A 72,089-nucleotide genomic window follows, 5' to 3' on the forward strand; every position below is an offset into this window, starting at 1 on the left:
ACAAATTCCTTGTATTTGTAAAAAACATACTTGGCAATAAAGCTTTTCTGATTCTGATTCTGATCTTTTGCTTTTCACATAAACCACTGCCTCATTATTCTCATTATGCACAAAAGTCAAAAGTTTTCCACACTTCAGACTTTGCTTTCTTTGCCGGTGCAACCAAAACATAAACGCCAGAGGCCAGCCTCCATTTCACCTCCTCAGCATCGATTTTCGCGCTAATCGAAACGCATCACGTGCCCGCTCATTTACCGCGCAACCCGGAGCGCAAGCCCGAGCCTGGCCGGAGCCTGGCCCGAGCTCGTGTAAAATGATAGAAATTAAGACCGAACCCGACCGAGGGCAAAAGGCAAAGATCTTCAGCTCTATTTTGGAGTTCTAAGTTTAGTCAGAGGCTGAGCTGAACACAAACACACAGTCCCACTCCCCCAAAAATGGTGGGAGCATCCCAGACGCGTAACTATCGGTAAGCAGGGTAAGCGGTGCTTACGGGCCAGGACCAATCAGGGGCCCGCGTGACTGGAAGATATTGATTGACAGCCGGGGCCCCCTATCGTATTTGGCCACTGACCAAGCGGGAGTGAGAACAGGTCAAATTCATTTCCTTGTTTCAGAGACCGTTCTCTTCACGTGTGTGACTCGAACATCTCACATTTACCAACAAAACGTACAGCGAAAGACCGTGCAAAGCATTTCAGACCGTCCTGCCAAACTGTAAACATTTTAACATCAATGTACGCTGTAATGTTTTTTCACTCTAAAGTCACTGAATGCTGCTGCTGTTTACATCCTGTCTGATCTCTTCAGCGGGCGGGGCTGCTGAGTTTCCCCACGACTGGCACATTTGAATTCTTTTATTTGGCTTTAAAAGGCATCGCAAGAAAACATACAAGATCCAAATACTATGAGAAGTGTTATTGACAAGGTGACAGATTTACATAGGCACATACTTTACAAGTCTTTCATTTATAATACTCCACACATTAAGGGTAAACAAAACATCTCTGTCTCCATATCTGCATGCTCCCTATGATGGCTGAAACAGTCAAGTCTTTTAGCCTCCTTTTTTTGCAGCCCCCCTAGCTGGATCCCCCTGACCACATTCTTATGGACATGTCCCAGACTTCCAAATACCAGAATTATTAATTTACATTTGTATCCAAACAGACACACACACACACACACACACACACACACACACACACACACACACACACACACACACACACACACAAAATCACACACGGTGGATGCAGGAAAAACCGGAGATGAGACGTACAGGATGACCTAAATTGAGGACAGCTACACTCGTTATTGTAAGTGCAATGCTAAGTTAAAGTCCAATAAGTACTTTACTAAACCGTATGAATGTAGGATAGGAAATTAACTAACAATGTAAAGATCAACAAGTCACTGACAGTGACACATATGTTCAAATTTGATTCATTCAATGAATTATTACTTTTTGTCTTAAATCCACCAGCCATTTTCATATTACACCAACATTTGCAGCATCCTGAGCCTTTTTGGTAAGGTTCCTAGGAAATCTCAGCCCAGAGTAATTAATTAATAGTAATAATTACTAGTTTCCTTTTTTTTTTTTAAAGAACTATACAAAAAACTTTTTTTGCAACTTTCACTGTCTTCTGCAACTTCATTGCAACAAACATACAAAAGACATCGCAACTTTTATCTCAAAATCAGGCATTCACCATAAGATCGCAGAGACTCCAAGAAGTCCCTTCTCCCAGCCAAGAAATAGAGCAGCACATAACCCCTGTAAAATCACAATTTGTCATTTTTACACTTTGATTTTTGTACGGATAAACAGGATATAGAGTGTTAATTAGTGAGTTTTAGAGGTGCTGGTAGGTGGATATTGTTACCTTTGGACAGAACCAGGCGAGCTGTTCCCCCCCCTGTTTCCAGGCTTTATGCTAAACTAATTTAGCTAGCTAGCAATCTGGCTTTGGCATTATATTCACAGACATTGGAAATTGTATCAAACTTCTCATCTACCCCTCCATAAGACAGCAAATAAATCTCCAGAAGTGTCAAATAATTCCTTTAAATCCCCCATCTGGCCAAATTCAATCCTGCTGTCCTGCTGACATTTCACTATCAAGGACTTTAAAGGATTGTTCTGCTTTATTACAACTTGGGTCTTATTTAGTTGTAGTTCTGGTCATTGTTTCTATCATTTAATAATATTTTACTTACTACTAGACAGGTTGTAAACAAGCTGACAGTTTAGCCAGATTATCTAAACCACTTTATTTAATCTTAAACTGATTACAATTTGAAAGTGAGTTCACCTGAAATGTCAGCAATGGTGCCTCATAATGAAAACGATGTGCGCACAACCAAATTCCGAAACGGCCCTGCTTTCTGGTTTGTCTAAAAGTTGGAGTAGCTGCTGGACAAGATGTACCTGTCATTAGGAGAGGCGTTAGTAACTGGTAACGTTAACAACAACGTTAAAGCCCATGTTGCAGGTTAACCACCACTGTTGATTAATGGGTACATAAAGCACTCAACATACTATATCATTGTTAAAAATGTCTCCAAATAGTGTTAAAGGCCAGTTTTTGTCGTTTTTGGTATTAGTGGGTTTTTTAACGCAATTCGGTGATGACGTCAGGTTGGGGAGACGTGCCTCAGCCTAGTACTAGAACTATGGTGAGTGACTGGGATGAGGAAGAGGTGTTTTTACTGTCAGTGAATAGCACCAAGTGAAAGTCAAGGTTTTCTTTATATCTAGTGACAGTGATCATGTCGTTAGTTCAGATAAGTACTGGTAATCTAGCTAGATCTAGAAATAGAATGCATCATGCTAGCTATGGGCTAACTTGCCAGTCAGTCCCACCTGTGAAATCCCCCGACGTTGTAAACACATTTTCGGTTAGATATCTCATGTTTTGATGGTAGCCTACTAGCTCCAGTAACAATATTTGCCTAGTGTTTATTTATTACTTGGATGGGGGGTGCTGTTTGGCTTTTCACAAGTTTAAACAGCTAGCTAACGCTACGCCGACATTTTGCTAACATTAGCGCAACAGCGTTAGCCTAGACAGCTAGGTAAATATTACGACTGCCTTTGGAGTTTCCTATATCTGCGTCTACGTTGTCAACTCAAGACATGTGGAGTTAGTGCTCCTTTTGTACCATAATTGTATTGAATGAAATGTTAAGCTTCGCTCCTACGAGATGGGTGGATTTTTGTTACGTTACACACAAAGCTAACTGGCTATAGTTAGCCTGTGCGTATGCTAGCGGAATTAGCTAACGTTGCGTAGCAGCAGCTTCGGCAGTAGTTTCGGCGAGCTAACCACGACAGCTAACACATCCACAAGTGTCTCTATTTCAAACATCACTGCAGGTTGACTGCTTTTAGCAGCAGAGGTTGATTGTGGCCGAAAATACTGTTGTGGTTAGCTCACCAAAACTACTGCCGATTGCCGAAGTTGCTGGCTGGTTACGCAAAGTTAGCGAATTCCGCTAGCATACATACAGGCTAACTATAGCCAGTTAGCTTTGTATGTAACAAAAACCTACCCATCTCGTAGGAGCGAAGCTTAACATTTCATTCAATAAAATGATGGTACAAAAGGAGCACTAACGCAACATGTCTTATGTTGACAACGTGGATGCAGATGCAGAAACTCCGAAGGCAGTCGTAATATTTACCTAGCTAGCAGTCTAGGCTAACGCTGTTGCGCTAACGTTAGCAAACGTCGGCGTAGCTAGCTGTCTAAACTTGTGAAAAGCCGAACAGCATCCCCGTCCAAGCTGTGTTTCACTTTCCCTCCAATATTATTATACACATAATAAAGACACATGGACTTGGTCGAGACCAAAAGCCATATTTTGCAACACCAGTGGCACAGACCGAGACCATAAACAGTGAACAGAAACGGGGCTTTTGTCTGTCGTCTCCCCAACGTGACGTAATGCAATGCATTGTGGGGGAAAAGAGAATCATTGCAAACCGCTGTAAAATAGTACTACTTTTTCGTATTTTATTCCGTTTTGTGATATCCATTGTATTTGATGTTGTTGGGTAACAGTTTAAATGTTTATTACCAACAAGCAAATTGCGCAAATTCATTAGAAAATAAACCCTGCAACATGGGCTTTAAGTACCCAGTTTACCGACTTGGATTGAATTCCTCGTTGCAACTGTCGTGAGGTCAGAGGCTGCCGGTTCTGGATGTGACTGTGCTGTGGGTTTTCCTGGTGTTTGCTTCCTTGATGTAACGTCCCCCCATACAGGACACCATTGTCATTGTACATCACTCTGACAGTCAATACTGGCGGTGACAGGCGTCTGATTTCCCGGGTCTACTTATGTGCTATGTGTGTGTGTGTGTGTTTGTGTGCGTGTGTGCGTACATGTGTGTGTTTATGTTGTCAAGGAGGTTTAGGGACTGTGTGTAAGTTTAATTTTCATTGCCATTCATTGTAAGTTAGCAGCAGTTTTTTCTTTCAACTTTCAAATTAATTTTCATGCTACCCGATCCTGTTTTTATTTTATCCTGTCCTTTAGTTTGAGTACTGAGTACAGTAGGTCAGAGTTTAACCAGAAAGTTCTGTGTCTGTAACTGTGATGAATGTTTAGAACTGACAGTTTAATAATTTTACCAGTTGCCTTTGTTTTCTCTTCCAAATATATTCTATTAGGCTGGTGGGTTTGTTCAAAGCCCATATGATTAACTTTGGATATTCCCTCAAAGGTCAGCACTGTTACTATGATTTGTTATTGATTAACTTAAATCAAGTTAATGATGGGCCCTCGCACCTCCTTGCACGTCGGGGTTACTGGTGGGCACTCAGACACTGCAAATTGTCACCAATCAAAAATGAACTCTCTGCTGAGTTCAATGATACCTCACACAAGACTCTACCTTAAACAGTTCAAAAGCCATACAAGGGGGCGTGGCCTGAGTACATGGGCGTGGTTAAAGTATAGCGGCTGGCTCAGTATCACATGTAGACCACACATTATAAGTTTCATGTAAATTGATGTTTGTCATATAAGGTGGATTTCCTGTTGCCAGCGGGGGGCGCTATGACCAAAAGTCAATTTTGGCTTATAGATGACCGCAGGCCTGGACCCTTGTCAATCGTGAGAAATTTCGGGCAGATATGACAATGTACACTAAAGTTACAACAACTTTGTTCATCGATAAATGCTCAAAATGGCCGCCACACCACGCCCACACCGTTGGACGAAAACTCAAGCTTTTAATACATTTTCATCGTTAAGGTCTTGAGATGGCACAAAATGAATTTGAAGTCGATCGGATGAAATCTCTAGGAGGAGTTTGTTAAAGTATAGCACCTTGACTTTTAGGCCTACTTCCCATGCCACTAGGGGGCGCTATAACTTTGAGTCAATATCGGCCTGTAGATGTCCTCAGGGTTGAACTCTTATGAATCCTGAAAAGTTTCGTGCCAATTGGTCAATTTACACTCAAGTTACACCCACTCCCTGTTTCGATGGCGAAATGCACACAATGGCCGCCCCGCCACAGCTAGGCCCTATGATGAAAACTCAAGATTTTAATAACTCTTCATCTCTAAGGTCATCTCCAAATTTGAAGTCGACTGGATGAAATCTCTAGGAGGAGTTTGAGAAGTTTTTTCTTTCAATTTAAAATGGTGGACTTCCTGTTGAATTAAGGGTATGGCTCCAATGAACTTTTTTATATGTGTTGACATGCTACATATGTGTACCACGTTTCGTTAGTCTAGGGCTCCATTTTTTTTAAATTTTGTAGGGGGCACTAGCAAGCCATTTTTGTGCGCCTATTCCCGAAACCCTTAAAATACGTAAATTTCCACCAGAGAGTTTTTTAGTATGTTAAGCCCCTCAAAAAGGCAATTCATTTGCCGGAAGAAGGAAGAATTCCTTCAGTTTCAACAGGGCCTTCGCCGCTGTCGGCACTCGGGCCCTAATGAAACCATTTCATCGATTCTGCTACATGTGGACAACTGTGGACATGGCTAACACCTGAAGAGAAAGGTTGGCTCAGAATGTATAAATCTGCAAATTGAAGAAGGAATGCACATATTTAGAGTGGGTTGGCCTGATCTGCTTTCTGAGTTTTGTGGTTTTGCTGAATTGCAGATAAGCAATTCTTGCTCATCGCATCAGTATATATATATATATATATATATATATATATATATGGTGGGACATTCAAAGACGTGTTTGTTTGGCTGTTTTATCATTCTTGACACAAATCAATTTGTCATTTCTGGCTTGCAGACAGAAAACGTGGGTGAATATGTGGTGAGAGCTAAAGAAGTAGCACATATGACCATGCAGCACACTGAGGTTTCCTCTGTGCTTTATCAAATATAACAGTCTGATAATAGTACATCCCAAATCAAGTATGAAAGAGTTTTGCTGCTAACTTTCAACAAACAAACATATATCAGTGTGGGATGAAGCATCATGACATATTGAAACCTACAATGAGCTGTCTGAGTAGAACCCTCGACTCTCTGTGGGCCAGATAAGAATTCACTCTCCCCCCTGCTGAGCAGTAATAATGCTGCCTCCCCAGCATGAGGTATGAGTTATGTGAGAGGTATTTTGGCCTCAACCTTCAAGCACACAGAAGCATCATTAGGCTAAAGTAACTGCAGCATGTTTGCTTCTCACTTTTCTTCTTCTCCTCGTCTGCAACCAAATGTCACAAATTGCCTGCATTAGTCACGGTGCAGTGCATCCAGGCATGTCATCACAGGCAGCCAAGCACTGTGGCTCACTGTTTCACGAGAGTTTCACCAATCTCACAGTATAGAGATAATTTAACTCTGTTTTAAGTGCAATCTGTTTGATTTACTCCTAGTCTATATCCTTCGCGTTCCACTTCCGCGATTGCTCCAGTGCTGCAGGAAATTCCGCTGGACGCATGTATTTTCCGTTTCCTTCTGCTTTCTTTGTGTTGGAATTTTAAATTTGGTGGATTTCTGAGGACTATGGTTAACTGCTCCTCAGATCTCTGCATGGTAAATTGAGACAGCTAGCTAGACTATCTGTCCAATCTGAGTTTTCTCTCACACGATTATTTTGCAGCAGCTCTGTGCGGAGTTTTGCACTGCCCATGATGATTCTGATTGGTTTAAAATAAATGCCACTAAACCAGAGCACGTTTTAGTAGTAGCCAGACTCTCCTTCAGCGCACTTTGGAGGTGGGTCTGGCAAAGCGAGACTAATCAACTCCTAACCTGGTGGTGACACCAGGGGTGTTAATTGGTAAACCCAGCCCCTCACCTGGCACAAAACTTCATTAAATTAAAACACAGGTGGACACAGTTCTCGGACCTTTGTATCTTTTGCTTTGTTTCGGTAGGTAATAAAAGGTGCTTTCTGAGTATTATTGTTACTTTTTGATGCAGATATTCATCTTTGGCTTGCTAACTGTGATTTACACCATTATCTGCTGCATCTGATAGATTTGCTTAAGTGTTTTTTTTGCTAGCCAACTGCTTAGAGCCTGATCTAGAATTATACTGTCAAGAAAAACTAAACCAAAAAAAAGTGTAATCTAATAGTGTTGGCGTCTAGTGTGTGTGTGCACGTAGTCCCGCGATGCTGGCTGTCTCTTTTCACACTAGTCTCGTTTTGCCAGACCCTCCTGCAAAGCGCGCTGGAGGAGAGTCTGGCTACTCCACTTAGCATTCGGGGATGGGAGGAAAACATGCTCTGGTTTAATGGCATTTCTTTAAACCAATCACAATCGTCGTGTACCAGAGAAAAGCTGCGGTGCCGCTGCAAAATAGGCTCGGAAGGAACTTGTTTTGGTGGAACGTGTACGTTTAAAAGTCATTTTAGTCGTGCACATTAACTAAATTAGTGAAAAAACAAGAAACGTTTAACTGTGTGTCAATCACTGCTCGTGCACACGCATTCATTCTCCCTTGTGGGGAGAGGGGCTTAGGAGACCGTTTTGGGCTTTAGCAGAAAGGGGGGAGGGACTGAGAAGCTGTTGATGTTCAATTTTTTTGGCTAAGTCCTGATCTTCCCAATCCTACCTACAGCACCATTAAAAGGTGATTGATGATTGAGGTTGATTTCCTTGGATTGTGGTGGCACCTGGATTGTGGTTGCAGCTGCTGTCATGGTCCTGCTCAACACCCACTGCTATGACTATTATTATTAGTCATAGTTCTAGTATGTTTACTGTTACTATAATTACCACTGTTCATCACATCATTCCATTATACCCACTAATTACTATTAGTCATATTTCTGTATTTATTGTATTGTATTTAGGTAGTATTCTCTCTCTTTCTCTCTCTCTCCCCCCCTCACCCTAAACCGGTCGCAACCACCCATCTCTGTCTGTAGTGTCCTAAGACAATGTCTGTTATGATTTAACACTATAAATAAAATGTAATTGAAATTGAATTGATGTCAGTGTTCCACTATTGGAAAAGAGGTTTCGACACTATTAGGCAATCCAACAAGTACTTTGTTTTAGGCATACCGATGCCTTTAGGAGAACTCAATCAGGTCAAAGGTCATTTAGCTTGAAGGAAGAATGACAGGAGATCTACATGACTTTATCAGGAACACTCTGAAAATGAGGTAAGTCATAATCTCAAAAGAATTTTCACCAGATCCACATTTCAACACTAAATGTTAAGAATCATACAGTTTCAGCCAAGTCTGTTGCCAATCACCCACAATGTAGCAATTGTGTTTTTTTTCCATGACAACCCCTCTTACAAGCTGCTCATGAAAAGTCAAGTCAAGTACACATCCTTTCATCATAAAGCATGTCTCAAGAGACTTCAGAGAAAACAAAATGGAACCAGTCTACAATACGTCACTAAATAAAACAATGCCATAGAGTACATGAATAAAACTCAACTGAAAAAATTATATCCGTTGCTCTCTGCACTCTCCTGGTGTTACCTGACTAAAAACAGGTGTGCTTGTCATTTCTTAATTTTAACATAGGTTATAAAAGAGTTTTTTCGCCCGCAGCATCCGTCATGTACACACACCTCGTCAGTCTACGACTGACGTCATGCTCTGAAGCATATCCAGTGTTTAGCCAACGCTCGCTGATGACAGATGCTTAATGACATACATGTTCGTTCTGCCAGGACCAAAATGCCCTTTCATGGCAATACATGCACATGTATGCGAGATTGCGACTTTAAACAGTGAATATAGATGGATAGCCTTTCTTTGGCAAACTCTGTTCTCCCAGAGGCCCGCAAGTCCAAATATTTAGTCTCTCGATTGTTAGTCACACACTGTTAAAGCACAACGTTTGGAAAGTGAATGTGGTAGTGATAACAGTGGCATCTAAGCCTAAATAATCATATCTGCTTTTGTTAGCAGAAGGTTTTTTCTCCATTTCTCTGTACACTCATACGGAAAGGGAATGAAACCTCTCAGCTCGCTGCATTTCTTTGTCTCGCTGGGGTTTTGGCTTGTTGCTGTCCCACTGGTGGCTTTTAGCAGGCTTATTCCTACTGACATGAAGCTTCCACATGCATTTGAGCAAAGCCAGACCTAGTCTGGAGGAAAAAAAAACTCCGGTCTCTTAAATTTTAAGTTTGCCTTAGCAACCATCTATGTACCAACTGTTGTTGGATGCCATCAGCCCATAAAGCAGCCTGTGTAGCATCGCCATAACACAGCCACCCTTATTAAACCATCACGTTAATTTAAAATGTTAACAGAGGTGTCATCTTTAAAGCACTTTGGAGAATTAAAGGGCCTTCTTTTTAACACACATCACCACTTTGGCATATAGATTGCTATGCAGAGGTCTTAGTTAATGATAACTTAACTGATGAGCAATCTAAGGCTATTTTTTCATTTCAACATTTCATGATTCTGATTTGATTATAGCTGAAAAATGATTAACAGCAATGTTTTGACAGTTTTATTTTTTTCATTTCAACCTTTGCACCCAGCACATTTTGATAATGGTGCCATCTATCACCATCCATACTGCATAATGCATTTAACATTCTGCATGCTGTTGCAGAATGTTTTCTCCTGGCCTCCGATCAAGAAGTGAAAGAAGAAGAAAATGTCTAGGTGAGTGGTGTCCTCTGCGGTGGAGACAGCTGCAAAACACATTGATTTGATAAATACGTTCAACAAAGCTATTACTCTAAAACAGTGGTCACCAACCTTTTTAAGCCCTAGATAACTGACCTCTGCCCTGGGGAAATGCAAGATCTACTCATCAAATTATTGAGAGAAAAAGAATGCCAAAAAACACTTCTAACTTCAGGCCTTTTATTTATGCAAAATGTATTTGAATAACATGAAATACTTTGCTCCAACTTTCAATTTGATGCAATAAAAATGTATTATAATAAAACAAAACCTGTAACTGGAATATAAAACAAGCCATACTGTAGCTATCTTGCTCTAAGAATTGTGTCATCATACCATCCATTTACAAAGAATAAATGGGCTATTTTCTATTCAAATTCAGATTATTGTGTTCATTGTGGACAACAAAGAGACAAATTTACACATTTTGCAATGAGCAGATCATATGTAGTGCCATGTAACTGTATTGCTCATCAACTTCAGTCATTCAAGTTACTACAATTATTACTTACATTTAGCAACACTTAAGTTGAAGCGTAACTTTCGCCATGCAACCTAGGGTCTTTTTGTGAATGTACCCAAGTCAAACTTTCATTTAAAAGTATATTTAGGACGGAATCGCCACTTTTAAGATTTACTGTATTTTCGTTTTTCGGTCAAATGGCCTTTTGAATGGGAGTGCTAGGGGCACTTTTATGCTAGCCTCAAAATAGCTATTTTTAAAACACTAAGAAGGCACTCGACACAACATGAAACTTTGCTCGAAGTATCACCAGAGGCTCTACACCTTAATGAAAGCATTGACAACATTGTTTGTGTACCCAGAGTTTACTAAAAAGAAAGGTTTTGAACAACTCACCGTAGGTCTTGTTGTTTCCGGCCGCTACCACCTCGGCAGACAAAACGAGTCGATATCCGAACGCGAATGAACGGACACCATATGAGGCTCCTTTTTCAACTACGAGGTCAATATTGTTTTTCAATAACGACAAAACAAGAAATAATCCATGCATTTATATGGAACTAAGCTTTAGGAGCTTTAACTGTGTATTTTTGTTAATTTTGTTGGCACACATTAACGTTCTGCTTTGAACGTTAATGTGTGCCAACCAGTGTTGGGACTAACGTGTTACAAAAGTAATGCAATTACAGTAATGTATTCCTTTTTGCTGTAACACAGTAATATAACACATTACTAATTAAATTTCGGTAATATTATACCCATTACCCACATTTTAACGCAACATTTAGTGTTATTTTGTTTTTTGAGTGTTATTTCCTTTTGCTGTATTCGATGGTTGAGATGACTGCAGAGACAGATACATTTGCGAGATGGACATTATTTTCAGGAGTTATTACGCTGCGTTGAAGTGAGCTGTCCCGTCTCTGTTCCCATGGTCAGAGCCAGAACCAGAGACGGTACGGACAACATCTGTGTCCCAACAGGTGACGGTACGTCAGCACGGACAGCAGTGTGTCCGAGCTGCTGACAGATAGAAACATGTCGGGAATTAATGTTTAGGCTTGCTACACGTAATATCATTGAATTTTATCAGCCGTGGAGAGTAACTATGTAACTCTGTAGTGGAATGACTTCGAATAACGACCAAAACGCTTGTCTTTTATTGTGACCATTTACTGTTCAATATGTTGCAGTTTTACAAACAAGAAAGTGAGCAACTTAAGCTTGATGGACATGTTTTGCACAAGGGGGTAAGCTTCTCCTCAGAACGCTTAGCTCCTATTGCGCCATTTTGATGCTAACAAGCCATCACCTCCTGTTAGCATTCCATTGACTGCCATTCATTTTGGCGCCACTTTGACAGCGAATAACTTTACATCTGAATCGTTTAAAGACTCTATTTGTCCATTGTTTATTTCTAAAGAAACACAACAATGTATAAAAGGCTCCATTACCTTGTACCTCATGTTATGGCTCCGTAGTAGACGTTTTTGTAAAAATAGGCTAACGATTGTGTCATAACCATGCAACTTACTGTCGCACAGTAGAGGAATTACCGTATAGTACAGGAGAAGCTCACAGGCAGTTTTGACTCACATTAGCTGTTTAAATTCAATTACTAATGTTAACTAGCATTTTAATTAGCAATAATTAGCCTGTGCCTATGTTATCTCCTTACATATACCTACACTCTCCATCTCTGCAAGACTGGGAATGATTGAGATTTCTCTTGGCACAGCTACCAGAAGACTTTCAACTTTCAGACAGGTTGCTCACGTCACATCTATGTCTTCGAGCTCAGTTGGAGGCTGCGCAGTAACGCTAAGCCATCACCGGAAAAGTGCTTCTAATATGGTCTCTGTCCAGAGCAACGGGAACTATTGGTCCATTTTATATATGTCAATGGTTTTGCATCTAGCATCTCACATTCATCTCAGTAAGCTAGCAAGAGAACACAACAGACAACTTCCGTGTAGCCTATTTCAAAATAAAAGCACTTCCTGTGACAGTTCGCAGTAAAACTAAATTACTGTTAAACAGTAAGGTTGTGTACCTTTTCACATATCAGCTGTAAATCAAGTACTGTAAATAATGCAAATAGTGAGTTTTAATTACACTATAAATGACCATTTTGTTTAGACTGTTTTAAACTAAACAACATGAATTTCTAATTCAAGTGCTTTAAACAAACATTTTACAACAATGCCGTACTTCAATACAACTGTAAGGTACTTTTAATTGAGTATTTTCATTTTCTCCTACTTGCCTATTGTACGTTTTACTTATCTATTTTTTATAGCTTTAGTTACTTTGCATATTCATATTAATTATACAAAATATTATGAATAATCTATGATGTATTAAAATGGATAAAGAGGAGACTTTATTGATCCGGTGGTGAAATTCACAAGCTAACTGCCAAGTCAAACTTCCGCTGTTATTTTGGTGAAAGTAACTTAAAAATAATGTAAAAGTAGTGTAACGCATTACAATTCAGAGACAGTAATGTTGTAATATAACTAATTATTACTCTCAAATGACAGTAACTAGTAATCTATAATGTATTACATTTTGGAAGTAACTTGCCCAACACTGGTGCCAACAAAATTAACAAAAATACACAGTTAACTATAAGTGCAGTTCTCAGTCATGTTACTCACTCATTAGTGTGATGGCTGTGACTGAATACTGTCACTAAGTAGTTTGTAGTTTGGCTCATAGCTACAGACAGCCAGTCTGAGGCAGTCTGTGAGGTGTCTGTCAGTAAGGCGGCTCCTGTACTTTGATTTGATGATTTTTCATCTGCCAAAACGCCATTTCACACAGGTAAGTGGATCCAAAGTAGGCACTCACTCTTTGTGCACATGCAGTGAGAAGAGGAAACTTATCTCTGCTTACAAGTCTTCAAAAGTCACTGTCCCTTGATCTGGCCTTTAGATCGATGTCATTTTACTATTCAATTATCTCCATGTCAACACCACTTGGCAGAGCAAATACTTGATGGACTTTGGCTGATACCTGTTCTGTATCAATGGGCTGAAATGGGTTTGAGACTAATGAAGCAATATCTTTCATGGCGTCTAACTGAGTAAAACGCCGACTGAACTCCATTGCAACTTTGTCCAAGTGAGCACAGTACTGCTCTGGGTGAAAAGCAACTTTGTCTTTGATGGCCTGTGATGTTTTTTCCAGGTTGGGAAAGTATGTTAGCTGCCTGTTCATTAGCTGTGTGGTCCAAACACTGAGCTTGGCCTTAAACGCATTCACAGCGCTTATCATGTGGGACAGGTGTCGGTCTTTAACGTGGCGCTCAGTGTTAAGCGCGTTCAGTTTTGCTGTTAGTTAGCACGAAGTCTGGAAAACCAGGGTCATTATGGCAGAGAGCAATAAAACCATTGCCGGGGCTCCATCAGTAGTGATTGCCACGAGTTTATGAATGGGGATGTCGTTTTCACAGACATAATTTTTGAACTCACTGTAAATATCCTCACCTCTTGTTCTGTCCTTCAAGTGTAAATGTGTGAGAAAATCCTCCTTTGTTGTAGAATCCGGGAAAGCCATTCTGACAAATACAACGAGCTGAGCTGTGTCCATTATATCCAGGGATTCGTCCAGTTGCAGTGAAAAATATTCACAAAGTGACATGTCCTTTAGCACTTGTTGATCCACGTCCTCGGACAGTGATTCGACCCGTCTTGTCACTGTTGCGGGACCAAGGGGGACATCGTGGAGCACCATTTTGATTTCATCCTTGTTTTTAAAGTCGTTGAAAACTGTGTCTGCGGTAATAGCCATTGCCTCCTTAAATATTTCGCCATCTATAAAAGGCTTTTTGTGTTTGGCCAAAAGGTGACTTACAAGAAATGATGCTTCAGTAGCAGCGTTATGTTGTGCAGCAGGTTTTGTGAAGAGGGACTGCTGAGCCTTCAACTTCAATTTCAACTCCTCGACTTTCCTCGCACGGATCACAGTCTTCGGTGGGTAACTGTCTTTGAATTTCTGGTCGTTGGTGTTGTGGTGCCACTCAAGGTTTCCTCTTTTACACAGCGCTTGTGTTTGGTGGCATAGCATACATACACACTTGTCCTTTACTAAGGTAAAAAACAAATTCCTCTTCGCATTCTAGATGACAATTGTACTTTTTCGCCTTCTTTTGTGGACCGTCCGCCATGCTAGCTAGCTAACTGTGGTATCACCCGATTTTTACGCTTCTCCTAGCGCCATTCTTATTGGCCAATACATAAGTACTTTTCTCGTATCTCATTGGACACTCAGCGCTGCTGAAAGAGACGCCTCTAAACAGCGCTGGCAGAGGGGTTCAAGAGAGATGCAGTTGAAAAATCAAAAGTCAATCAGGCAAAATTTTATTGTTTATTTTTCTTAGGCTGTTATTTTTGGAGCTAGAGTTAAAGTCTCAAAGATTTACTAGTCGATCGTGATCGACGGGTGGGTACCACTGCTCTAAAAGGTCTGTGTTTGCTGCGTTAACACTTAAAATCAAATTAAGTGCTTTGTGTTATCTGTTGCTCTGCAAGAACTGTTACCAACACAATGGAATGCAAATTGGCCCACATTTAAATAGAGGGATTTCACACCTTCAGTCTTGTCGCAGAGCAAGGCAAAGCTGGGAGGAGATGGACACTCGGGGCTCAGCAAATTGACTTTAGCCTGTAGTGTGTAATTAGGTTGGATAAGGAAGCACTTCCCCAACTTTGCATGTGCAGCAAGCACAAACAGAGCTGTAGTAGAGCACCAACCCCCATTCAATAAAATAATGTCCACAAGAACTCCTCAAGACAACTGTTTATTGTCAGATAAGACTTGGCTCTAAACTTTATTACAAAGTTAAAACTTTGATCAAAGCAACATGATCTAAAACATTATTTTGCAGAGACATATTTAATATTAGGGAAAACATTTGGAGGTCCTCTTTCAATATCCCCAGGGACTCACTGTGTTTCCTGCAACACATTTTGGGAACCACTGGAATAAAAGCAAGTCCTTGACCCAGTTTGTGCCTCTCATTATCCTTACATTTGAGTGCAGAGCCAACCATCAGATTCTTTAAAAACTAAATACCAAAAAAATAGAGGGTCTACAAACTGCAAAGATTCTTCTAACCATCTGACTTAAAAGCAAGACGAAGAAGATTTTTTTCCTTTTCTCCTAAATTGTTCCTCTTTTTTCTAATCCAAACAAAGACGGAAGCTGGAAATGATATTTCTATCTGTCTATGTTGATGTTACTTAAAAAAACATGCTTGTGTTGTACAAAAGAGCAAGTAGATCCATCAATCACAAGTTGAGAAAAGGGTTTGAATGTTTTTTTGTTGTTGTTTTTTTACGGTGCAGAAGATAAACATTATGTTGTTAAGTTTAGTTAAACAACCTATTTATTTTTCAGTGAAATGGATGCTTAATTCTGTAACTGGAATGTAATAGTAATACAACCATGGTTGTATTATAAGGCCATATAGTAATACAACAGAGGCACAAACTGAGGCCATTCTCTGTGTATACTCTCTTGTAGAGATATCTCTAGTTAATGCATGTTAATTAAATTAGCCTCACTTTACTGGGGGGAACTTCCATCATCCTCAGTGACTCATGTTGTTCCCTGTACCACACTATGGGAACTGGAATGAAAGAAGTGCTCCATACACTTTTATTCTGTGCAACTTGCATAAGAAGTCACAATCTCAGGTTTATAGTAGTGTGCCTCCATTTGCCATCCTCTAATTTTTTTGTAATTATTCAGTATTTGGTTTTGACAAAGGAAGTACAAGCAGGGGAGTAAAGGAAGGGTAGGGAGGCTCCTGGAGAGTTTTTACACACTGTGTAATTAAGCTTTTTGACTGACAGCAGAGTGCCAAAAGGCGCAGACGCATTCCTATTGGCCGGAGCGCACTTTACAATCTCCTCTTGTTTGCAAGCTCCGAACAGGCAGAGCGCTTTACCTCCCAAAACTCTCGCAGCAGCCAGACGCACCAGAGGAGCGCGAGGGGGCTGCAGCCAGAGGAAAGTGCCTGTGGACTTAACCCAAACCAGAAACTCAACACGTTTTACGCGCATCGATCAGCAGAGCTCAGCTTTTTTTTCTTTCTTTTCTACATTTCTTTCTTGTTATTATTCTTGTTATTACTCTGAATTTCTTAATGAAGTGAGTGTTGAATCGTCTGTCTAAGCCGCGCTGAGTTCCATTCATTTTATTGCTGAAAAAAGAGAACATGATGTCTGCTTCTGAATCCTTCTGGAGGATGCTCCGGCTGGCTGTGACAATGGCGCTCATGTCTGCGTGCCGAGCGTCAGAGGACGAGTACCTCAGCTGGAACTCGGACATGTACAACCGCGGGCCCAGCTACGGCAAGCCGCCCCAGTGCGTGGACATCCCGGAGGACCTGCGGCTCTGTCACAACGTGGGCTACAACCAGATGCTGCTTCCCAACCTGCTGGAGCACGAGACCATGGCGGAGGTGAAGCAGCAGGCCAGCAGCTGGGTGCCGCTGGTGCACAAGAACTGCCACCCGGGCACGCAGGTCTTCCTCTGCTCGCTCTTTGCGCCCGTGTGCCTGGAGCGACCCATCTACCCGTGCCGCTGGCTGTGCGAGGCAGTGCGGGACGGTTGCACCCCCATCATGGAGGCGTTCGGGTTCCCCTGGCCGGAGATGCTCACCTGTGACAAGTTTCCCCAAGACGACGTGTGCATTGCTATGACGCAGCCCAATGCGACCGAGGCCACCAAGCCCACAGGTAATTCAATTCACTGTTGACATGTTTCACTGTTTCACTCTATCTCACTGATGGATTCCTACATTTAAAAGTGTTAATTATTCATTTACTATCAAGAGAAGCCAACTGAGTGTGAATGCCATTTTACAGCAAAATATCCCATTATTTAAATATAGTTGCCCAGTAAAAAGCACGTGTTGTGGTGGTCACTAAGCAGCTCCACTGCAGACATCTGTGGGTTTAATGCCTGGTTCAAGAGCACATCAATGGTAGTTGATAAAAGAAGGCTTCTGACCAGAAAGGATCTTCCCTCTATATGTCCCTAATGCATGTAAAAGAAAATAAAATAAAAATAAGTGGTAGTAGTCTAACTAATGCGGGCTTTATGTTGTTTTCACTATGACTGCAACTAATAATATTTTCTTTATTATTGATAAATCTGCTGTTTATCAGACTTAGTTTTCATGTAATTGATTTATATTTTGGACAAAAATCCCAGAAAATAGTTAGAAAAACCCATCACACGTTGCCAATGCCCAGGTCTGTAACCAGAGTTTTAGAAATACTGAGGTCATGTGCCAAAGTTTCCCCCAGAATATTTTTGACCAGACACTCAATGAGATGTCTTTAATTATATTTTCAGTAAATTTGATTTCCCCACATCGAGGTGTAAATGCCATTTCAAAGCCTTCTCCACACTGCCACGAGTTAAAAGTGGCCTAAAAGTAGTCACATTTTAATATAGTATTGGGTCTAAAACAGAGAAAAGCAGCAACTTCTCACAATTCATATAGAAGCAGGAAACCATTTGGGATTCCTTAATATAACCAAGCATTATCTACCTAACTTTGAGTAACTACCTAACTGAGAAAACAAATAGCCACCATTTTGGCACTGTGTAAAAAATGACACCCATGCAGTTAAATGGGCTTGAGAATGTTGTTTCAGGGCTGAAGGTGTGTTTGCAGATGTAAATCCAAACACAAACGAACCAAATAACCTTTTGGGGGGAAATCAGCTATGAAACCTTGGATTTGATCTCATTTTAACAATGTCAACCCACCTCCACCTTTGTGCTTCTTAAAGAAAGTCTTATGTGGTTACATTTTCTTTTCAATCTATAAGCTGCAAGCATAAACTCTGGTTTACATGTGAATGTGAAGCTGCTTGTTATTGACTTGGAGTTATATATTGAAAAAGCTCTAACAGATGGTAGTGATTTATTCCAAAGTATTTGTTGAGCTGGAGTACAATGCTGGGAGGAAGTCCAGCAGCAAAAAGTGAATACCTGCATCTATTAACCCCCATTTTCTACCGCGCCATCACTGACAAATGCATTAAAACAGACGAAAGATGGAAAGACGAAGACATAATTTGGAAAACACACTGTCCAAATAATGCGTGTTGGCATGAAACAGAGTCAGACACCTCATGCAGCATTGGTGAAGGGTGGGGGAGGGCGGGGGGGGTGAGAGATGTAGTAACATAAGAAAAATGGTCTTCCAGCACTGACGCGATGGGCCAAGCTGACAAATACCAGCGAAACCCTGAAGCAACAAGTCTGGGGAAGATAGCTTGGCCTGATTCCGAATAGTTTTGGTCTGAAACTTCGGTTCAGTGTTCGCTGGTGGCCTAGGTGAGGTGTACATCTGGGAAGGGAAAGTACAACCACCTCATTCACTTTAACCATAAAATAGAGGGGGGTTTCCATCATCACATCATCAACTTAGGCTACTTATATTTCAATCCTAAGCTGTACATGACTTGAAGACATTTTTGCTGAAGACGTTGGACATAAATGGGGGGACTGTGAATCTTCCAGCAATTACACAGTGCTCACTGTATCTGTAGAGGTAACATGTCCCGTGTGTGTATGTAGAGGGGGTGAGTGTCACTGAATGACATGGTGGTATGGACGGAGGCCCGTTTTTCTGAAAAAAGACTCCTTTTTTTAGGTTTAGGGGGACCACACAGAACTCCACGCACTCCCACCTTCACCTGTTATCAGCGCTGATGATAAATAAAGCCGGCAGGACACAGAGTCAGGCCTGTTACACGGAGGGTCATGGAATTTCCTATTCGTCCATTAATATTCTGGGAAAGTAGCAATATCTGATCTAGAGGTTGATAAGGACAACCAAAAGCTGCCTAATCTTCTCCTTAATGGTTGTTAATAGAGGTCAACTAACAGTGCTTACCACGCCACTGCTGAACACAGGCTGGTGATAATTGATTTAAAGAAGAACCAAGCTCAAATTGGCAAAGGGACCCCGTGACTCTGTAAACAGTGTCTGTTTTCATAAGCTCTTTACACCTGGGTGTTACTTTCACAAGCTTTCGTTAAACACATGTAAAGGACAACTGGCAATGGTGAGTTTGTTTCCCCTCTCCCCCCTCCCCCCCCCCTCTGCTCAATCGATCCAGATCCACGCTGTGACATTGAAATGCAGTCGGTTTCAATTAAATGCTGCAGGATGCTGCGATCACATTGCAGGTCCAAGTTTGTTTGGAAAGTAATCTCAGCTGTTTGGCATGAAGCAATCATTTGCGGTAGTAGAAAAAAATTGAAAAATCGTGTTGGTAAAATATTCTAAGATATGCCTCTAGACTGAATTACTTTTTGGCAAAAACACATTTTGGCTCTTTGTCTGCAGTCGGGCTTTTGTCTCTGAGCCGGCTATTATTGTCTTTCATTTTTTTCTCTCTTTTTTTTTGGAATGTCAGAGCATTCCTTTAAACTTGGATCGAATATCATTACCATTTATTCCTTCCACATTTCAAATCTTTTTTTTTGTACATTTAAGGTGTATACGTCGCTGTTGAGCCTTTATAGAACGATCCATTTTGAAAACGGTCTAAATGTAACAGAGAGTGAGGAAGAGTGTTTACTGCGGCTTTTAGTTACAGCTGGCTATAAAAGCTGAAGACATTCCTCACTGAGGTCAGGTCATCAGAGCGTACGAAGCCCAAGAGACCAGGCGACTGACACCAGACACTAAATAGGATCTCTGCATGCAGAGACAGGTTAGGTGTGTATAGAGATTTGCAGGATAAATAATTTGAAATTGGAATATTTATGTTTTTTTATGAATTGAGTTTAACTCCCCTTTCATTTCAAATGAGAAATGCTCTTGATTCTTTCTTTGTCCTTTTCATTGCATCCCAAGTGGGTTGTGATGTGAATGATTCATAGCTGATATCATTGTAACTTGCATTTAATATTTGCCTCTTTTCCACTAATTTCCAAACCATATCCCTTCATTTTTTCCCCCACAGGTTACTCTCCCATCTGCCCTCCATGTGACAATGAAATGAAAACAGATGCCATGCTTGAGCACATGTGTGCCAGCGAGTTCGGTAAGCATCTTGACATCCATTGCGCCAACACAGCATGCAAACTACACACTGTAATATGCCTTGACATGTATCACAGCGCTCCATGAAATCAGAAGAACCGCATGAGATTGCATCAATTGTATCTTCACGCTTCCAGCTTTAAAACAGTCCATAATGTCTTAACAAAGTATGTAAAGCTGCATTTTTCTTCCAAAAGTGCACCCTGTAGCCGACCGTACTAGGCCATTTCCACCCCAGTGAACTCTATAGAACTTCTTACATGCCAGCAATGTTGCCAGGTTTTATGTAAAGGTTACATGTGAGGTTTTATCTCTTGGTCAGATGTACCAGGCCTGTCTGGTTTGGTAGAGGATGATGTTCTGTGACTAATGAATTGGGGTCATTAAAGTCTTTATGTGGCAGGTCATGTTTGTTCTGCTGTCTGGGTTACAGAATACCTTCTGCACATGGGGTCATTAAATGCCTTTCTTAATGAAGAAGTTCATGATAAACTATGTATTTGTTGTTTATTCAATAACATGTATTTCAAATGTGTGTTGTTGTTTTTTTATCCTGATGGAAAAGAATATATTATATATAAAAAAGTACTTTACCTGACCCTGAGCCTGTGTTGGTTAATGAGCTAGGTGAATGGCTCTACTTAGGCTACTGTGTGTACATACATAGAAATTAGAAAATGAGAAATTCTTTCTTTGATCACGGGTCAAATCTGATCTGTTCAAATTCACAACGTAAAAGCGCAACAGGCCATGTCTTGTACTCAAGGGATGGGTGTTCCTAAAATTCGCTGTCTAACCCACTGCATGCCATGTTGCCCTCTCAGTAAGCTAGGCTATTGTTGAGAGGGAACATCTTTAGCTGATGGGGGCACTTGATATAGTTGTGGAAGTTTTGCAGGAGGAACCCAGTACGATTCAAAGTCTTGAATTCAATTAAAAACCAACATCAACTGAATTGCAGTCATGAGGACGTCCAGGAATCATATGTGCATGATGCACACAAGATGCAAGATGTTAGGCTTTCATGTTTTATTCCCTGGCTGGGACAAAGTTTGTGGCAGCTTGAATTCCAGGTGCTAGGTCGGGCAAACATAGACTGGATACACATTGGAAACAGACTTTCTTCCAGTTTTCAGGAAAAGTTTAAAGTTACATTTGTTTAACGAATTGCCTTGCTGTTTATTCTGCGGTGATGGGACTCGCTTTTTTTAGTCTGCATCCTGGTTTGCCAAGAGGAGAGTGGCACATTATTGGCTTGTTTCATCTTGGATGAAGACAGATGTTGTTTTGCTTGCTTGTCATAAGCCCCCTAACCAGCTGACATGTGAGGATACACAGACAGATTTAGTACCAGGCTGAGGATGAGACATTGCGCTGCTTATGTTGCAGGTTTGAACCCACAAGGGGCCGGCCTCCTCTGGAATGCAACAAACATTGCTGTGATTTCAGCGTGGCGTACGAGTTGATTGCAGCGGGTAAACATCTAATGCACTGCCTGACAAGAGATAGCATCACAGGTTATATCACCAGCTAGGCTAAAGATGTGTTTGTGTGTTTTTCCAGTAGGCCGATGGAATTCAGTTGTAGTCTGGGGTGAAAACTGCAACTATAAAAATAGCTTGAAGAAAATATGCAGATGGAGAAAAAAAACAAGCTTTAATCATGATGTCTTTTATCCCACCAACGACGAAAGATAAGACCAGCATTCTGATTGCATCCTGCTGCTTTTGACTGAAAGTGGACGGACACGGTAGGTAGCAGCAGTTTTAGGAGCAGACATGCCTGTCTTTTTTGTTTGGACAAGCCCACAAAAAAGATATGATAGATTGATTTCCTGCTCTTCCCCGTGGAAAACCACAGAGAGGCTTGAGGAATGAATCAGTGACTTGCACTGAAGTCTTTATTAATCTGCGCGGACTAATAATGTGTAAAATATCCCCACCCTGGCAGAGAATAAGCATTTTTGTTCACAGAAAACCTTACTTACTGGAAGTTGTGAAAGGTCTGTTCTCAGTTAAGGTAAAAGTGTGAAGTAGTTTTTTTTTTGTGATAATAGTGTTTCTATTGCTTGACGCCATGTATAATTGCTTCCCATCAAATGCACAAGCGCTTTTGACTTCTCCATGCGGTTTGACCCTGATAAAAGCAGAGAATGCAATCAAGACAGCTTTTGACTTAAGGTGGTTGGATGTGAAGATGATATGGCAGAGGAGGAAAGATTTTTCTAAGTTAGATGTGGCTCTAAAAGCGTCTACATAACAGTTGTGTAATAAGTAACAGGCTCTCAGTCCAGCACGTTTAGTTTCCCGAGAACGGACACTCCCTGATTTCTCCGAAACCCTGATGAATCTCCTTCTAACAAACGCACACATGCCTATACACACACATCGTATTTGCAGTACTCAGCTGGTAACAGATTTACAGCTCATCCCACTCAACACTTTGTTCCCACTGCAATTTATCTCTGTGCTTAAGGTTTTTTATTACCTCATTGTCCCAAAAAGCTACAGCACCCTTCAATTAAATCTCTCCTCTGCCTCGGACAACTCACTTTGTTGTCATTGCCAAATTGCTCCTTTCCTTTGCTAATGCAGTAAACCACAGGGTTGCCCTGCGCCCTGCACTGATCACTTCAGCTCATCGGATCAGTTGTGTTTCCATTATTGTGAATGGGGAGCAGTACACACCCTCCTGCTGGGTTTATGACACCCTGGGAGCTGGAGGTCCTGTCTGTGCCTCTGAACTGGTGGAGTAAATCAGGTCAGGGAAACCCCCCACACCATATAACAGTTTTAGCATTGCATTATTTGAGATTTGAGAGTTTTTAACATCTAGTGTTTGAGATCTAGTTTTTAAGATCTAGTGTTTGAGATCTACTTTTTAAAGATCTAGTTATTGAGATCGAGTTTTTGAGTTCTAGTTTTTAAGATCTAGTTTTTGAAATCTAGTTTTTGAGATCTAGTTTTTAAGATCTAGTTTTTAAGATCTAGTTTTTTTAGATCTAGTTTTTGAGTTCTAGTTTTTAAGATCTAGTTTTTGAAATATAGTTTTTGAGATCTAGTTTTTAAGATCTAGTTTTTAAGATCTAGTTTTTTTAGATCTAGTTTTTGAGATCTAGTTTTTGAGATCTAGTTTTTAAGATCTAGTTTTTTAGATCTATCTTTTGAGATCTATATTTTGAGATCTAGTTTCTGAGATCTAGTTTTTGAGATCTAGTTTTTATATGTCAAGTTAACGGTACATGAATACCTAAATCTAGTTTTTGTAATAAGTCAATATGGGCATTTGAACTACATACACACTGTGTTCCACAAAATAAGAGCTTACAACTTAATATAAGATGTACTCTGACTTTTCTATTGATAGAAATTAGGGCTGCACAATATATCGTTTTCAACAAGCAATTTGTTGTATTTTAGCAGAATGCTGAAAGCAGCAGTAATGCCGAACTAGACAACTAATGGAATTATTGTGTACTGACTTTTAGTAGAAATGTATCATGATTATCTCCGTCAGGCGTAAGCTTTCATTCTTGTGGTTATGTGTGTGTGTGTGTGTGTGTGTGTGTGTGTGTGTGTGTGTGTGTGTGTGTGTGTGTGTGTGTGTGTGTGTGTGTGTGTGTGTGTATTTTTGTCTGTCTGCAGTTAATCTTGCACATTACTGGACCTATCAGCCTAACATTTATCACTGTATACTCAAGGACCTCTTGCGGTTGTGTTGCTTTACAATTTTGCAAAAGGCATTTCCAACAATTGGCTAGGCTCAAAAACTGCCATCCATAGAAATGTTTGGCCTCATGTTGAAGAGGAGCATCTCCATACAAGATAAGTTATGATCCACTAAAGTTAGGAATGACAGATAAATCCCCGTTTGTGTTATCTTTGCATCCATCCTGACCAGAAGGGAGCCAGGAAGGACCATTGAGTGAGATTCAACTATTCTTTGTTTGGAAGGGGGAGGGAGAAAGGGATATATGATAATATTTTGTCTTTTTCAGGGAAGGAAAATCCCTTTTTGGTTGAAATACTCAAAACTCATGTCCACATAGCCTATGATGAGTACATACTAGTAGCTGATAATTTCATATTAGCACATTATATGTTTGTTTGTAGAATAAAATGTTGCTATCAAATCAAGTTCATTAAAGTACCTCAAAATTGTACCTAAGTGTAGTACTTGGCTTTTTTTACGGAGGAGGATTAGGGCCACATGTATAAAATGTATTTGAGTTCAGAGTTTAAAGTCAGAATTCTGAGAAAGAAAGTCAGAATTGTGACTTTTTTCACTAGCTGTGAGCAAATGTTAACAGCTAAACAGTTAATTTATCTGATGTTAACTTCTTACTGTATGCAGTGCCTAAAGAGATTGAGCTCTCAAACAACACGAGGTGCAAAGAAAGTTCATAGCGTCAAAGGATTATCGAGGATAGAGGATTTATCAAGACCTTTCAGGGGTGGGCCAGGCCTTCTCTTTTATGGCTCACTAATTATGAATGCTGCCCATTTTGATTCACTGAACGCTAAGCCTCCTCACAGAGACCGTTTGAGAGACTAGAGACAGGGGATAAAAGTCTTAATCCCTACCATGTGCACTCTTAATACTGGGAAAAAACAGGGCAACACTTAATTAGCAATGGAAGATACGAGTGCAAAAGAAGAGATGAAACGTTTGGAAGTTTCTTAATGTCCCAATTCAGGTTTTACTGTCAAGCATGATTCTGTGAGAAGTGAGTCAAAAGGGATTTGGTGTCTAAGACTGTGGAGAAAAATTGGACAGAAGTTACTGTTTAATCCAAAGCTTTGCTGGAGTGTGAAAACGATTCACACTCAATCAGGCTGTTCCCTGCGCTGAAGTCACAAGACTTTGTCTCCGACATGACTCTGTGATTTATCCCGACACCAGTGCTTTTTTTGCCTCACGTTGCCGTGTCTTAAGCTCGTCCGTGCCGAACACACATCACTATATGTCAGTGGAAAGTGACAGAACGTAATACGTGGAGGCATATGGAGATTTGGACCACCAAAGTCTGACTCGTGCTTTGTTTCAGAACAGGAACTGGAGAAAACAGAAAGATTAGAAGGTTAAATAGAGTTTAGTGAAAGATCAGTTATTTTTCTCACTCTGTTGTTAGAATGTAGATTACACACAGGCCTGAAATACACACATGCTCACTACCTATACATGCACTAATGGAGAGAGGTCAGAGTGAGGGGGCTGCAGCTGTTGATGGACATGCGCCCAGAGCAGTTGGGGGTTCAGTGCCTTGCTCAAGAGCACATTGGCAGTGCCCAGGAGGTGAACTGGCACCTCTTCAGCTACCAGTCCACCACCATACATTGGTCCGGATGGGGACTTGAACCATCCAGTTCCCAACCCAACTCCCTACACCCCAAAGCTACTGCCACCCCATTTACATGTGTAGGAAAGACAGAACATTTATGATTTAGTATCAGACCATCTCTGAAACAGATGTTGCATCCATTCATCATTTCCAGAAAATGTATTATATCCCAATATATATGTATATACATTTACATTATACCAGGATATATACCAGAATTTCCTTCATATTACACACCCTAATAACAGTGAAGGGCCAGTCTCGCTTTAAATAATGTTGGTCACCAACGCAGTAAAGCAATATGCCAGAAAATTAGTATAATGCACTGGGGGCAACCACAATCTAGCTAATGCATGATTTTAGTATATATATTCATAATTTAGTTTAGTTATTCCACGAAATAATAAATAGACTTTGACTTTCATTAATTGTAGTGTAGAAAGGCACAGTTACATTTGTGATTGCTTCTATTCAGTGAATGGTCAACTCCTTTTTTGTTAACACAACTATAATGGAGGTTCCCTTGAGCCAGGCACTCCAGTGGATGTGTTTGGTGGCCATCAGCCATTGTGGTGGGAATGTGTGCAAATACCGGTGAAGTTGAATGGTGCTCAATCAGAAAGAAATCGACTGTGTGTCAAGATGAAGAGTGAGTGCATGCTCAAACCATTTGATGTAAAGAGTAAGGAAAATAAATTGTAAAAGAAAAAAGACAGTAAATTAAATGTTGCAGTGGAGGTGGATTGTTTTACCAAACCAGTGTAACTTTTACAGCAGGGGTTCTCAAATGTATGACTCAAAGGTCCGCATCTGATTTTGATTCAAGTTTGGAGGTCTGAAACAATTGGCAATAACAAAATAACATTTTTATCAACTCACTTATAACTTTGAAGCAACATACATTCAAGTTGAGTACTCGTTATTTTATTTTTTTTAAGATCATTTTTTGGGCATTTTGCATGTAAGGGGAGAGAGAGGGGGAATGACATGCAGCAAAGGGCCGCAGGTCTGAGTCGAACCCGCGAAACCTCTATATTCTACCAACTGAGCTACCCGGCACCCAGTACTCAGTTTTTCTTGTCAACGTTTGTACCGATACCAGTACCGGTACCTGCAATTTGGTACCGGTACCCAACTGTACCTTTTTTCAGTAGCCTAGTTTCTCTCTATAATAACAATGGCATGATTTGCCATTCGGTCCAAATGCTTTACAGTAGGGGTCAGCAACCTTAGGCACGTATGCCAGTTAGCAAGTGTGCAATTGAGTTTTTTGGAAATATTTCTAAACCGCATGCCAAATGACCTCTTTCATAGCCATTGGCAGGAGCACAGACTGTTATTTACGGTAGTTTGACTGACCTTTTCCCCATCCGCATTCCACGAAAACCTGCCCTACTTTGCCTCTGATTGGCTAGTACTGTAGCGAAGGATACAAAAAAAAACACTGGCTAAGCGGGCTCGGTAGATGAACAGGCTTAATGTTGATATGGCACACTGATTAACAAGAACTTCTTAAAATGACACTTCATATTAAAAAGGTTGCCGACCCATGCTTTACAGTATCACCTTAGCATACTGTCCCTGAATAGATGGTGCTGATTTTCCGCTGATACCCTTTATCATGTTTCATTTTGCTAGCACAGAGGGTGACACACATGCATGTCTGGCAATTTTGTAATATTAACTAGCAGTTTTTAGAGGCAACAGTGGGATTAGACCAAACATTTTGGACAAGAACTCATCCACCTTTAAGCACAAGGTAACCGCTTTTTCTCCTTTTCTTCACCGACAGCTTTCAAGGCCAAGATCAGGGAGGTGAAGAGAGAAAACATGGACCGCAAGGTGATCCTGCAGAAGAGGAAGAAGATGTTGAAAGAGGGGAACCTGAGCAAGAAGGACATGAAGACGCTGGTGTTGTACTTGAAGAACGGCGCGGACTGCCCCTGTCAGCAGCTGGACAACCTGGGAAACCAGTATCTAATCATGGGCCGCAAGGTTGATAAGCAGTACCTGCTAACAGGTATCCACAAGTGGGACAAGTCCAGCAAAGAGTTCAAAAAGGCCATCAAGAAACTCAAGACCTACAAATGTCCCGCTTTTGAGAACGTCTTCAAATAATATGCCCCCCTCCTCTTTTGGTCGCATCTCATCCTACATATGAACTTGCACAAGCATTAAAATCCCAAACTTTGCTTTCTATCGTCCTGTTTATATATCTATATATCTTTGTATATTTACAGATATACTTTGAAATGTCCTTTCTTAAGTTGTAGTTGATAGTGGTGAGTGATGACACCACAAAAAAGGGTTGGGCTTCTTGTAGTAAAAGCCCTTCCTCACTGAAATCATTTCCACTATACGTATGTAGATACTTTGTTACACTTTCATTCAACAGGTCAGTGGATTTTGCTTAAAGGGATAGTTGAAGTAGTTTGGGAAATATACGTTTGCTTTATTACTGAGAGCTCAATGAGTATATTGGTACCACCCCTCTCTAGACATGAAAGTGGTTTGGATCTTTTCATCTAACTCTAAGCAAGAAAAATCTTCAACTATTCTTTAACATCTCTCTCCTTGTGATCATAATAACAAATCATAACACTAGTGATTAGACTTCATAATTGGCAGTTGCAGGTATTTGGAGCTTCAAAAGCCACATGTAGGCCTACAGAGCGGCTCCACATAGGGTTCCTGTTGAATAACGTATTGACAGAAGTATGAGAGAGTGCTGCCGTCAGCTGATTGTTTTGTCAAACTAAAGACTGCACTACCAATAATTTTAATCATATCCTTTACATGTCATTGTTACCTCTCTTTTTATTACTTGAACAATCTTAAGAGAATAACCACCAATCTGCATCATGAGATAACATGTAGGTCTGTGTGGCAGATTTCTTCTTTTCTTGTTGTGTGTTGTCACCTGACACTTGGCTAACCTTTATTTTTTTTTATTTTTTTTATTTTTTACCACTTTTCTGTCTCTCTAGATCCAGCAGTAATCCGTGTTCATCGGTAATGGAAAACGCTTTGCGGTCATGTTGCAAATATTGCCAACTCTGTGTTCTGTTTGTTTTGCTCAACTGTTGCTGGTCTGTTTTAGCACTATTTTGTTTCAGATTTGAATGTCAGTGGTGCATTGCTGCCTATTACATGTACATACAAAATTTTACATAAATATGGAAAACTGATTGGTGTCTTTATATTATTCGTTATATGATTGAATCTTCTTTCATGGATCTCTATAGACATGGCAATGTTGGTTGGCTGGTAGGTCCACCGGTCCAGTGAAATATCTCACCAACTACAGGCTGAATTGAATGATGATGAAATGAAACTTGTTACAGACATTTTCGGCTCATGGACCACTGGTTCCCAAACTTTTTCATGTGAAGGACCCCTAAACTCACACAAATTAGACCATGGACCACCATTTGATAAGATTTCGTCCCAGGGTGTCCCATCTGATAGGATTTTTGCTTTTAGATGTCTCATTACATAAAGTGCAGAAACCCATGACCAAAATAGTCATACATTCTGTCATTGTTTAATTTATGGATTGAATTATGGTAAAACATTAGTGAAAACATGAGTCCCCTTTTTGCTGGGGACCCCCTGAAACACCCTTAAGGAACCCTGGGGGTCCCCGGATCCGACTTTGGGAACCACTGTCCTAGACGGTGTATCCTAATGATGTAGGTGATCCCATGACTTCACCTGTAGCATAAGCATCAGGTTTCTCTATGACAAAATACTGTAAAAAATTTGTGCCATTCCAATCATCCTCAGCTGCACTTTATCTTTTGTGTTAATTAGCACGTTGGACATTCACATGCCAGTTGATATCAGGCTTACCATCATGTCATATCATCATTACCTTCATGTAATATCAATCATATCAATTAAGTGAAGTTTATTTAAAATATTACCACGGTCTGAATGAATGAAAGACTGAATCCTCCACTAGAATAAAAGAAAACAGCATGTATACAAAAGTTCCTCATTTGCTTATTATGTATAATGTATATGTGTGTATAAGAGCTGGGCGCCTCCCTAGGGAGGTGTTCCAGGCACGTCCAGCTGGGAGGAGTCCTCGGGGGAGACCCAGGACTAGGTGGAGGGATTATATCTCTAACCTGGCCTGGGAACGCCTCGGGATCCCCCAGTCGGAGCTGGTTAATGTGGCCCGGGAAAGGGAAGTTTGGGGTCCCCTGCTGGAGCTGCTACCCCCGCGACCCGACCAAACAGTAGTTATTTGTACACTTTTGGCATCTTAAAACTTGCAAAACTTGGAAAGACGATTCTAGGATCAAACCTTTAGGGGGGGGGGCGCAGCCCTTAATGAGAATGTGACATGGATATAGTGCATGCAAAAGTGTTAACAATAGCACTCCTGCTCTCCCTCTGACAGATTGAGCCCCCCTAAAAATGGGTCTAAAAACGTCCATGCCGTCCAACCTCTTCTCTTTCTGTGAACCATCATTTCAGTCTTTGCATGTGCTGTGTAGGATGCTGTTAAAACATTAATAAACGGCCAGCTTCTGCTTTGACAATCATGTCAAACAGAGAACAATCTTTCTGAGCTGTGCCAAACTAACATTTTCACGCGTTTTGCAAAGATAAAGTATGGCGTTGCCAGATCTCCAAACTGAAGGATCTCTCACGCATGCAAGTTTTCATTTCCCCCCACCCTCCACCCCCCATCTCTCGGAAGGTTCATTGTGGTTTTACAGGCTGTTGGTGTCTGGTATGTGGTGTGTAAATGCTAATCCTGAGATATACATCATTAACAGCACATGCTGATAGTGAACTCCAATGCTTTCTTAACCAAAAGGCAGCACTGTCTAATCAACTGTCAAATTTTTAAAAAAAATCACAAAGTGCTGATGGATATGGTTTCCATGCTAAACAGGCATGACTTTCCCATTCCATTTCATTTGATTTATGAACAGTAACATGCAAATGTGCACAGAATCCAAAACACTTACAGAGAAGGCTTGTACTTCCCCTCGCAAGTAACATAGATTTGAGTAACTCGATGATGAATGTTTTGATGTAAATACTTTTACAAGCTGAAATCTATCATGTCAGTGCAACAAGCGTAAACAACAAAACATGAAACAATTCTGTCAATAAAAAGGCTTGTTAAAATCCAGGAAGTATCAAACGGACCAACATCTTGCCCCATCTGGTTCCAATAATGGCTTTTGTATTGGAAAATATATCTCAGATGTGGACTTTGCTTTCCAATCTTTACTTCAGCTGCCTTCAAAGGAGACCCAGAAAACCCAGGGACGATATCCAACTTTGTACAGTTAAGAGAAGATCTGCATAACCTCCTGTTTGATTCATCGTCTCACCAAAAACCTCAAATTGACAAAGCTGATGAAGTACTATTTTGATTGTTTCCATCTCAGAGGCTAGGAAAATATTCAATTATTACTCCAATATTAATACCACACACTTAAATACAGTCTGCGTGATAACACGCTAAGTTGACAACTGGAAAGTCTGACTGGATAGAGAACTTTCAGGTATTTGTGCACCAGAACCTAAATAAATGTGCTTCTGTTAAGCAAATACCTTTGCCCTGATGAAAACTTACACTTCCTTTATTGTCTGCTAAACAGCTGTTTAATAATATAGTGAGAAATGTAGCTCCCAATATTGAGTGATCAATGCAAAATCACGTGCAAAGAACCGAAACCTAATGTTAATTTTAATGACAATTCTGATGTTCAGGGGTGGAGACCTATACAATATAATATAATCTAATACAACAACATCTTCATGTAGTGAGTAAATATATAGGACTTACATTTGTCAGGTGGACAGAAACACTACTCCAGATGAATGCTAACTCTGTGTCTTCTGGATGTTTAAATAAGTCACTGTTTCCTCACTTAGTCGCTATATGAACTTTAAAAGGTGTTAATATGGCAATATTGTGCTTGAAGCTAGTTGTGCTGCCCCCAAGTGATCAAAAAAGTCAGTTAATAAGATTTTCATTATATCAATCCCCATTTTCACACTATTTATAGCCAGAATATTTTTAGCAGTATCCATTCAATGTATTTGCATTCTATGATTGTCTCTTTATATATCTTTTTGCCTTTCCCGCCAGGATTTAATTTGCAAACCAACTCACGGTGAGTTCAGACGAACGTGTGCACATACCGGAGCAATGTGGAAGACAAAAGCTGATGCATGAGCTTAGTTAATGTAACACGGAAGACTATATTTATTTTTATATTATTAGTTCAGTGTTACTGTGTCAGACAACCAGGCTTGGGAAGTAATGGAATACATGGAAAAGTGTTATGTATTTAGGATACAAAAAAGGTAACTGTATTATAAATTACATAACAAAAGACGTAATCAGATTACTGATACATTTACAATTCAATTCAATTCAATTCAATTCAATTTTATTTATAGTATCAAATCATAACAAGAGTTATCTCAGGACACTTTACAGATAGAGTAGGTCTAGACCACCACACTCTATAATTTACAAAGACCCAACAATTCCAGTGATTCCCCCAAGAGCATGCATAAGTGCGTAAATGCGACAGTGGCAAGGAAAAACTCCCTTTAGGAAGAAACCTTGGACAGACCCAGGCTCTTGGTAGGCGGTGTCTGACGGTGCGGGTGGGGGTTGGGGGTGTGATGGACAATGGCAATAATAGTCACAATAAAGATAATGACTAGAAATAGTAGTTGGTAAATAGGTTTACAATTTTATAATACATTTTTAAATAAAAAATGATGATGCTACTGTAGTCAAGGGTTATAAGTTTCGTCTATACTTTTGAAGGTAATACAATTATAACATGGAGGCTCCGTAGTCTGAACCAAGACGATAAACTCTTTATTGACTCCCACATTGTCAATGGCAGCACATTACAGCTTCTCCCCATTACAATACTTCACGGGTCTCACACCAATCTGGTGAAACCAATGTGGTCTTGTTTTGCGCACATTCATTGTAGGTCTAAGCTACTGCCTGAATTTGCTTATATTCTTTGAAAATACACAGAGCAGAGGATACATTTTTGATGCTAAAAATCTTGCTTTCGCTAGTTTCTTTTCTAAGGCTACATTGTTTTGTTGTTTTGTTTAAATAAAAAAGTAATCTTATTGAGATTTATTTTCTCTTGTCTTTATTTGCATATTTGTAATAAAGGTTATCAAAAAGTAATGGAAAGTCATCTAGTTACATTACTTTAATACTGTAATACTTAGATTAGGTTACTGACTACATTTTCAACAGGTAGGCCTAATTAATTATTGTATCGGAATACATTTTTAAAGTAACCCTCCCAACCCTGCAGACAGCACTATTGACGGTCCTTCTTAATCTGCTTTATTAGATACACAAGATGTTTTTTTTTATGTTGCATGTCTGACAGAATTCTGGGACCTGTTGTAGAAAAAGGCACTTGCCATAATAACTGGTAGCCACCGCTGTTGCCAAACTGAAACCCCAAAGACTAATGCTTAATTTCTACTGCATGGTACAGCTCGACTCAACTCTACTCGACTTACTTTTGTTAGCAGGTACATTTCTAAAATGTGTTTTCCACTGCATATATATTCTGTCAATGTAGGTGGGATTCTTAATCGTCATAGCGACAACGCATAAAACGGCTGTAACATCATCTTGCGCGAGGCAGCTCTCGTTGGATTCTCGTTGGATCCTTTCATCGGCAACAGAATAAAGGAATGTTTCGTTGGGCTGCCATTTAAAAAAAAAAATCTCAGTCAAATGCTGTTACTATTGACGGTAGCTTGGCTATTTAAAAATGGTGGGTTTGAAGAGGACACAGGACACCGTGACGATTCAAATTGTTTTAACTCCACCTTCTCCACTAACCTCGCTTGGAACGTAGACTGAGGTGGTGCCAAAATAAGTTTCAGGTACTATCCACAACTTTTGTAAACCAAAAACCAAAAACTAAATTGTGCCATGCAGTGGAAACATGGCATTATGCAGCAGATATTCTATATTTCTCAACAATCCCATGAAAATACCAAAATCAACAATACATTGTTCCTACTAACTAGTATTGTTTGTGTATCCAAAGCCTTATATATCTCATTCCTCTGTGCCGCAGCTCCATGGTTGTCCAAAAACTACCAAACACATCTGTAAGACACACTGTTGCACTGGGTGACATGTTCCTTAATTACCATGAACACACACATTTGACTCAATCCCACATGTACCGTCCTGCTGCCAGTAAATAGACCTAATCAATAGAGCACTAAATGCCAATTTAAGATGCCAAATTCCTGTTTGTGTAACATTTGCTAAAAACTACAGTGCCCAGCAATTTTGGAAATTACTGAGCCTATTTTTTAAAATGAAACTATATTTGTCTTTATTAGGAACCAATGATAGGCTACTGTATAACTGAGATAAAAGGACTGATAAAAGGACTGATGCACTTTTGGTATTTTCATGTTTCAGTTTTTTACAATAAAAACAATATAATAATGCTGGGCTTATCCTATTATAACCTAAACGTGTACAGAAGTTGGTGTTATGTATTTTCATATTATTCACAAGTGTTGAAATTTTCTGTACAGTTTTAGAGGTACTTCCTATAAAAACTTTACCACCCTAACATTTCAGAAAATTGCTTCCCAAAGATTTTTCCGACCTCTGAGATCACAGTGAGTCTGGGACTAATAACTCCATACAGGAGGCTCTACTTACCTCTTTCTCCCCTCTGCGTTTCAAAGACACATCTGGAGAACTTTTAGACACCACTGTCCATTTAAATGCAACTCACATCCTCACATTAACAGGAGGAAACAATAAAGTGTTATTAAGACGTATAGTGCAATATTGGCAGCAAATAAGCCACCCTAACATTATTTTGTTATTTCTCCTCACCAGGTCCAAATGTTTAGTTTTATGGATCTCTGAACCATGGCTGAGTCTTGAGTTTTTAAAAAGTGAGTCACTTCTCTGTTCTTAATCCATGTATATGCCTTCAAAGCTGCTGCCATTGTCCCGACTGCTATAAAACCATCCTTTGTATTTAATGGTATAGCTGTATTCTCTGTTTTATGGGGTCATTTCTGAGGATTTTGTCTTGGCAGCTCAGTCAACTATATTATGCGCCATCGTAAATCAGGAACATATATACAAATCACAGTTAGAATGTAACTTTTTAAGGATTTCCTGTAGTTACACATATAAAATACATCCTCTTTAACTCAGTTTGGACTGGATTTTGAAATTCTAAAATACAACATTAGCATGACTAGAGCTTCTTCAGAGTGTATGACTGCATACATTTGCAAAGCCTTTTAATAGTGCGTTCCATTTACCTCGGCCGAAGCTGGGAATGATGTCACACCCGAGTTTAATGTGTTCCATTTACAAGTCGGATTTTTCATTGGGTGATAGCTCAAGCCAGGTCAGCCATTGTTAGCAATACCAGTTGTTAACAACGCATTACACTGTTTTTGTGCGTACAAACAATGTAACAACATGTCCACAGATAGAAGATGGACAACACTGTGTGTATGACCGATTTAGTGTGACACAAATAAGACAGAAGTGCTAATAATTGTACATTACTACAGCTTTCACAACTGTTGATGCAGGGGGCAGTCATCTTGGATTTTGAACTCGGGGTACTGCAAGGTTGTCCGAGTTCCGAGCTCGGAAATCCAAGGTCAGGGGACGTGTTTCCAACTTTGACCTTGGAAAATCCGACTTCCGAGTACAAATGAAACGCACTATAAATACAGGATTGTTTTTGGCTCTTTTGCAGACCCTGTGCTAGAGAGCAAACCATTAATGTCTCTGGCTTGTCTGCAGGATTCAGGAAGAGGGATGAGTTGGCACACTGTGTTAGAGACCAGGTTCCTCTGGAATTCTGTGATCGCAATCAAATCAATAGATTATTATATCACTCTTCTGGCTGTTAAACACCCAAAACCTCAGGCTGTTTGCCTCTCGGTAGTACAACTTGCAGCACGCGATTACGACTATATCAACTATTGAAATCCAGGGAGAAAAGGGAATAGCCTGAAAGGAAAATGAAACAGAGAAACAATTGTTTTCTTTTTCAGACCACAAGTGAGCAAGAGGAGGGGGTGGGGATGGACTACACATGTGGCAGGCAGCCATATGTTTTTGAATAATAGCCATTAGTTTTAATAGGGTGATGTCAGTGTACGATTGCTGTTCCAGTAACTATGTTCCTAAAGTCCTGGATCAGATCCCTGAAATGACTCCTGCAATGCATGATTCTTAGTCTTCCTCTACTGAGGAAGGTGAGCAAATATTTGCAATAAACATCGATACATTGGTGAGTGTATTACCTCAGCCGGATAACATAAAGTTATAATCAAATCAGGCTTTTGTTGCATAAGTGACTGGTCTTAAGGATGAGGGGGGGATCAGGTCTCCTTCCAGCAGTGGTAGATTTTTGATTCACTCCGATTTTAATTCAAAGCTTTCAGCAAGCAGTTAAACCTCTTCATCTTTAGAAACCTCTCACTGAGTCATATCATCTTTGTCTACGAACTTGGGTGAAGATTTGAGCAAATACTCAGTCTCTGGCTAAAGTTGTTTGATGCCAGTGTCAACATGGCTGCGCTGTTTTGGGAGCACTTCACTGGCTATCACCAGTGACCAGCCACACGTTGTAAAAACATTTGGTGAAAAAATGAGAGAATTTATGAGTGGTCATTAAAAACCATGAAGACCTGTCAGAAATAACCACAGAGGGTAATTCAAAGTTGTGCTGTAATGGAAGCAGCTGGGTCAACTTGGGTTTCTGATCTTAAAATGTTTTTAGATGATTGAGGAGAATTAACAATTGGTCATCAAAAAACAAAAGGAATCTATTCTACATTTCCATAAAGCATTTGTCTAACCTTTCCTAACATACCATAAATTCACATAACGCCGTTTGCTATTACGCACTATAAAGATTTAAAACATAGCAAACTATTCTGCAAATAAAACTGCGTGCAAACTGAGTTGTATAGGGTTTCCCTGTTTGCAACACACAAAAGGCACATTTACAATAAATTCTTCGGCTGTGTTAGCCATACAGTGCTTTATTTGATGCATGAGGAGAAAGCTCCACGGCTCAGAATCATCCAAATCCATCCTGACAGCCTGTTAAAAGTTCAGTTGTTGCTCTCAAAAATGCCTCTCCTGCTTCCAAAGCCAACAATTTTAAGTGAATTTCATAAATTGTTCCCCCTATAAACCACAAGCATCTGTTACTTAGTAAAGTTATGACCAGGTTGTAGGGGAGTGTAAACCCACCCAAACTCACTTTCACCAAGTTTTAACTGCACTCATTTCTCTGACATGCATCGTCATTACCTACTTTACATTAATGCACATTATTCTTTCATGTGATTGCAAACATCTCACATCAAAATTAACAGTTTTGTCTCAAATCCACCCAATATATACAAAATAAGGGGGAGGGTTGTGTGTCTGACAACCCAATCTCACGGCAGTTCGTGAAATGGTCACGTAATTTAATCTATTGATTCGTGTACACGGACATGTTTATCTCGTTTTTTTTTTGTGGTGGTCAGCACGTTTTGTTAACTCAATGGGAAGCATCTTTCGTGATCACAGCACGACTATGGTAGCGAATAGTACAAAAGGCCGAAAATCCGCGTAGGGAGGTTGGTTGGGGTAGTGGATGGGTCAAACAACACAGGACTTTCACCCCGGAGACCGGGGATCATTTCCCGCGTGTCACGTTTCCTTTCCCCGTTCTTCTTTTCCTAAACCCAACCGTCCCGTTGTTGTCCGCGTCCCCCAGAGACCGGCCCGTGTCCCCAAGAAACCGTAGATCGTTTCCTGCGTGTCACGGTTCCTTTGTCCTGCAGGTGGTGCTAGAAGAAAGGTCTGAAAAGAGGATCACATAAGTAGTAAAAATGTCATCTAGCGACATCGTGGGAACCAACACTGGGAGAGCCTTACCTTTTCAATAAGTAAAACATAAGGTCCAGCCTCCGTCCCCACCCAAATAATTTAAGAAATTATGCAGAGACAGATGTCAATCAAATTGCAACTTTGGAACAATTGCAATTCCACTGAGCAATTTCTTTAATGCATTTTTATATATTTATACAGGGTTAATATTCAATTTGTTTTATATACTACTGATTGTAAAAACACAGTAATGGTTCAACTTGCTACTGTGAGTTTGCTGTAAACATATATAAGTCTTGATGGTTCGAAACTGCCCCTGCTGCACAGGAAGTGGTGTCTTTTGACCTCTTAAAACCCCCCACTGACCTGTAGTGGGCCAGTCATTACTAAGTCATGCTGTGCAGCCAAACTCTGTTCAATTCTATAGAACTTTATTTTTTAATTTCTCAGCAGCAATCCCAAGGTTTCCAAAGTTACCAACTAAACCAGGAGAACCTGGAGCTTCAATGAAGAGTTGGAACACACTTGACAACAAATGTATATTTCTAGCAGTGGAGTAGGCTCATTTTAACAATCTCAAGCTACTCAAGGGGAAAAACAGGGTGCAACTGTATGCTGCTCTATGTGACTGTTCTCTAATGCACGTGGCGCTGTTGACAGTGCACATTCCTACTAATCTATTAATGTACAAACAAAATAATATGAACAGAGACACAGACGGGTGTCAAATAGCAACTTCTTGAACTTTCCATTTTCTGATCAATCCTGTCATCACACCACTGTCTAAAATGCACATATAAATACATTTATAATACACATTTTATATTGCTTTCTTTTTTATCTACTGAAGGCTTTAGCACTTAGTTTCACTTTGTTATTGCCATTGAATTAAAGGGGATATATTATACAGAATTTTCTGGTTCATACTTTCATTTTTTTTTTTTTTTACTAAAACATGTTTACATGCTTTAATGTTTAAAAAAAAAATTCTCATATGGCTGCTGCTCCTGTATTCACCCTCTGTATGAGACGCCGTTGGAGCGCCTGTCTCTTTAAGCCCCCCACCCGAAAAAGCCCAGTTTGCTCTGATTGGTCAGCTTTCCGTATCAGCGTTCCTGTTGTTGCTCTCTCTGTACAGTCAGTGGCTTCAACAGAGTATACAGCGGGACTTTGTACTGTGAAAAACACCAATAAAGGCTTATAAACCATATATTATTAGCATGTAGCTACAATACTTGTGGCAATAAACACTGCAGTAATGGTAGCCTAAAAAAACACTTCAGTAGCCTGCCTGGAGCAGATGACCAATCATAGCAACCCAGCTCCAAGTTACGTGACACGGAGCCGAGAATAGAAAAAACGGAGCGTTCATAACATTGGGAAATCTGAGGTTTTTGCTCACAGGGATTTCTCTGAAATACGTTTACCTCATTATTTGTATAAGAAAATCCAACATTGTAACATTATAGATATGACAGGAATTACGAAAATGCATAATAGAGTGCCTTTAAAATGTGTTTTAAATACCGTAATTCCTCAAATAAAAACAGGGCCTTTATTTACCTAAACAGCAAAAGGTAGGCTTTTGTTAGAGGCAGGCCTTTATTTCTAATTCCATCTGTTTGATAAGTATAATTGTTTTAAATAAAAGCCAAAGCATTCCAGTAGACAGAGATGATTAATTTTTTAAGAAACATTTGCAAAAATATCACCATTTACAACAACAGCCAGAAGGGCGACAAAGCAATTTGGGTCAGAATTAATCAAACACCACCATTGTGTCAGTTTGAACCCTGTTAATGCACTGGGTATTAATTTCAAATGCAGGTATTGCTGGTAGATTACAATAAGAGCATACAGTAGTAGCTGGTTTGCAGCACACCCGTATCTGATTAACGTTACAGACGGTAGCTATTTGTTTCTAGCTCCAGGCTAACTTTTTTCCTCCCACCTCCAGCTACCCGTGCTCTGCTCGTGTCGGCTAATCTTGTCAGCTCATCTTTCTGTTTCTTCCAGTATTGGACTCTCCTGGGGACAATGTCGAAATGTCTCGCAGCTTTTTCACCCGAGTTTTCCTCTGCATACTTTAAAACTCTTTTTCTTTTCAATAAGTTGTTGAAAAGTCCGTCACTAGCACCAGAACCTGTCATTCTCTGCTAGCATCAAATGAGACCCGTGTTACATCCAATGTAGCTACTGCCATCTATTGGCACCTGTATGTTACTACAAACTACACTTGGCTGAGTAACACATACAGCCGCATTGACTAAAATACCGGTAGGACAATAATACTTTACATGAGTACCATAATCCAGAAAAACAAAGTGTGAAAAAAGCATGAATATATTGTTGAATCTGTTAAATCAAATTGGTAGAAATGTACTGAATGATGAACTTGAATTTTATTTTTACTTAATATTATATGAAAGGCATTTAGGAGATTATCCACACTAATTTTTCCCCGGCCTTTATTTGTCCGTGTTGACCATGCCCCCGGCCACTAGGCCTGGCGTTTAATTGACTACCGGTTTTTATTTGAGGAATTACAGTATTTCAGTTTGAGTGCCATAAATTGAAGAAGAACTGTGTAAACATCAGCAGTGATTACCACCAACTGTCAAACAACAAGACTAAGAGTCCACAACCATAGTGGCAGTGTGGCTGTGCTGTCAGCTAAATGCCTAAATTAGCATGCTAACAGGCTTACAAGTAAACACAATTCTGCAGGCCTGGAAAGGTAAATACTTGTTGATCTATGGTAAGGTTACAATTATTAATTCTCTGATAACTTTTCAATTTACATACTGTCTTTTGTCTTTGACTTCTCCTGATGCTGCCTTTTTTAAAGCGTATGAGAAGAAAATTTTTAGTTTTATTTGGAATGATAAACCTGAGAAAATTAAGCGCAGTTACCTGTACAATACACGTGATGGGGGTCTAGGTTTAATAAATCTCTCAGCAATTGATCATACTTTGAAAGCTTCATGGATACAAAAATTATATAATAATCCATATTGGTTTTCATCAAAATAATTTATGTCTTTCAGTGATTCTTTGGTGGGAAAATATTATCCTTTTTTCCTTACACCCAATCTTGGGTAAAGAAGTCAATATCCAAATACTGCCACCAAGAAATTAATCAGAGGCCAGACAACAGCTATTATAACCAAATGAGGATATTTGTATTGATAATAAACCTGGATGCTGGCCTTAGTTTTTAGGTTATCACATTTATTTTGTCAATGACATCTTGGATGACAAAGGAGATTTTCTTACGTATAAGTTATTACCGCCTCCTATTAGAAATTACAAATGGTTGGCTAAATATAAAATGTATTCTGATATTTATCTTTTTTTGTATCCTTTAAAAAGATAATTTCCTAGCCATATCATTTTCACACATATTGGGAGAATACTTTTGATGTTCTGCTTCCCTGGCAGAACATATCTACATACATAACATACACATATTTACAAGGCATCATTTTCTACTTATTTATGGGCTTTCCAACTTAAATTGTTTTACAAGATTTTTCCCACAAGAAAAATGCTGAAAATATGGTTATTAGCTGATTGTGATTTACAGTGGGGCAAAAAAGTATTTAGTCAGCCACCAATTGTGCAAGTTCTCCCACTTAAAAAGATGAGAGAGGCCTGTAAAATAAGTATTTGGTCAATAACAAAAGTTCATCTCAATACTTTGTTATATACCCTTTGTTGGCAATGACAGAGGTCAAACGTTTTCTGTAAGTCTTCACAAGGTTTTCACACACTGTTGCTGGTATTTTGGCCCATTCCTCCATGCAGATCTCCTCTAGAGCAGTGATGATTTGGGGCTGTCGCTGGGCAACACGGACTTTCAACTCCCTCCAAAGAGTTTCTATGGGGTTGAGATCTGGAGACTGGCTAGGCCACTCCAGGACTTTGAAATGCTTCTTACGAAGCCACTCCTTCGTTGCCCAGGCGGTGTGTTTGGGATCATTGTCATGCTGAAAGACCCAGCCACGTTTCATCTTCAATGCCCTTGCTGATGGAAGGAGGTTTTCACTCAAAATCTCATGATATATGGCCCCATTTATTCTTTCCTTTACATGGATCAGTCGTCCTGGTCCCTTTGCAGAAAAACAGCCCCAAAGCATGATGTTTCCACCTCCGTGCTTCACAGTAGGTATGGTGTTCTTTGGATGCAACTCAGCATTCTTTCCCCTCCAAACACGACGAGTTGAGTTTTTACCAAAAAGTTCTATTTTGGTTTCATCTGACCATATGACATTCTTCCAATCCTCTTCTGGATCATCCAAATGCTCTCTAGCAAACTCCTGGACATGTACTGGCTTAAGCAGGGGGACACGTCTGGCACTGCAGGATTTGAGTCCCTGGTGGCATAGTGTGTTACTGATGGTAGCCTTTGTTACTTTGGTCCCAGCTCTCTGCAGGTCATTCACTAGGCCCCCCTGTGTGGTTCTGGGATTTTTGCTCACCGTTCTTGTGATCATTTTGACCCCACGAGGTGAGATTTTGCGTGGAGCCCCGGATCGAGGGAGATTATTAGTGGTCTTGTATGTCTTCCATTTTCTTATAATTTCTCCCACAGTTGATTTCTTCACACCAAGCTGCTTACCTATTGCAGATTCCTGGTGCAGGTCTACAATTTTGTTTCTGGTGTCCTTTGACAGCTCCTTGGTCTTGGCCATAGTGGAGTTTGGAGTGTGACTGTTTGAGGTTGTGGACAGGTGTCTTTTATACTGATAACAAGTTCAAACAGGTGCCATTAATACAGGTAACGAGTGGAGGACATTTTGTCTCTCATAGTTGAAGTGTAACTATGATGAAAATTACAGGCCTCTCTCATCTTTTTAAGTGGGAGAACTTGCACAATTGGTGGCTGACTAAATACTTTTTTGCCCCACTGTATGTAGATTTTGTAGGTAGAAAACACAATGCATTTATTTTGGTATTGCCTGGTTGTTGTATGTTTTTGGCAGCAAGTGGCAGACTGGCGGCTGATCAAGGCATCTTTTTTCATTTATAACCATTTAATATAATTTGGGGTTTGCAGGATCATTATATATTACTTAATACTGTCATTTTAATTTGAAAAACTTATTTTTCAACAATACAAAGACATTATTATTGAACCAATTGCTTTCTTATTTTAAGCATTATTATTTACAGGAAATAATTATTTTGATAGGAACAGCTAAATAAACAAAGGAAAAACTATGGTAATAACAAAGACATGGGATTCTGAGTTGTGATCTGTTTTTTGAGTATGATGGCCTTTATATATATATATTTATAATTTGTTTTTGGGTAAATTTGATTTTGTATTTAAATATAAAGATTCTGTTTATTCATGTATGCATGTTATGTCTTTATGTATGTATATGTGTTATGTTTAAATTAAAAACATTAAAAACAGGCAATGACAATGCTAACATGCCGATGTTAAGTAGATATAAAGTTTACCATATTCACCATCTAAGTTTAACATGTTAGCATCCTACACTTGCTCAATGGCGAAAAATAGTACACAAACAAAGTACATCTGAGGCTGGTGAAAGTCATTAGTTTAACTGGTCTGGTCATACTGTAAACCGAAATACTGGACAATTTTAACCTGATGATGGCACTAGATAAAAAGTGAGGTCCACCAAAGTGATTAGATGAGCGTTCATCCTGAGGTAAGCATGGCAATTCATCTAACATTTGTTCAGATGTTTCACTTCACAAATGTCAACCTCATGGTGGCGCCAGAGGAGGAAAAGTCAGGGGTTCACCCGAGTCAACAGGCTTTAGTGTCAGGAAACCATAAATTTTGTTCCAATCTGTCCAGTAGATGTTGAGATATTTCACAGATTAAGTGTAAACTCTGACCTGGTGGTAGAGTCAGAGGGAAGGTCAGAGGATCACCAGTCATGTATGAATGTCTGTTCAAGATTTCATGGCAATCCATCTGATACTTGTTGAGACACACAAGCTGTGGAAATAGGTTTGGCAATGTGAGACTAATTGACAAGTGTCTCCTGCAAGGGCAGTTCAGAAACTCTACATCAATGAGAAAATTCACACAAAGCATCCCTTGACTATACGTCTTTGATTATTTCACACAGCCTACTGGAACATTAACAGTAGATCCATCAAGCCAGCAGTTATTGAAGGGTAGTTACTCATGTATAATAGCAGCTTTCACTGACTACTATCTTTCTCCCAGGGTTGTTCCATCATGCCCTTTGTAACTCCAGCACATAAGTGATTATTCTCTGGGTTGATTTTCTCAGTCCAGACTTTGAACTATGGCTGCCTACTTATTATGTTATCATGATATATTTATGCAAAAAAAAGACAGCTTCATGGGGTTTTTCCGCCTGAAATGAACGCACGTTGCATATTTAGTTTTCCTGGCACGGTTTCCTTCGGAAAATGTTGAAGGTACAAGTGGTCTTTGAAAAGAATGCACTTATTTACTAGCAGTAACACTGAATGTACTCTTACCAGGAAACAAGTGAAACAATTTACATAAGAGTCACTTAGAAATGTTGAGAGAAATAAATGCACAATGTTAGCCATGTTTAATTTGCAGCATTTAGTATATCTAAATTATAGCATTTAGATAATGTATGTTTTGTATGTTTAACCGTGCAACAATAAGCAGGATCAAGGACCAAAGGTTTCATTAGTCACTGTAAAAACCTCAATAAAAAAAATGTATTCTTGTACCACTCAGAGACATGTGAAAGAGCAAAGATATGATTGTTTGATTACAGAAACTCAGATAATTTTGTAAATTATGGTTGATAATGGTTGCAGGTGATGGTAAAAAGACAGTCTAGTGTCTGTTTGCTTAATGGCCTACAATTTAGATTTTTGAGGGCTATAATTGTGATTGTTCAATTAAAACTAATATTATGATTCTGTACGTGGGTTGGATCAGTTCTGTGAGTCACGATGTGGATTGTACTGCTAAGCAGGAACTTTAAATGTAACTCTCCAAAACCTATGGAAACACTTTTTCTGCCAGAAAAAGGATAAAAATATAGATGAAAATAAATGATTAGCTATGTCATAATTGAGAATAAGTCAAAATTATATAATCATGAGTCAAAATTATATAGTACATAGATAGCAATTAAAAATGTACTTACTAATATGTTTATTTTCATATATCAAACAACTAATTAAAGAGCTGTAGTTATATAAGTACATTGATACTATCCCGTAATTTTGACATGGAAGCAATAGTACTAAGTAAAAATCCTGACTTAGAATTTCATGATTTTGATTAAGTTCATATAGATATGACTTCCGGGAACCATCACCTTAACGTGGTGGAGAGGTTTGTGTGTCCCTATGAACCTGAGGGCTGTGTTGTCTGGAGCTTGGTGCTCCTGGTAGGGTCTCCCAAGGCAAAGTGGTCTCAGGTGAGGGGCCAGACAAAGAATGGTTCAAAAATCCTATGAAAAATCGAGGAAGGGATGAAGTGACCCTGCCCGAGGAAGCCCGGGGCCCCCGTCTGGAGCCAGGCCCAGATGGAGGGCTCGTCAGCGAGCGTCTGGTGGCCGGGTTTGCCACGGAGCCCGGTCGGGCACAGCCCGAAAAAGCTACGTGGCAGACATCCCTCCATCCCATGGGCCCACCACCTGTGGGAGGAACCGCTGGGGTCGGGTGTGCTGCCACATGGGTGGCAGTGAAGGTCAGGGGCCTCGACGAACCAGACCCGGGCAGCAGAGGCTGGCTCTGGGGGACGTGGAATGTCACCTCTCTGTGGGGGAAGGAGCCGGAACTTGTGCGGGAGGTGGAGCGCTACCGGTTAGATCTGGTGGGGCTTACCTCTACGCACAGTCTTGGTTCTGGAACCATACTCCTGGATAGGGGTTGGACTCTTTTCTTCTCCGGAGTTGCCCAGGGTGTGAGGCGCCGGGCGGGTGTGGGGATACTCACAAGCCCCCGGCTGAGCGCCGCTACGTTGGAGTTTAACCCGGTGGACGAGAGGGTCGCCTCCCTACGCCTGCGGGTTGTGGGGGGGAAAACTCTGACTGTTGTTTGTGCATATGCACCAAACAAGAGTTCAGAGTATTCGGCCTTCTTGGAGACCTTGAGTGGAGTCCTGCATGGGGCTCCAGTTGGGGACTCCATAGTTCTGCTGGGGGACTTCAACGCACACGTGGGTAATGATGGAGACACATGGAGAGGCGTGATTGGGAGGAACGGCCTCCCTGATCTAAACCAGAGTGGTTGTTTGTTGTTGGACTTCTGTGCTAGTCATGGATTGTCTATAACGAACACCATGTTCGAACATAGGGATGCTCATAAGTGTATTTGGTACCAGAGCACCCTAGGCCAAAGGTCAATGATCGATTTTATAATCGTTTCATCTGATCTGAGGCCATATGTTTTGGACACTCGGGTGAAGAGAGGGGCGGAGCTGTCGACCGATCACCATCTGGTGGTGAGTTGGGTCAGGGGGTGGGGGAAGACTCTGGACAGACCTGGTAAGCCCAAACGGGTAGTGCGGGTAAATTGGGAACGTCTGGAGGAGGCCCCTGTCCGACAGACTTTCAACTCACACCTCCGGCGGAGCTTTTCGTGCATCCCTGTGGAGGCTGGGGGCATTGAACCCGAGTGGACAATGTTCAAAGTTTCCATTGCTGAAGCTGCGGTGAGGAGCTGTGGTCTTAGGGTCTTAGGTGCCTCAAGGGGCGGTAACCCACGAACACCGTGGTGGACACCGGTGGTCAGGGAAGCCGTCCGACTGAAGAAGGAGTCTTTCCGGGATATGTTATCCCAGACGACTCCGGAGGCAGTTGCAAGGTACCGAAGGGCTGCAGCCTCTGCCGTGAAAGAGGCAAAGCAGCGTGTGTGGGAGAAGTTCGGAGAAGACATGGAGAAGGACTTTCGGTCGGCACCAAGGTACTTCTGGAAAACCGTTCGCCACCTCAGGAGGGGGAAGCGGGGAACCATCCAAGCTGTGTACAGTAAGGATGGGACGCTGTTGACCTCAACTGAGGAGGTAATAGGGCGGTGGAAGGAGCACTTTGAGGAACTCCTAAATCCGACTAATACGCCCTCTATGGTAGAGGCAGAGCTGGAGGATGAGGGGGGGATTGGCATCAATTTCCCTGGTGGAGGTTGCTGAGGTAGTTAAACAACTCCACAGTGGCAAAGCCCCAGGAATTGATGAGATCCGTCCCAGAAATGCTTAAAGCTCTGGGTGTGGAGGGGGTTGTCTTGGTTGACACGCCTCTTCAACATTGCGTGGAAGTCTGGGACGGTGCCTAAGGAGTGGCAGACCGGGGTGGTGGTTCCCCTTTTTAAAAAAGGGGGGACCAGAGGGTGTGTGCCAATTACAGGGGTATCACACTTCTCAGCCTCCCGGTAAAGTCTACTCCAAGGTGCTGGAAAGGAGGGTTCGGTCGATAGTCGAATCTCAGGTTGAAGAGGAACAATGCGGATTCCGTCCCTGGTCGTGGAACAATGGACCAGATCTTTACTCTCGCAAGGATCCTGGAGGGAGCCTGGGAGTATGCCCAACCAGTCTACATGTGTTTTGTGGATCTGGAGAAGGCGTATGACCGGGTGCCCCGGGAGATACTGTGGGAGGTGCTGCGGGAGTATGGGGTGAGGGGGGCCCCTTCTCAGGGCCATCCAATCTCTGTACGACCAAAGCGAGAGCTGTGTCCGGGTTCTCGGCAGTAAGTCGGACTTGTTTCAGGTGAGAGTTGGCCTCCGCCAGGGCTGCGCTTTGTCACCAATCCTGTTTGTAGTATTTATGGACAGGATATCGAGGCGTAGTCGGGGTGGAGAGGGGTTGCAGTTCGGTGGGCTGGGGATCTCATCGCTGCTTTTTGCAGATGATGTGGTCCTGATGGCATCATCGGCCTGTGACCTTCAGCACTCACTGGATCGGTTCGCAGCCGAGTGTGAAGCGGCTGGGATGAGGATCAGCACCTCTAAATCGGAGGCCATGGTTCTCAGCAGGAAACCGATGGAGTGCCTTCTCCAGGTAGGGAATGAGTCCTTACCCCCAAGTGAAGGAGTTCAAGTACCTTGGGGGTCTTGTTCGCGAGTGAGGGGACAATGGAGCGGGAGATTGGTCGGAGAATCGGCACAGCAGGTGCGGTATTACATTCAATTTATCGCACCGTTAGACTGAAAAGAGAGCTGAGCCAGAAGGCAAAGCTCTCAATCTACCGGTCAGTTTTTGTTCCTACCCTCACCTATGGTCATGAAGGCTGGGTCATGACCGAGAGAACAAGATCCAGGGTACAAGCGGCCAAAATGGGTTTCCTCAGGAGGGTAGCTGGCGTCTCCCTTAGAGATAGGGTGAGAAGCTCAGTTATCCGTGAGGAGCTCGGAGTAGAGCCGCTGCTCCTTTGCGTCGAAAGGAGCCAGTTGAGGTGGTTCGGGCATCTGGTAAGGATGCCCCCTGGGCGCCTTCCTAGGGAGGTGTTCCAGGCACGTCCAGCTGGGAGGAGGCCTCGGGGGAGACCCAGGACTAGGTGGAGGGATTATATCTCTAACCTGGCCTGGGAACGCCTCGGGATCCCCCAGTCGGAGCTGGTTAATGTGGCCCGGGAAAGGGAAGTTTGGGGTCCCCTGCTGGAGCTGCTACCCCCGCGACCCGACCCCGGATAAGCGGATGAAGATGGATGGATGGATGGAGATATGACTTTCTAATTTTTCACAACTTTCTATTTTCATTATTCCTAATGCATCACATCACACAACTTTAGCCCTGATTTCCCACTCGCTGATCAGAAGCAAATCAGCTCTGGCTTGGCACTCGCAAATAAGAGCTTGTGTCGCGATTGTTCGATTGCCTTGCAGACGCAATCCCGATATCCAGCAGATTGAAATGTCTGGACTTGCCGGAGAGCTACAGCCAATGAGAGCGCAGGACAAAGGTTGAGGGGAAATCTGTAACAATAGGAACTTTACTATATGTATGGGTTGCATTTGCAACACGCTTTTTGAACAAAGGGGAAAAACATATTGTTCATTATTTGAATTCTAATAGAGAGTCAAAGTCCTGACGTCACAGCTATCATGCTAGCTGTTCTTCCATTAGCGTCAATACCTCCATGTAATCTCACATTCAGCATTTCTTTACGCTGTCTATCTAGAAAAATAATTAAATATGTCCCTGGGGTTTACCATATTTTAAGATAGATATGTATTTACTACAGCTTTTGCCATAATTAAATTAAAAGAGAGAAACAATGGTTAATTTGTTTCCATACAAAACAGCTCCAATAAAAGAAATCACCAGCACAGTAGCGTGTTATTGTAACTTGGCTTCTCCCAAATCCATAACCACCAACACTCTCTTCTAATGTTATTTTCAAATTTTTAGCTGTAGCCTAATCTCTGCTATGTAAAAACATATCTATTCTGTCCTGCTGTTAGCCAAGTCTAGACTAGCCGCGGCCACATGGCTCGCTAATAATAATTCTCATTCTGTCAACCTGGTGACATTTAATCTGCAACGTTGTAACTTCTGCATATGTTCAGCTACAAAAAACATTCACATATCAAAATGTTCAGCTCTTTAAGCACATGCTGGGACTTCTTTAACAGTTGTTCTGCTATTTATACTTTTTAAAATATTAAGCTTTTAAAAATGTTTTTACAATTAAAGTCAATGAGAGCAGGCTTCAAATCCTTCAAATCCTCTTCTACTTCAAAATCTATCTTTCAAAATCTATCTATTTTTCTGCATTGATAATGGATGTGTATTGCATGACTTACCGTGGGTGATGTCATCCCTAGAGCACAGATCCTTAAAAAAAACATCTTAGTCCATTCTCTATAAATTGCTCTCACACCCACATTTTTATTTGTCATACATGATTTATACGTTAAAACGTAGGTATTCTTGTCTAGTTTCAGCCAATGTGCGTAAGCTATAGGACTTACAGTTATTGAATTATCTGCCTCAGAGCGACAAGGCGGTTGGTGGATCACTTGAGCCAAAACGCAAACGCAGAGTATTTTGAAACTGCAATTTCAGAGTCATTTTTTATTTTTATTTACACAAATTATATACCAATATGTTCGCAAAGGCCTTCTGGCGCTCACAATTAGGTCATTTTACTTACAGCAACTATAGACGGTAACAACATAAACAAACGGTACTGCGCATGTGCGTTACTATGGCCCAAACTTGACTTCCGGCAGACTTCCGCCAACAATAACAAGTTAGCTTGTTACTGTAGTTAAAATTATGTCTAGCCAGTATTATTTGGGGTTGCCAGTCGAAGAAAAAAAGCGTTACGTGGCCAAACTCAAATGTGATAAAGTTACACTACCAGACCCATTCGACAAAATGATGAGAACATTTTTTTTCTCTATGGACCTGTCTAAATTACTGGAGGTTGGTCAGCTACACATATTTGAATATCTAGTTGAGAGTGAATGTGTATATACAAGGGAGGTGTTCAAGGCATATCGCAGCTTGGATGCCTACAACTATTTTCATTCCGGAAAAGTTAAAAGCATCCTAACCTACAAAAATGGAAATACCTGTGTCGTTTACGGGGAATTCGAGGCAGGTCAGACACTTTCTAAACGCTACTCTGCCTGGATCATTGCGACAAAGTCCGGCGAAGTCCAAAGTGGGCATTGCACCTGCATGGCAGGGTAAGTATGGCCATATATAACGTAAGTTAATGGTACATTTGACAATAGCATTTGGATCATGGTACATTTGGATCAGCTTTTTCATTACTGCCACTTATCCGTTTGATAATGGAATGTCTATCTGGATCTACCCAGCAATGGAGAGGTGTTTAGTTATGTGGGCATGATTTTGGTTACTGTGGAGCAGTGTGTCCAAGATGGACTCCAGAGTGGCCCATTTGTCACCTCAAAACCAACTGTTTGGTCACACGTGACTAAGAAGGTGAGCATTTTAACGATATGACACACTATCTACTATATTTTGTGTGAAATGTGGTACAGTGAAGTGATATTTTGTTAGCAAAATGAATGTAGCTATGATAATAAAAGTCCAACACTACAGATGTAATGATAGCACAAAAAGTAAGGAAATTTGTGTTTGGTAGATTATTTCTCTGTGGTAAAAATGCTTTTTGGCAATAAATCTTATACTGTTGGAAAGCCTGTTTAGTTCCCTTTCAAATGGTGCCCCATTTGTAAGGAACATACATTTGTGGAATGAGCAGCAGCGCTGAGTATGTGGGTTGCGCCCATGAAAAATTTGCCAAATCTTCTCTGCCAATTCCTCAATTATCATTGAGGAAATAAGGCAATATTAAACTTAACACAAAAAGTAAGGACATTTGTGTTTGGTAGATTATTTCTTTGTGGTAACAATGCTTTTTGGCAATACATTGCAATGCAATACAAATGCCCCATTTGAAAGGAACATGCATTTGTGGGATGAGCCAATGCCAAACAGCTTATTCTGCCATTGACTCATTTGGTGTTTGGTGGATTGGATGATTGAAGTTTGAAGAAACAAGACATATTGGCAATTAAACAATTTATTCATTTCACAAACAGCGTGTGGAAGAACCATACACAGCCACAACAGCCTGGCACCTCCTCCTCATAATGGCAGCTTATTCTGCCATTGACTCATTTGGTGTTTGGTGGATTGGATGATTCTGCCTACGGCTGTTGGATCGTAGGGTCAAAGTGTGGAGAAGACGCGGAGAATGAGATGCTGATTGCTGCACCGATAGAGTAAGACCTTTTGGTGGAGACAGTGTGATGGTGTGGGGCGGCATTTCCCTCACTGGAAAAACGAGGCTTGTCATCATTGGAGGCAATCTCAATGCAGAGAGATATACAGATGAGATTCTGCAACCAGTGGAGAGGATGGAATGGCCTGCCAGCAGTCCTGACCTCAACCCCATTGAACACTTGTGGGATCAGCTTGGGCGTGCTGTTCTTGCCAGAGTGGCCAACACAACCACATTGGCTGACTTGCGACAAATGCTGGTTGAAGAATGGGATGCCATCCCACAGCAGTGTGTGACCAGGCTGGTGACCAGCATGAGGAAGAGGTGCCAGGCTGTTGTGGCTGTGTATGGTTCTTCCACACGCTGTTTGTGAAATGAATAAATTGTTTAATTGCCAATATGTCTTGTTTCTTCAAACTTCAATCATCCAATCCACCAAACACCAAACGAGTCAATGGCAGAATAAGCTGTTTGGCATTGGCTCATCCCACAAATGCATGTTCCTTTCAAATGGGGCACCATTTCCACCAACCAACTTCCAACGGAATACCGAACTTCCAACGGTATAAGATGTATTGCCAAAAAGCATTGTTACCACAGAGAAATAATATACCAAACACAAATGTCCTTACTTTTTGTGTTAAGTTTAATATTGCCTTATTTCCTCAATGATAATTTTTTTAGATATAGGCATAATGTATTTCAAATATCCTCACAGGCTGATGCACAACCAGTAGTTCAATGCAATTTCTTGAAACCTCTGCCTTCTCGCACTAAATCCAGATGGGTCACCAAAGAAGCTTTATAAAGCCCTGAAGGTAAGTTATGGTTCACATGTCTCCAACAAATCCACCAGTTAACCATAATGTTAAAGATTCAGTAGCCTACTATATAAATATGGCAGGGAAGGTAAATTAGGTATTTTCTCCATTTCTTTTAGGAAGTTGTGCCAGATTGTGCTCTCTTTTCTGCCATGTGTGACAGCAGTGAGACAGACACAGCTTCGGAGTCAGGTAGTCAGATTTTCACCAGCAGTCAGGGAGAGCAGGATGTGCATGGAGAGGAACCAAATGTGTTCAGCAGTTTAGCTCAGCCCCACAGTGAGCATGGTAGCACTCTAAACTGTCTAAATTGCACAGCATTTTATGATGCCTTCATTACTCTGAGACCTGATCAAGTGGTAGCACTAGAGCGCAACACCAGAAAGCAAAGTATAGAACCACTCTGGTATGATGTGCGCAAGGTGCGCATCACAGCAAGCACAGCCAGCAAAGTGCCTCAGAACCTGTTCGCGGTGCTCTGTACCCAGCCCAGTTACCCCAGAATAGGTGACTGTGTGCTGGGTACAGAGCACAGCGAGCTGCCAGTTTGGTGCTCTGTCAGGTCAGCAATAGTTGGTGATGCATTCACTGCTAAAAACCATGACATCAGAGTGGAAGACGGGCAGTACATTATGAACCCAAAAGGCCCCAAAGGCTACTATAGTCAGATACAGTTAGGGATGCACTGTCTCGGGCTGCAAACAGCCAGTCTTGTTATTTGGACTCCACTACAACACCGGGAGCTTGATGTGCCTTATGACAACGACTTGCCATCACAAAGGCTACGTAGCTTCTCATGCTGCCAAACGTTGTGGATGTGCAGTTGAGCAACAACTACATGGAAATGGTCTCAAAAGCAGCTCATTAGTGCAGAATCAGAATCAGAAAATAATTTATTGCCAAGTCACACTTTTTTCCAATTTTTCCAATTTCCAATTTATTTGCCTTGGTGGTTGGTCCATACATGAAAATATTTAACATTGATATGAAAGAAACAAATATGTACAATATAACTGATATGAAATAATATGATTCTCTTTTAACTGCTCTTTAATGTATTATGTAAAGCACTTTGAATTGCTGCTGGAGCTGCTACCCCCGCGACCCAACCCCGGATAAGCGGATGAAGATGGATGGATGGACTTTGAATTGCCCTGTTGCTGAAATGTGCTATACAAATAAAGCTGCATTGCCTTGCCTTGCCTTGATAGATATATTTTAAGTACAACAATTTGATAACTGTTTAACATTGAGAAAAAATAGGCTGTATTAATTAGTGCAGGGTGTGCAAATGTTTATGATATATAGATCTAGAATCAGTCCAAAATGGCAGAGCAGAAGGGCAAAGACCTGTTTTTTCTAAAATTCATCAGTCAATAAATAATGTATTGCTAGTTGTTGGTGTTCATTACTGAATCTATACTGTATTACTGAGTTAGCATTACCGGGAGGCAGAGATGGGGACTCAAGTCTGAGACTTGGACTCGAGTCGCACTTAAGTCACACAAACAGCTGACTTCAGACTTGACTCGGACTCGACCCAAAAGACTTTAGACTTGACTCGGACTCGAGCTTCGAGACTCGTCGGGGGAACCTATGATGAGCTGTATGTCCCCTGCCCTTTGCCATAATGTGCAACGTAACGCATGCGCCTATGTGCGCGCAAATCCTCCTGGAGTTGTGCCTTTTCTCATTAGTTTTGCTTTCAATAACTTGGTAAACAGTGGCAGTAAGCTAACAGCTACATGCAAACTGTGTGGCACCAAGATAAATGATGCTGGATCAACAACGTCGGACTTCATCAGGCATCTCAAAACGCACCCAGATAGGTCAGTCACTCACACACTAATGTGAAAAGAGATGTTACATTTAGCATATATCATCACAGGTAACAAGCTAACCATCGCAAAGTGTTGTGCTAATGCTGGGAACAGGCAAATTGTATCGTAGCGGATCCGTGTGCACTGTCACCTGCCGTGGAGACTCTGGCCTCACTAACCTCTCCTCCTCTGAGTCGGATCTCCCTCGCGCTGGACTCAGTTTCACTGAGCCTACTAACACTTAGAAAATAAATGGCATTACATCAGTGAGTTCATACTGCTTATTGTGCGTAATTTGGACTGACACTGAGATGCATGTTGTTCTGTAACTGGTGTGGCGTTGCCACTTTTCTCTTGATTTCCACTTCAACATTAGACATTTTTTTGAGTGAAAGAGACGTTACATTTAGCATATATAATCACAGGTAACAAGCTAACCATCGCAAAGTGTTGTGCTAATGCTGGGAACATGCAAATTGTATCTTTATAGTTGTATCCATATGATGTGACAGACTTAGGTTAATATTTCACCAGGTCCGAGGTCTAGAGGGATGTGTTAAGTAGACCCCATAAAGTTATCCTAAAACTGATTTTGATACTGTAGTGTATGGATGGTAGCTACAGGACATGCTTTGAATTCATAAGATTTAACAATACAGTGTTAGGGACAGATCAGATGGCCAGAGACTTGAGACTTGACTTGGACTTGCCCCTCAAAGACTTGAGACATGACTTGAACTTGTGGCAAAAGACTTGAGACTTGACTTGAACTTGCCCCTCAAAGACTTGAGACTTGACTTGGACTTGAGCTCAAAGACTTGAGACTTGACTTGGACTTGCAAAAAATGACTTGTGAACATCTCTGCCGGGAGGTCATATAGTAGCGATGAATGTTTTGCTCAGACAGAAAATCATTCATGTACAATAAGAGAATAAGTTACAGATGCATCGTTTCAAGTGTTGCATACGGTAACTTAGCTTACTTTGGATGTATCGTGAGCTAAACCGGATTAAGAGCATTAAGAGTTTGTTGTAGTAACGAACGTAATAATCAGTCCTGCTTTATTTTGGTACCAGTGGTTTCCCCAGATTTGAAAGCGCTGCACAAACAGTCAATATTTTGTCTATTGTGCAAAGACTGTCCTCCGTTTGATCATGCTGACTGGCAGGGTGTTCCGCACAATTATGTAACACTTCAGTTTTCCTATGGCCCTTTCCACATGGATTCTCATTCGTGATATTTTTCTAGAGTGTGTCACCTCTAATCCGGTCAGTTTTTTTCTTCCCTTTGTAGATGCTGGTACGTGGAGACGGACACATTTGGTGGCAAAGTATTCAGGAAAATTGAGCTTTGATAGGTGATTGCTCGTGTTTGCAAACTAGTTGGCCTCTCAATGAACACTTCACTACAGTCTATTATACATCTGACATGTTGGAAAGCTGTAGTCTTAAAGAGGGTGGGTAGATTCCTTCTGATATCTTTTCTGGATGGCCACCGGACAAGGCATTAGAACTCTTTAGCCAGCACCTCGAGCCATTCATGGAAGATGTATGAGACAGTTCCACAACTCACTCTGAAGCGAAAAGCTAGGTCTTGATGAGTTAAGCCTAGACAAAGCTTCATCAGGACCACAATAAACTGCTCAGGAAGGGTAAGTATGGTTGATGATGCATTCCATTTTGTCGTCAGGTAAGTGAAGAGGGTGAAAAACACAGACGCGTGCTTGTCATCATTTAAAATAAAATCGGACATGCTGCCAGACATATAATCTTGTAGGTGTTTTTCTTGAGATTCCAGTTTCTTCTCCAGTAAAGCCAGTTTTCTCTTCAATTCAGTGTTTTCATTTTGTAGCTGGTCAATGTCTGCCAGATCTGTACCCACCACAGCAGTGCATCCCTCTTCATGGTCAACATGGGTGACCTCTATGGAAGGTGAATCGACGGACACAACTAGAGATTGTCTACCCTGTCTTCTCTGGTACCTCTCCAACTTCTGGGAACGATGCACACTAAAAACAGCTGGGTTATTTCATCTACCCAACCGCTGGGTTATGAAATGGGTTATTTATATGGAATTTGGGTTATTTTGTGCAACTCATGCGTTGAGTCAAAATCCATCAACCCAACATACATCGGTTGACCCAGCACGTGGGTTGTTTGTGCTTCGAACGTCATCACATCATCACCAGAGTCCACCAGAGTCCACACACCGAGTGCTCGTCACAGCAGAGAACCTGACTGGTCATCCAGCGAGGCAAATAAATAATAAAAGGTTTGTGTACACTAGCTACATGTCTAATTCACATTGTCTGTGTTGCGTTATCTATTAAAGTAGTATCTTTATATTGTCGAGGCTAGTTGGTTGGTTTGGCTAACAACGTAGCTAGTTTTAGCCATTTAGCCGTTATCATGGAAGCACAATAGCCTACATCTTATCCGTTTGGTCTGAATTATATTAATGAATTAATGAAACAAGTTCATAATGCTCATGGGCATATGGTCATGTTTATTGAGTTCACCAGGCTAATTTGCCAGCTAGTTTCAAGCTAGACAGGTGATTCGCAAGTTAGCTAGTTTACTAGCCAACTGTCAGTTAGTTGCTTTCTAGCTATAATATTTTAACTGGCTATAAAGGAACGCACTTGTTGTTCCTGAAGCTTTTAATGTGAAATGTGAAGGCATAACAGTGTTTGACTGATTAAAGTATGTAAAAGCAGTGAGATAACCTGATATGTCTGACTAAATGCATTTATGTGCAGTTATTTAAGTAATGTGACCCACAATAGATAAGAACAAATTCTTATTTAAAATGGCGGCCTGGCAAACGACAAGGGCCACTTGAGTGAAGGGTTAAGAAATATATAATAAAAAGTTTGGGAACCACTGCTTTAAACTGTTATACTGACAGTCGTGCCCAGAAGGCTATGCTGTGAGCCGCCAAAAATATTCTTGTGAAGTAAAAACATAGACAATTTACATGTATGCAATTTGTCATATGAATTGTATAGGGAGAGAGGGAGGACAGTTTTCTCTATATTTTGTGATGCTAAATAAAATGGCTGTTATCTTCACATTGGATTACATGCTGCTGCTAGTCTGCATTGCTTTTGCATGGTGACATCTGAATAGCTAATACAATAGCAATTGTATTTTTGCTTAAGCTCTTTTTGTGTTTGTTTCAGATCAATGGACAGCTTTGTCATTAACACTTTGACAGAGTGGCAGCTGACAGACCTTGTCAAAAGATTTAAAGGTAAGAAATATTTGTTTTCCCATCCACAGCATAGCTGAGCTAGTGACTCTATTATGAGGCTGCGGGGTGTGTGTGTGTGTGTGTGTGTGTGTGTGTGTGTGTGTGTGTGTGTGTGTGTGTGCGTGTGTGTGTGTGTGTGTGTGTGTGTGCGCAGCTCTGCTGTCTGCTGTCATGTTAACATTGTCAGCCTTGAAAATCTTGTACAACTCTGAATATAGCACGGTTAGTTAAGGGTGTATGTTACACGTTTACTTGCCACAGAAACGCAGTGACTGTACTCCGGTACTCTTTTAAATACTTAGAGCTCTGCTGCCTTATATTATATATATATATATTATATTATATTATATACTGGCCCAATAATAGGAGGATTAACTAAACTACAAACTAACCAGCTACAGATGGCGTTGGGGAACTCGCCCTGAGGCAGCTGCCAGCCTTGCTTCCACCTTCAACTTACAAAGTTGGCCGTGGCCGCGGTGCGAAAGTGGTTCGCCACACCATTCAGGAATGCAGCTTGGCCTTTATCGACCATAAGCCTGTAAGTCCTCAAGCACATCTAAAGGGGAAACTTTATTCATTTTATCAACATTTTCTGAGCGTGTTTATTGTAATGATAGATCATCAATCGATTTATGGCTTTTTAGGTCAATTGAGGTCTGAATCCTTTTTTAAATTGTTTTCTGTAATGTGAGCTATATGCCATAACCATCAAGACTTAATCAAAAAAGGTTTGGAATATTTTGTTATGTGCAATGAAATGTAGACTATTACAGTTCAACTTCATGAATTAGAGATGCACTGAATCTTTTCCAAATTGTAAAGCTAACTAGACTTTATCATAAAACAATAATTTCTCTAGTGAGGACCAGGAAAATGGTCTTCACAATGTCTATATTTTAATTCTACTATAGTAGTCGGTAGACATTTGGTCCTTCTCTCAATTCGCACTCTCTCACTTGCTCTCTTGTATTCTTTCTTTTTTAGCCTGGAATAAACATGGTGGAGTACCTCCATGAGGCCAAGGCATGCAAACCATACCCCCACATCCTGACGCTGGGAAATGATCAGAGTGCATTTCAGGCCTTCGTCATAATAGCTGGACAGGCCCTGGAAAAAGAAGCACTGCTTCAGGCCATTGATGTCTGCTTCAAGGCATTCTTTGTCTTTGACATTAAATACCCGAAGCAGTGTGAACATTTGTGGGAATTCATACAGACTGTAATATATGAAATGCCAGGAGGGGAGTCTAAAATGGTAAAGTTTATTCAAAGTAGAATACTTGCTTGCAAGTAGAGCTAATGGCTCTTAATAATAGCGTTTTAATAGGAATTTGAATTTCTTGAATTTGTTCAATATAGACCTGTTGACTGTTGGCCTATTGAATGTTCAGCCAGTTCATTCGTAATTGTTGTTTTGCTCTGAATGTTTTCCTACCTGAGTGATATGAACTGCACCAGTTCCACTATATTGTTGATATTAATTAATGTACTATAATAAATTCAAAGATTCCATTATGTTGTTTTGTTTTTGTATTGTTTAAGTGTTTATTGCATAATATATGCATACATCTAGCATGTATTCTGTTCTAGGTTTGTAGTTTAACAGTTTTATAGCTATGGGTAGTCTATTGCAATTTATTTTCTTAAATTGTACTGTAATGTGTTAGAATTAATCTGGCATATGGGTTAATTTGACCCAGATTTTGGGTACACTATATAGCAAATATGTAGTTGAATCAACCCAGAATTGTAATTAATTTGACCCAGCATTTGGGTAGAATATTTAACTCATCTGTTGGGTTAAAAATGACCAACCCATCTTGCTGGGTCAAATTAACTACCGTTGGTCCGGTGCAATAGTGATCCAGCGGTTGGGTTATAAAACAACCCAAGTTGGGTTATTTTTAACCCATCATTTTTCTGTGTGTGGATGTCTTTCTTTGTGTGCAAATATTGATGGAACATAATTTGGGTGACATATTTGGCGCACCTAAAATAAAACAAGTGACAGAAACAGTTAGTGTTGACAATATTGTACATTGCTGAGCATCATACATTCCTGGCATAATCCATACATATGGTTACATGTGCTGTACATCTCTGTGTACATGTTCATTCCTGTGTAAAAAGTGCACTCTTTTTATGATATTGCTTAAAAACCATGATCACATGAGACACAAACTGGGTCTAGAGGGCAGCATACTGGTGCAATTAAATTACTGTAACTTTAGGTTATTTATTTGTATAGCGTACATTGATGGAAAAACAATGTTGCTCCTATGTTTTGGGTAATCTTTCTTAGGTTACCACAACAGAAAATACCCGGGTAATGTAATGCTGTCAAGTAATTGGAAACGGGTGTCACAGTCATGACCGAAAGAACGAGATCCAGGGTACAAGCGGCCAAAATGGGTTTCCTCTGGAGGGTGGCTGGTGTCTTCCTTAGAGATAGGGTGAGAAGCTCAGTCATCCGTGAGGAGCTCGGAGTAGAGCCGCTACTGATTTGAGTCGAAAGGAGCCAGTTGAGGTGGTTTGGGCATCTGGTAAGGATGCCCCCTGGGCGCCTCCCTAGGGAGGTGTTCCAGGCACGTCCAGCTGGGAGGAGGCCTCGGGGAAGACCCAGGACTAGGTGGAGGGATTATATCTCCAACCTGGCCTGGGAACGCCTCGGGATCCCCCAGTCGGAGCTGGTTAATGTGGCTCGGGAAAGGGAAATTTGGGGTCCCCTGCTGGAGCTGCTGGAGCTGCTGGAGCTGCTGGAGCTGCTGCCCCTGCGACTTGACCCCGGATAAGAGGACGAAGATGGATGGATGTCACAGTCAAAATGTAGCTAAAGCGTATCAACTAATGTTACAACACTGGCACCGTAGCATTAATCTAACGTTATAGTAGGTAGCTACAATCAATTTAGTGAGGTAATTTATAACTATTGCAGGTTTGTTTTTTTACTGGCAGCTAGCTTTCACTTAACATGAGTTTGTTACCTGAAACGAAGTGGGTGCTACAAATCCTTGAACTCTTTTCTTATTTTGGAGATTGCGTTTGTTCCTGAGGTCAGGTTGCACCCATTAGCTGATTACAGAGATCAAAGCAATCTCCTCTGTGTTTACAAACATGGCCACTGATTAGTAAGCATGACGCAGCATTTTTGCCAGACAGTCAGATTGCAACTACAGACAGTAATATGAAGATGAAAGCAACATTACGGTTAATTTACATACACACACACACACACACACACGGTTCTTCATTGGTCATGTACCTATGGGTGGCCTAGTGGTAGAGGCTCTGTCCTTGATGAAAGGGCCGCTAGTTTGATTCCAACTTGCGGCTCCACAGCAAACGTGACCTTTTCATTTATTATTGTGCACAGGTGTGCCGTAATTAACTTTAAAGAAACTTAGTCACTCGATGTCTGCATCAAAGCGTATCACACAGCGTGGCACAAACATTGTCTGACGCAAACCACAAATGTTGCTGAACAAATAGCAAATTTATTTCACCAAAAGGCCACAACAAAACTGAAACCGCAAGCCCCAGTTAAACCACCACTGCAAACCCTTACGTTTAACACAGCATCGGCTTTTTTTTAATACAGCCAGTACTTGTCAAAAACCGTAGCTCACACTGTGTGCTGTGTACACTGTGTTGTTGTGGAGATACACAGATGGCCTGTGCATTATACTGCTTTCACACCAATGACCAGGGTTTCACCAGGGTTGTCTGATCAGGGTTCAATCCTCCTTTTGGAAATTCAAACCAAGCCAGTCTACATGGGTATATCCCTGGTCATGACAATTCAGAGCTCACCTAAGTCAACCCAGGAGCAATGCATAACAATTACCTTAAGTGCTAGAAATGGGCGGGTCTTTCACGTCATATTCAGTGAACAGCTAACATCACGCAGTCCATATGTATACCAAACAAATAAATAACCATCAAACACTTAGCAGATGATATTGTGCAGATGATTTCTCCTCCTCTGCATATTTATTGCAGCAGCTGGACAAGGAAGTAGGTTACTCTAGTATACATTTTTGACTAATTTGTTTGATTTCATTCAAATTAAAGTTAGGCTTTGCTGTTGGCTTCACAACTCATTTTAAAAAAAAGAAGAGACATTCGCGTTTCCCAACAGTCACACTGAACTGCAGGCTGGAGACGGGTGTCTCGTGCAGAGAAGACATAAGAGCGGCGGTGCAGAGAGAATTAAAATTGTGTTTTAAATGTTTCTCGGTCAGTACAGTCAAGGATGTGTATGGGTAGGGAGTTCCAGAGGGAGGGGGCTGCAATGGTGAAAGGGGATTGTGGCTGTGGAGCAGGTACACATAATGAGTAATGTACAGTGACAAGCTGCTTTTGGTAAATTATTTTGCAGATGTAGAACAAATATTTGTATTATTTTGTAGATCATGCAACAACAAATATTTGTATTCATCTACATAAGTGTAGAAAAAGTTCTAATTGTCTAATCGGAATAAATGTGATTATTTAATTTTGTATATATATATATATATATATATATATATATATATATATATATATATATATATATATATATATATATATATATATATATATATAAAACAGGGTTTGGAAAGTAATTACACTGAAAATCTCCCCCCTGCCGGAATTCTTCCGTTTAGCAGCCGTAGCAGACAAACGGTGACTGGTGACGGTGAATGTTTCCATCTAATTGTCAAGCGACTTTTAAGCAAACTTTTTAAATGTCGCAAAAAAGAAAAAAAATGCGAATTAGAAGCGTTTCCATCAACTGGTTTAGAGCGAATAAACTAGACTACGCAAAGCGTAGTTTCATCACAAGTTGACGTTACGCATGATTGTAGATTGCAAACCAGCTTGCTTAGTTTAGAAGTTAAAGGTGCTGTAGGTAGGATTGGGAAGATCCAGGACTTAGCCAAAAAATTTGAACATCAACAACTTCTCAGTCCCTCCCCCCTTTCTGTTAAAGCCCAAAACGTCCTCCTAAGTCCCTCCCCCCCTAGCCTGGATGCCAGCCGAACTTAGCCCCACCCACAACATTCGAGGTCAGGAAGTTCGGTCTGGACTTGATCCGTTGTAGAGCAATTATGCTCGAACAAAAGCTGTTCGGACCAATCAAATTGTGAGGGCGGCCTTTATACTTTGATGGACAGATACAGTAACGAACAGTAACGTCTCTCTCACACACACACACACACACACACACACACACAAACACACACACACACACACACACACACACACACGCACACACACACACACACACACACACACAGCTGATCTAGCTGCACTATCTCTTACGTTATCCACAATCATATTTAGACGCAACAAATTATATATCCAGCTTCAAAAAAGTCTAAAAGTCGGGAGTTAGGACGGAAGTGCATTGTGCAAAGAGTGGTTGCTATGGAGACGAAACTTGACAGTTGAGTTGAGTTCCGTTGCTCTGATTGGTTGTAGGTCTATCCAATGAGTGCAGAGGAATTTTCTTTCCTGGTTCGGTTCTTCATTATATTAAAGGGGTGATTGAATGATTATATAGGGTATTTTACACTGTTCCTTAAGGTCTCCTAATAGGGTATGTAACATTGGTTGGGCTGAAAACTGCCCGAATGCTATTTTATTAGACCCTTAACTACCCTGTGAATATGACTCTATTTGGAACAAGAGCTTTTCTTCCAAATATGGTATGCACATGAATATTTAGATAAGCTGCGCGCTGACTGGTTTGAGCGAACCCCATAGAAACACAGTGGAGACGAGACAGCAGGTCTCATATTTCAGACACTGCAAAGTTATACATTGTTTGTCGGGCTATTTCGTTATTAAATTCACTGGAGAACTTGACTTTTTTAAGCGAGAAATCAACTATATAAAGCTCAAATATGGGCCGTTTTACGAAAATTTATGGCTAATTGCAAATTTGGTAAGACGTGTCGGACTTTAGCTAGGAGCTCCACACAGTGACGAGAAAGCGGAAATTTCAATTTAATGCATTTTTGTGAACATTAGGGATTTCGTTAGCTGCTACTGTCCCTTCAATCCTATGGGTAAAGATCATGGCTAGCTGCAGGCCCTGGAGCTCCATCAGGGCCTCGGCATTTTGTAGTCCAGTAACCCAGAAACGGTGGCTTTGCGCGGGTATGGAGCGCCGCGGGCTTCCTTCGTGACGGAGATCCAGCTAGCTCACAGCGAGCCGGAGTCTATGAAGTAGGACACGCCGGGCGGCGAGGCAGCACCGGCCGCTGTCACGTAGCCTGCTGAGCTCCTGCTGAACTGCGACACACAGTCGGACAAAATTTGCAATTAGCCAACAATTTTCATAAAACGGCCCATATTTGACCTCTACATAGTTGATTTCTCGCATAAAAAAGTCTCAGAAGTGAATTTAGTGGTAAAATAGCAGATTAACAATGTATACAATTTCTGAGATCTAGCTACGCGACCTATTCAGAAGATTAAGCCCAAGCCTATGTAAATGTTTGGGCGTGACAAAGATGAGAAATCTTGAGAAAAATGAGGAGGAGCCGCCGAGTTGACGTCAACTAGGCGGCTCGTTGAGATTTGCCCGTTTTCAGAGGCAGTTTCAAATTATGAGATTTGCAGAGGAAAGAGGTGTCAATGGGATTTTTAGGTTCTATGTATGTCCTAGTTACCCACTAAACTGTCATTATTCAACTATGACAAGGTAAAATCGGTTTTGCATTCAATCACCCCTTTAATGGACAGAGCATGTGTGACATCACCCATTGGTTTGTGGAGACTGGCTATGAGTCGTCGAGTTTGCGTTTATGGGCGCAGCCATCCTGGATGCGGATGTGACGATTTTAGATGAGAGGGAGGAGTGAGGGAGGAGCCATAGACTGTTGGGCGGTATCTGGCTGTTTTTTTTTTTGAGTTGGCAACGCTGCTTACACTCTTCATTACCTTACACACGTTCACTGGCAATCTGGATGCAGAAAGTTGCTGAAAGTTAGCATACATAATTCGAGGTAAGCTATAGCTTCGCTAGGTTTTAAATATATCTTTGTCCAATAGTTATATTACATATAAGAGGAGTCACATTGTAAATGTATAAATGTATATGAAGTTACCATGTAAATTGTCTGTAACGTTAGCTAGCCACTTATGGTAAAACATGCTAACGTTAATTTTCTGCAAATCGAAGTTTACGTTTTCCTAATTTAAACGTAGTGTCACGAAATGCAAAACAGGGATTGTCAATGCTTATCATTATCTAACGCTAAGTATTAGCAAATGTATAACCAAGTTTCTTAGAACATTTGGTTAACTGTAATAACCATAATACACTGATAATGTCTTGCTACTGTTTGCGCCATAAGTCTATGGTTGGCGCATTTAGCCTTTACATGCTTTTAAGAGCTAACGTTAGCAGAAATAAGCTAATTTAACTAAATTAAAGTTACACTAAAGAACAATAGACTGTTGTTGATTCATCTGTATTCTACCTTGAGAATTAATGAAGTACAGTTGCTAGTGTGCATATATATTTAACTATGAGGGGCTCAAATGGAAATTGATGACTCTGTCTCTTTCTTTCAGAAATAGGAGGGCGGAGAGCCACGATGGCATGTGCACCCACCCAATGCCAAGTAATAGTTAGTAATAGTTACTTTTCTTTTGCTATTTATGGTACAAAATTAAACTTTTAGCAGACTTGTTTTGTACAACTAAGCTGAGGTAATAATGCATTTTCAAATAACTGTAATTAAGAGTGCTGTTCATTTATCCTTTTTCTCTACAGCCTAAAATATGATACTTTTCTCACTATTACAATATGTTTTTCCATCCAGCAACAGTCTGGATCATTGGAGACAGCTACGTCTGGCGTGGGGCCGAGAGAGAGGCAAAGACCATGAGGAACAACCTTGGCATTGAAGATGTCTACATCTATCGGTTCGGCTGGGGTGGTCTGCGGTGGAAGAGCCTTCTCCCTTTCTTTTTCCAGTTCCTACAAAGAAGAGCAGCCCCAGATGTCCTCCTTGTTCACTATGGCGGGAATGAAGGAATGAAGGAGGATCTGCAGCACCTCCACCTGCAGTGGAGCAGGTGGAGGGCAGTTAACAATCAGGGAAGATCGACAAGGCTCGCAGGTTTCTTTCCTTTTTCCACTGTGCATTACAGACAATCAACAGACTGTCACACTATGCTCACTTTAATTGTAAAGGCAGCTTTTATTTCTTTACCCAGGCATTTGGACTTGACTGAACAGAGTGCTGCACAAGTGCTTTACGCTTTATATGTTAAGCTTCATTTTTATATTGTGGTTTGTAATGTCAACCATTTCTACTGTAATTAACAATGTGGCACTAGTGATTCAACTACCTCTTTTTATTATGCCTTTTTATTATTGTCTTCTGACAGTTAAGTTTGCCTTTACCTTGACCCACAGCAGTGTTTTATGTGTGGAATGTACACTGGATTGTAAAAGGTGAACTACATTATTTAATTCATCAATTTAACATAATCTTAAAAATATTGCCAGTGTTGTTTGTGGTTTATGTAGTTTTTGAAGTACATAAATTTGCCCATTTCAATGTGAAATAAAGGTCTTTCTAAAGCTACATTTGTTGTTTTTCTGAAGTAACTATAGGAACATACACAATATTGTAGTCATACAAGAAGACATTGGTTGATTAAAAGTGTCTATTTTGGCTTCAAACAACATAAATATGATTTCTTAAATGTTACCATACTTGAATGTTGACAAAGAAGGATCAGCAAAATGTAGTTTGTGCTTTTCTTGTGTGTCTTTATGTACTTGTCAATTTTAATCACCATGAAAACACTTCACCAAAATCCTTTTAGATTCATTTATAGGCATATATTTAATTTTGAAATACGTAGTCAAGTGTTTAGTAGGTAGTTGAAAATGCACTAGGTGCTGTTTAATCTGTGTAGGGTTATTGTAAATTCATTATAACAAAAGTATTATCATAAATTGCAAAAGAAAAATGAACAACTTATTCAATGTAATGATTAAATCAAATGTACCATACATTGCACTGACATTTTTAAAGTATGAAAACTAAAAACCATACAAGGACATGCAATGTCAATATCTAATTCTAACAGTTTAATCCTAAATACATAAAATATATAAATGATATGCCTAATACATACATCTAAAGTGGTAACTGTTAGGTTTGAATGGTGAACAGAACCCAAATGCAGACAGAACACAGAGCCAGGACTGTAAATTAACAGGGTTTATTTAAAGTACTCAAGTATCGAGTCCAGATTTCCAGGATGGAGAACGGTGGTTTCCGGGAAGGAGCGGGTCCGTCACAGGAACACAGTAGGCCGGCTAGTGGTGGGGCCCAGTGATGGTGGTGGTTCTGGTCCGGTGGATGGCAGGACTGAAGCGGTAGCAGGAGTCAGGTTCCAATGGCAGCTGAGGCACAAGAGAAAGGATAAGGACAGGCAAATACACAAATTACTAAACAGATAGCAATGTTTATCATGAGCGAGACAAACTGTGGTCGCCTTGAGTATGATATGATGCAGAGTGAAGTAATGACCCGGTATATGAAGCAGAGGTTGATTGTGGTAGATGAGAGGCAGCTGGAATCCAGACTCCCACACTCTAGACTCCACTGCTGCAATAAGAGACAGAGAGAGAGAGAGAGAGAAGAGACAGAGAAGCTACCTAGGAGCAGCAGGGCTAACAGTAACACAAGGAGGACACATCTATTACAGGACTCACATTTTGAACCTCTAAATACCAATGACTGCTAAAGTGCTATAAGTTGGTCTGTCCTTTCAGCAGAAGAAGCTGGGATTTTCTGGGATCGTTAAAATCAGAACACATTTGAGAACTTCGGATGTGGTCAATGCAATCTGTTTTCCACAACCAGTTGAATGGCACCAAATACGCTGCTCTATACACCAGGTCTTCCTTCTGTAGGCTCTGGTCATTCAGTTTTCAGTGTGGATACCTTTGCAATTACAGTAAAAGACAAACATGTAGTTAAGGCATGGTAGATCACACTGAATTATATTAATATATGAGCTTGCACATGAATGTATGCTTCAGTTGAGGACATGCAGTATTAAGTAAACATACTCCTACATGTCACATTTATCTTAGACAATGTGTATTGTACGCAACACTTTTTTAGTGATATGTACATTTTGGTAATAAACAGCATTTGTAAATATAGATTGTAACATGTATGTGACTCATCTTAAAACAGACTAATGTGCTGACAGAAGGTCTTCAAATATATTAGCAGACACAACTACAGTAAGTGGAAAAAAGACATCAGTGTAACAACATCAACAACAGTGGTTAATAACTCCTGCAGGTACATTAACAGTCTGAAATAATGTATTTAGAATTTTTTGAGAAAGATTTTTTGAGAAAAGAATATTGAACCTGGTGCTTTATACAATACATTTGGCTGCATAACTGAAGGTTTTTCAAGATAGAACACTTATGTAACTTTACAATAATATATATTTTTTTTCATGTGCGACATTTTATCGCAAAAACGGATATTCTGGAACACTGCCCAGTCCGTCGACGCGCTCCAGCGCGGCTTTGTCCGAGGGTGAGGGTGACGGCGATGCTGTGTGGGTGCCGCCGCGGCGGGGATGATAGCGTATGTGCCTGTCCTTCGGGCGCCTTCGGGACTTCGGTAAAGTTAGACAGAAATTGGCAGATTCGCAAGATTCGCGGGTTTGCGGTTCAATAAATCTTAGATGAAACGTGTTACTTACACAATAGGCAGCTCCAACTAACCGTAGTAAGGTAGACAACAAGCTACAACCCGGTTTTTATCCGAAAGAACCGTCTACATATGTGGATAAATACAACGCATCCCTGTGAGCGTTCTGCTTTCAGCCGAGCGTCTAGGGACCGTCTACAAAGTGCAAAACCGAAAGTGGATACAAAGATAAAATTCAACAGCTTCACTGTTATTGAGCCTAGCTCTTCCAAAATCACTCCACACATCAAGGGCCTCCCTCTGAACATACTACACCCACTAATTTTTGAAAATCTGGCTCAGCCAATTTTTAATGAATTTGTATTGGGGAAAAGATTCAATGGCTTCACTGTTATTGAGTCTAGCTCTTCCAAAATCACTCCACACATCTAGGGCCTCCCTCTGAACATACTACACCCACTAATTTTTGAAAATCTGGCTCAGCCTATTTTTAATGAATTTGTATTGGGGAAAGATTCAATGGCTTCACTGTTATTGAGTCTAGCTCTTCCAAAATCACTCCACACATCTAGGGCCTCCCTCTGAACATACTACACCCGCTAATTTTTGAAAATCTGGCTCAGCCTATTTTTAATGAATTTGTATTGGGGAAAGATTCAATGGCTTCACTGTTATTGAGTCTAGCTCTTCCAAAATCACGCCACCCATGTAGTGTCTCCCTCTGAACATACTACACCCGCCACTTTTCGAGAATCTGGCTCAGCCTATTTTTAATGAATTTTTATTGGGGAAAGAATTCAATACCATCAATGTTATTGAGTCTAGCTCTTCCAAAATCACTCCACACATCTATGGCCTCCCTCTGAACATACTACACCCGCTAATTTTTGAAAATCTGGCTCAGCCTATTTTTAATGAATTTGTATTGGGGAAAGAATTCAATACCATCAATGCTATTGAGTCTAGCTCTTCCAAAATCACTCCACACATCTAGTACAACTAGACACAACTACTGCCACGATGGTAATTGTACAGAAACTGCATATAAGGGAAAAGTAACCCCACCCAGAAAAGTAAACAAGGATTAGACAATTTGTATTTAATGTGTTTTTCCATTATTTGCATTATTAATACAGATCTGAGATTACTGAGTCTGTCTGAGATGACATTGTGGATGTGTTCATTATGAATGAATGTGATATTGATTTTATTTTGTTCTAATAATAATGTATACTTTATTATTATAATGTATCATTTATTAATCCCGTAAGGGGAAATTCCAATGTTTCCACTCTTTGTTATTACACACACACATGAATTACACACACATGCTCAGTACCTATACATGCAGTAATTGAGAGATGGAAATGGAAAGGCACCCCGAGCAGTTTGGGGTTCGGTGCCTTGCTGCAGTGCCCAGGAGGTGAACTGGCACCTCTAGGGCGACCAGTCCACCACCATACTTTGGTCCGTATGGGGACCGCTGGTTCACAGCAACCCTCCGGTTCCCAACCCAACTCCATACAGACTGAACTACTGCCATTCTGCCACCTTTTTTGTTTATATATATGTACTGTATATATTTGTTTTTACACTAAGTTTTTGTTGTAGTACAACTACCTTCGCTGGAGTATTTTGTCAGACATTGTTTTTATAACATTTCTTGAGATAAATATACCCAAAAATTATTTTAGTTAGTATTTTTGAAAAGTAATCATCATAGTTCAACTACTAGGTGAGCAGTTATAGTGAGGTAAGTATGGAAACACTTCTCTTTGTAATAATTAAAGTATTACATGTTTTTAGCAATCCTTAAAATTATGCATATGATTATTTTTGAAAACTACATGTTGTAGTACAACCAGCAGGGGGGGTTATATGTGTGTAGAAGTTTTGGAGACATGACTCTTTGTTTATATGACATATATTAAATGTTGTTGGCAGGGGGCTTTGTATGTGTGGAGTGATTTGGGAAGCACTAGAATCAATAAAAGTGAAGCTATTGATTTTTTTTCCAATAAAAATATATTATAAATAGCCTGGGCCAGCTATTCAAAAATTAGCGGGTGTAGTATGTTCAGAGGGAGGCCCTAGATGTGTAAAGTAAATTTGGAAGCACTAGGCTCAATAACAATGACGGTATTGAATTATCAACCCAATAAAAAATCCTAAGAAATAGGCTGAGCCAGCTTTTCAAAAATTAGCAGGTGTAGTATGTTCAGAAGGAGACACTACATGGGTGGAGTGATTTTGGAAGAGCTAGATTCAATAACATTGACGGTACTGCATTTTCTCACAATACAAATTTATTAAAAATAGGCTGAGCCAGATTTTCAAAAATGAATGGGTGTAGTATGTTTAGTGGGAGGCCCTAGATGTGTGGAGTAAATGTGGAAGCACTAGGCTCAATAACAGTGAAGCTGTTGAATTTTATCTTTGTATCCACTTTCGGTTTTGCACTTTGTAGACGGTCCCTAGGGATGCGTTGTATTTATCCACATATGTAGACGGTTCTTTCGGATAAAAACCGGGTTGTAGCTTGTTGTCTACCTTACTACGGTTAGATAGAGCTGCCTATTGTGTAAGTAACACTTTTCATCTAAGATTTATTGAACCGCAAACCAGCGAATCTTGCGAATCTGCCAATTTCTGTCTAACTTTACCAGGTAACGTTGCCCAACTCTCAGGCGGGGTACATATATTTCAAGTAAAAGCAGTCTCTGCTTGTCCCGTGCGAATGCGCCAGACGAAACTCAGATGCGAGGGGGTACTTTCTAAATCACACACGGTCTCAAAATGATTCTAATCCCGTGCGAATAGGGTTTATATGAATTTGCACTATAACGTTAGCTATATCAGGTAACATTGATTAGCAATAACACCACATATGGTTAAAAACAGATCACCGGCGAGACCGTTGTGCATACCTACCGTATACGACTGTAACGTTAAATATATATATTTTAATCCATTTATACGGTCTGCGTAACGTTATTAGGTAGCCCGCTAGCTTGGTTGGCAAGGTGCAATCTAGCTAACTAACTGATTAATTGGGATGCTAACGTTGGCTAACAAAAAACAGTATTAAAACAAAATTTAACGTTACTTACCGGAAAAACTGAACTGCCGACTCCTTTCTGGTTTTATGGTCTCTCAACGAGACCATAATTAAAAAAATGAAATTCATTCTGTGTTGCAGAAGACTTAAAACTAGCGATTGAGAATATAAACTCTTCATTGAAATGTTTACTGAGGTAATAAATCAAGTGAGAAGTGGGTCATTTCGCCATAGACTTCTATAGAAACCGACCTCCTTTTTGCAACCGCACGTGTCGCCCTGGTGGAATTCAGATATAATGCCGGTTTAAGGCACTTCCGCATTTGCAGCACTTTGCCGAACCGGATGCTCTGTCCACTAATATATACAGTCTATGGTTGAAACATGCCCCATAATCACAGCCCAATGGCGCGGTTTAAGACTCACATTCTGACTAGAATCTGAGTATGACGATGTCAGGCTACCCTCCCCCCACAAGGGAGAATGAATGCGTGTGTATGAGCTGTGATTGACACACAGTTAGACACCCCCCCTGGCCACGATTGGTGCATCTGAACAGGGAACTGTGGATTTTTGGTGGTGCCAGAGGAGCCAGATTTCTTTTTTTTATTACCTACTTCATGTAGTTCTACTCGAACATAGGGTCAGTTTCAGCAAATATGACAGAAAGTTAGTTTTTATAAGTCTTACTTACTGCACCTTTAAGTTCTTGGGCTAAATGGAGAGAGGTAGCATTGTACAAGTTGGCCACTTGTGCAGAATACAGGGTTGTGGCAGAGACATTTGGTGTCAGCGAGACAAACGTACACCGCTTTGTAT

At 40.7% G+C, this 72,089-nt stretch overlaps 1 protein-coding gene and 1 long non-coding RNA gene across 2 annotated transcripts; one reads left to right on the top strand and one right to left on the bottom strand.

Annotated features, from left to right (window-relative positions):
• The first annotated feature begins 16,490 nt into the window (after window positions 1-16,490).
• On the top strand, window positions 16,491-29,178 carry sfrp1a (secreted frizzled-related protein 1a). Its single transcript, XM_078250362.1, has 3 exons — window positions 16,491-17,314; window positions 20,570-20,650; window positions 27,783-29,178. Exons 1-3 carry the CDS (start codon window positions 16,792-16,794, stop codon window positions 28,106-28,108), a joined length of 930 nt encoding a protein of 309 aa, XP_078106488.1. The 5' UTR covers window positions 16,491-16,791; the 3' UTR covers window positions 28,109-29,178.
• Window positions 29,179-66,756: 37,578 nt separating this feature from the next.
• On the bottom strand, window positions 66,757-68,394 carry LOC144517587 (uncharacterized). The gene is made up of 3 exons (XR_013501947.1): window positions 68,265-68,394; window positions 67,064-67,480; window positions 66,757-66,936 (listed from the first exon to the last, which is right to left on the bottom strand). It is a non-coding gene; the product is annotated as an uncharacterized LOC144517587 (long non-coding RNA).
• Between the last annotated feature and the right edge of the window lie 3,695 nt (window positions 68,395-72,089).

Source organism: Sander vitreus, chromosome 5, assembly GCF_031162955.1.
Source record: "Sander vitreus isolate 19-12246 chromosome 5, sanVit1, whole genome shotgun sequence".
NCBI lineage: Eukaryota > Metazoa > Chordata > Actinopteri > Perciformes > Percidae > Sander > Sander vitreus.

What these genes read in the sequence shown, in the direction of transcription:
- sfrp1a (XM_078250362.1), top strand. Translation starts at nt 16,792, where the DNA reads ATGATGTCTGCTTCTGAATCCTTCTGGAGGATGCTCCGGCTGGCTGTG. An exon ending in CGAGGCCACCAAGCCCACAG is followed by an intron (nt 17,315 to 20,569) that starts GTAATTCAATTC and finishes TTTCCCCCACAG; the next exon opens with GTTACTCTCCCATCTGCCCT. An exon ending in CATGTGTGCCAGCGAGTTCG is followed by an intron (nt 20,651 to 27,782) that starts GTAAGCATCTTG and finishes CTTCACCGACAG; the next exon opens with CTTTCAAGGCCAAGATCAGG.